Genomic DNA, 72,089 nt, shown 5'->3' with positions numbered 1-72,089 from the left:
TTATAGCGTGGAGGACATTAGGAGAAGGAAGGGAAAAATGAAGGGAGAGAAATCAGATGGGGAGATGAACCATGAGAGACTATGGACTCTGGGAAACAAACTGAGGGTTCTAGAGGGGAGGGGGCGGGGGGGTGGGTTAGCCTGGTGATGGGTATTAAGGAGGGCACGTGCTGCATGGAACACTGGGTGTTATATGCGAACAAGGACTCATGGAACACTACATCAAAAACTAACGATATACTATATGGTGACTAACATAGCATAATAAAATAAATAAATAAATAAATAAAATAAAAAAACAATTCACAGTTTTTAACCTACAAATATTCTTCTGAATCCCTTATTATAATAGTACTTCTCTGAAAATAATTTTAGTGTCTTTTGTATTTAGGGTCCCCAATAACTGCACATGGCAGGTGCTCCATAAATGATACTCTAATGAGCTGAATGTGCTTATGATTCATTAATACTTAAAACTAGAAGAATTTATCTTAAAGACGTAATGAAGAAAATGAACAAAGGTTTAGCTATAAGGATACCCACTGCAGCTTATTTAACATAGTAAAAAAAGGGGGGGCACCTGGGCGGCATAGTTGGTTAAGCAACCAGCTCTTGGTTTTGATTCAGGTCATGATCTCAGGGTCGTGGGATCAAGCCCCATGTGAGGCTCTGAGCTCAGTGCGGAGTCGGCTTGGGACTCTCCCTCCCTCTCCCTCTGCCCCTCCCCCCCCCCGCTTGCTCTCTCTCTCTCAAATAAATAAATAAATAAATCTTTAAAAACTAAAATACTAAATAAATAAAAAATTAAACAGTAAAAATATTGGAGCCAACATATATATCAATTGTAAGTTGGTTTGTACCATATACTAGTATGTCACTGAAAATGATATGGTGACAGACATTTAATGACATCATTGTTCAAAGTACATTGTTTATAAAATCAGACATTCATAGTATAATCTCATTCTCATTTGTGATATATATATATTAAAGTTTTTATGTTTATAATCCATACTGTTGTGGTTACCACAGAAGGCATGATGGACAATGCTGACCCTACCATCTGATTTTGGCTCAGATGTAGAGATTGATTTTGATGCCACACACACACCAAGAGCATATGAAAAGGTTTATTGCTCACATAATGAGGCATTCTGGAAGAGCAGGGAAGGTTCTCAATGAGGACCAAAAATGGCTTGAGAGAGTGGAGAAAGGAGACTGGCTTGGATTTTATTACAATTAAGGGGCAGGGCTGGGGTGAGGGTTTCCATATGTGGACCAGAGCTTATGTGTTTTGAACTTCTCGCTGTAGCTAAAGGAGGGAGCAATAGGTCTTTCTTGTCAGCTTGTCCAGATGCAAAGGGGAATGGTCTCTCTCTCTCTCTTTTTTCTTAAGATTTCTTTATTTATTTGAGAGAAAGAGAGGGAGGAGGAGGGGGAGGGGCAGAGGGAGAGAATCTCCTCCAGACTCCCCACTGAGCTCAGGGCCTGACGTGAGGCTCGACCTCACAACCCATGAGATCATAACCTGAGCGGAAATCAAGAGTCACATGCTCCACGGACTGAGCCACTCAGGTGCCCAGAGATTGGTCTCTTTACAACTTACATTGATCATGTCATTTCCTTTCTTTTACCTTGCTTTAGTTTTTTTTATTTGTGGTCAGGTAAAGTATAAAATCCTAACCATGACCTTCAGGGTCCTCTGCCCTCTCGCTCCTGCCTACTTCTCCAAGGTTCACCCTTCACCAACCTGCAACTTTTTCTCCACCCCCACCATTTGGGACTTCTCGGTTCCTGCATTCCTTCAGGAATATGCCTTCAGGCCCAGGAATGTGCGCTGTAGTTTCTTCTACTTGGAACCTTTGCTTTTTTCCAGAACCCTGAACCTCTCAACTTTAAATGTCACTGCCTCTGGAGGACCTTCATTGTCCCCTTCAGCACAGGTGAGGGCCCCCAGCTATAAATCTCCTAGGCTCCCTGAATATTCCCTTTCCTAATATTCATCATATCTCAATTAACATGTTTGTTGGGGCCTTCCAGACATTGTACCAAGTGTTTCCCCTGTATTCTCTTATTTAAACCTCATAATAACCTATGTGGATACAAAGAAGAAAAAGCAGATGCTCAGAGATCGTGTAACCTCCCAAAGTCACACAAGCAGTAAGGAATAATGATAAATACTGGAAATTTCTTGAGTACCCATAGGATACAATTTGCTCAAAATACTAGCCAACGAAGATTACAAAGGACACCACTTCATGACTGGGAGGAAGAAAAGAAGAAAATATAGGTCAATTTCAGTAAGAGGTACGCTGTAAGAGATAAACTGATTTGAAAAGGAAGGGAAGGCGAAGTCGGCTGGGAAGAAGCGCTAAGCCCCAAAGGGAACATGAGGGAACATGGATTTGAAGATCAGTATGAAGGGATCTGGCTTTAGAAGCAGCCTCTCATGGCAGAGTACTCTCTCTCTCTCTCTCTCTCAAATTAAATAAATAAATAAATAATCTTAAAAAAAATAATGTGGGTAAAAACACTCTACTAAATACAGCCCTTACTTTTTTTTTTTTCCTTAATCACCTTTTCTTATAGGTCTGTTCATCAAGTATTTGGTCAGCATTACCCTCATTCTATAATGCTGGTTTATCTGGGCACCCAATTCTAGAGTGACACTCATTTACCTGATGGATGCTATCTCACAATCTTCTGGCATCCAGTTTTACTACTGAGAGGTTTGCTATCAGTCTAATTGTGGACTTGATGTGTTGTCTTTTCCCTTACATGCTCTTATGACTTTAGTTTTGGGTTTTTAGACAGTTGCACTGTGATATATCTGGTATGGATTTCTTTTTGTTTAATCTGTTTGGGAGTGATCGATTCTCCTCAATTCTGTGGATATATATGCTTCATCAACCTTGAAAAATGCTCTTTAGGGGCACCTGGGTGGCTCAGTCGGTAAGCGTCTGCCTTCGGCTCAGGTCATGATCCCAGGGTCCTGGGATGGAGCCCCGCATCGGGCTCCCTGCTCGGCGGGAAGCCTGCTTCTCCCTCTCCCACTCCCCTTGCTTGTGTTCCCTCTCTCGCTGTCTCTCTCTCTGTCAAATAAATAAATAAAATCTTTAAAAAAAAAAAAAAGAAAAATGCTCTTTGGACATGACTTCTCCCCCCATTCTTTATATTCTCTTCTTCTAGAGCTCTTAACTGGATAGAATGTTAGACCTTATGATTCTATCCACATATTTCTGACTTCTCTCTAACTTTCCATCTCTTTTCCCTGGGCTGCATTCTAGATCATTTTCTCAGATCCATTTTCCAGTTCTTTAATCTTCCATTAATTGTATCTAATCTGCTGTTTAATCAATCCACTGAGTTTTTACTTCAATGATTACATGCTTAATTAATAGAAGTTCATTTGGTTTTTACTCAAATCCATCTAGACCTCTGGATGTTTCTTGTTCTTAACTCAGGTTTTTATTCCATCTTTATTTCTTTAAACATCTATAACATATTTATTGTCTTCTGCATCAAATCATTCCAATTTATGATTTCCATGGACATTTACATATGTTTTGCAATTCTGGACTCCTTTTAGGTTTGATGAGGCTTTATCTGTGGAGCAGCCTCTTCTAAGGAAACATTCTGGATTTGCATTTGCTTCTTTCAGAGGTCCTGGTGATACTAGCAACCATGAATGCCTATAAGTAAATTACCAAATAAATTACTTGGACTGTAGTTTTCCCAAACCATAGAAGTAGTATACATTTGAACACCGACCTGTGTGAAAGCAGGTCTATGATCAGAGATTCTCAGGGCAGAGGCTGTTCCCCACAATGAACCCCAGGCCGAGACAGATAGGTTTCCTTGTGATCCTTCCTTCCTTAAAAAAAAAAATTAAAGTCTCTGTTTTTGAGAACCAACATGTCCACTTATTTCCGATACCATTTTATTTGTCAGCTCACCACTGTTGTTTCGAAGGAGCTCCTATATGTAAAATGAAGTTAACTGTTGCTCTCAAAAACACCTGCTTCTCTGCTCTCAGCTCAATCCTAATCCTGCCGGATTGCATTTCCACAGCTGCTCTTGATGTCCTATCTCCACGATCCAACCATTAGATCGTGGAGATATGACATCTTTCATTAGACTCAGCACGTACTGTGCTTATACCGATGAGGTACAAGTATGCTATGACCAGGAGCCAGGGACAGAGGTGGAAGGAGCATATCTTGTTATGTCACCTAGCAGGGAACCAAGTGTCCCAGGAATGAACTAAGTGCTTGTGAATTCAGAGGAGGTGCAAGAGGAAGAATTTCCACTAGATGTTGTAACATCTGTGGTTAAGCAGAGAGAGAAATAGGTAGGGTATGTGTGTTAGGTTAAAATGAATGGCACTGAAAAAAAGTGTTTGTTACTCCAAAATCTACTCTCGGCTTTTCCGTCTAACTCACTACAGTCAGTTGTTTCGATCAGGATCCATTTATTGCAAGCCTTCTTGGGGCCTGTGATAGACAGACATGAGGCATTCGCAGGTAAAAAGTAGAATCCCCAGCTCACAAAGAGCTCATGGTGCAGGGAGAGGCAGACAGAGGATTGCAGCACATCTCCCTTCTTAGCCACATGATCATTTCCTCCAGGGCCGGCCCAGATGTTTACTCACCTGTGTGTCCCCAGCCCACAGCACACACCTGTACCTTGTAGTGCTCAGTAAAGCAACGGAAGTATGAAGTACATGGAACCTTCAAACATCTTATGACCAACAATCTTTAACTGCCAAGGGTTAAAGTTGAATTCCTTTTTCTGTCCTGCTATTGGTTTAGATATACCAAAGGGACACCACTGTAGCAGCTGATGGTTGTCAGAGAATTTCTGCTTCCTTTACTCTAGGCCCTGGAGATTAAAAACTATGGTGGTTCTTGAGAAAGTCCTTTTGCTACTCCTAAGAGTTTCTGCTGTTACTGGGCACTTGGAAGAATGATCAACACTTTGAAACCACAGAAAATGATCAACACTTTGAAACCACATGTGTCCAACTACATGCCAAAGAAAGGCAAGATGGAAGGGAGAGAGGGAGGGAGGGAAGAATAAAGAACATAAAAGAAAAGACCTTACCAAAGGTACACATTCATGCTTTTAATGGTGTCTGGACAATTCTTCCCAACCTCCATATCTGTGATAGCAGATCCTTGCAGAGTCTCCTTCTATGAATATTTTGAAAGAAAATATTTTAAACTTTTATTCATGAAGAGTTTACTTTTGATTACACATGCTAAAACAAGAAACACATGTGATATATGAGTAGAATCCTATACATTTCACTATTGGAGTAAAGAAATTAATATGCATTGAAAAAGGTGTTCTGTTTCAGGCACTTTTCACACAATGTTTCATTTAGTTTTCCAAACAACCCTGTAAGGCAGGTATTATAACACCCATTTTATAGACAAGGAACCTGAACTAAAGAAAGGCTGAGGGAAGCCTAGAAGTGAAACGTGTGGGCTTTTGAACCTAGACAAACCACTTGGCTTCTCTGAGTTTCTTCATCTTTAAAACAGGACACTGACAGTATCTATCTCATAGGATTGTTGCAAATACATAATCTCTTCTTGTTCTTGCAAGTGATTTACCAAATTTGAAAGGTCCTCGAGCAATTTATTTCCAGTAAAGAGTCATGCTTCCCATCACATCAAAGTTAAGAATAAAAGTTACCGATAGGGACACCTGGGCAGCTCAGCCGGTTAAGCGTCTGCCTTCAGCGCAAGTCATAATCCCAGGGTCCTGGGATCGAGTGAGGTCCTGGGATGGTGTCCCACATCAGGTTCTCTGCTCAGCAGGAAGTCTACTTCTCCCTCTGCTTCCCTCCCCGCCGCGTGTGCTCTCTCTCTTCGCTCACTCTCTTTCTCTCAAATAAACAAAAATGTTTAAAAATAAATAAATAAAAGTTGCCAGTACATTTCCCTGAAAGACATGAGTTTTGTTTTGTTTGTCTCCCTGCATGATCATGAGGTTTTGTGTTCAGGGACTCCTGATGCAGGCATGTTCTCCCCGGCTAAGCACCAAAGCACTGGAGAGAACGTGGTTACAGGGTGATCTCTATGCCCTCCCAAAAAAGGAGGTCAGGCTCGAGTTGTGGAAAATAGGACAAAGCACCTGACATTGTGTGAACTCCCACAGTACCAGCTGAAGCTGCTTAGATACGGTTACTCATAAAAAGAGCACGTCATCAGCTTGCAGAGGCTCTAAAGCTACTGAGGACACTTTTCATTAATCTGAAGGCTGTCCATGGCACGCAGCGGCGCCAAAGCCAAAAAGCAACTTCGCCAATATGAAATTTGGTGTTACACTATGGTATATGTAATCTAAAATGTATTTGTAATATATAACACATAAGAACAGGTTATGTGTTATGACAAGCATGTTTTATATTGTGTTCTGTTACTATTCCAACAGGGAGCAGGCAGGGTTTAGGCTGTAAAGGCCCAACTTTGATATTCCCAGGCTGGGACGTGCTCCTCAAGGTATTATGGTTTCCATACTTGTTTTCTAATAAACAAATTAAACAAATTAAAATCTCCCTAGGGCTGTTTTCCTTTCCATAAGAGAAAAACAGGTCTACAGGGGAACTCTCTTGGGTAAGAGTTAGCATGTTTGGGGGCACCTGGGTGGCTTGTTTGGTTAAACATCTGCCTTTGGCTCAGGTCATGATCCCAGGGTCCTGGGATGGAGCCCCGCATGGGGAAATCCTTGCTCAGCAGGGAGTCTGCTTCTCCCTCTCCCTCTGCCCCTCCACCCACTTGGGCTTGCATTCTCTCTCTCTCAAATAAATAAGTAAAATCTTAAAAAAAAAAAAAAAGAGCATGTTTGTCACCACACGGGGACTGTTGAGGCTGAAGTCTGCCCCATGCTAATGTTATATCATATTTAGAATGTATCAACAGATAATTATGGCAGCAAATCACTCAAAGCAGTTACTTTTTTTCAGTAGTGTAAAAATAAGAACCTCTTCTTTAGAAGGATACAGACGAACAAAAATACACTGCACGGAAATAAGAGCCCTGAAAGGTTATCTCCACAGTAGTCATTACCAATCATAACTCTGAGCCCATGCTGACAGCACATTTAGTAGGCCCACATGAGAGATGCCAGCGGCTCGAGGAAGATAAAGTTAATTAGCAGATCTGTGCTGTTTACACTTAAACAGTCAATTGATTTTTTGTGTGTTCCTGACAGCCAGTATTGATATTACAAATATCCAAGGACCTGCAAAAGTGTTTGTATTTCAAAAGTGGGATTGAACGTCTTTCACATTTCACAGGGAGCCAAACTCAGATGGTGCAAAGGAAACAGCGCCAATGAAAAGCACGATGTTTGCCTGAAACGTGGAGATTTTTGAACTGAAGGGTTCATAAAATAATTTACTCATTTCACTTCCCTTCCTGTTGTGACACAGACTGTATCACCTGCAGCGAAATCCATCAGCTGGAACCAAAATGAGGGTAAGAGTAGAAAGGTAAGGACTTGTACTAAAGAACTTCATGTTTGTAAGAAGCACAATTTCAATGTAAACCTCCATGTCCAAAGCAGGGTCCAAAGTCATTTTAAACGCTGCCTTGATTCATTAGTCAATAGATCTTTAATACCACACACATAAAGTAGTTTAAAACATAAATAACTAATCGAGGCAGCTGACAGAGCAGATTTATACCGAACACAGATCAGAAAGGGATTTCTAGTGCTCAGTCCTAAGAGTTATACCAAAATCTAATTAGACCAAATTAAACCGCCTTAACTGTTTATCACATGATACGCGGGCTTCTTGCTTAGGAACAGATCGCGTAAATGTCAATAACCTCCCATTATGTCATCTCCAGTGACAGCTGCTCTTTTCAAATCAACGCCAGTCTCCCTGGCTATCTTGTCAAGGGCAGCAACACACTCCGGAGGATGGCGCCCCCAGCAGGGCTGACCATGCGCACGCCTGTCCGAGCCACAAGACACGCCCCGCGGCCATCGCTCCGATTGTTGAGTCCAATCACCAGTTTACATCCAATGATCCCTTTTTTTTTTTTCCCCTTTTAGAGGGAGGTACACAAAAGGTGCCCGTCAAATGCATGGCTAATAACCGATGTCAACAGAGATTTAACAGTTGGGTCCTAATAAAACTATCTGTGGGCTATTAAAGAAAAGATTAGTTTTACTCTTAAAAATTTGCTGGATTTTCTAAATAATCCTCTAGAGAGGACTGATGTAATCGATTAACTTTCAGAAACTCTAATTAATTCCATCTCTGATGGTGTCTTGAGGAGACAGTCCATGTGGAATGCTAGAGAGTGGAGAAAGCTAGAGATTCCAAATTCTAGAATTCTAGAGTAGACAGGACTCTAGTGATCACCTAATCTGGTGAGTCTTATCTTTTTAAGATATTCTTTGGGGAATCTGAGAAAACTATGGATCCTCTCTTTAGGGGGAAAAAGAACTTTTGCTCATAATTTTAGGGGCATCTCAGGTTCCCTAAAATGCATTCTTGGACACCAGATTAGGAAATCTTGACCTAATCCAACCACTTCATTTACAGAAGAAGAAGTTAGAGTACAGAGAGGCTCAGTGACTCGTCCAGGGTCATGCAGCTTACTAATGACGGAGGCAGGATGAAGACCCTGTTCTTTCCACTTCTTGCCTGCCGGCCGTCATCTGTACTTTCACACTCTACATGGATTTGTGTGTGTGGTTAATGACACAGGTCATCAGACAGCACCTGCAAAGCTCTGCTAAACCACTCCTATTAACTGGCCAAAGAATGATTATTAAGTGTACATAATTAGAATGTATACCCACTAGTCCTCTTTCTAACCAAGCACAATGTTTTTTTCTCTTTTCACTCTCCTCTCCCTTCTCGGGTACATCTGAACTCAGCCTGTCCACCTCCCCAACTCCACCAACACTTTCTTAAAAGTCCTCCCTCCCTGGGCTCTGGTGACACTGCACCACCCGGGTTCTTCCCCTTTCCCCTTCCCTTCCCCTCACCCCTCCTCCTTTGCCTCCACCACCCCTTCTCTTTCCTTTTTCCTAACTTAACCCGATTCTCCCTCATATCCATTCCCCCCCTTGTACAGAAATCCTTCCCAGTCATAGCTTCAACTGTTACTTCTATTTTTTTTAAAGATTTTATTTATTTATTTGAGAGAGAGCAGAAGCGAGGGACAGAGGGAGAGGGAGAGGGAGAATCAGACTCCCCACTGAGCAGGGAGCCCGATGACATGGGGCTTGATTCCAAGACTTTGAGATCATGACCTGAGCCAAAGGCAGAGGCTTAAATGGCTGAGCCACCCAGGCGCCCCTCAACTGTTACTTCTATTGAAGGAAACTCCCTCCCCCAAACCTCTCTTTTTCCACCCTCTCATCTAAGAAGCTTTAGTGTCTTGGACCTTGTTTGTCCTGTGATATCTGGCTCTATGTCTGCCACCCAGCAAGAGCAGTACAAACTTTTGTGTGAGTAATTGACATTTCATGATTCCAAAGTGAAAGATAACGTACAAATAACATATTTACCGCTAATACCTGGGGTTCATAAGAAGTTTTGATAAGTCTGACACCTTGCTTTCTTTTTGCTTTACTTTCTCTGGGAAACTGATTTCTTAAAAGAGGATACAGCTCCTCCTAGTGGATAATAATATTTTAAAATACAGACCTCCTGGGGCACCTGGGTGGTTCAGTGGGTTAAGTATCTGACTCTTGATATCGGCTCAGGTCTTGATCTCAGGGTCATGAGTTCAAGCCCGTGTTGGCCTCCACACTGGGTGTGGAGCCTACTTAAAAAGAAAAATACAGATCTCCTAACTCTTAATGTATTCTGAAATGCATCAACAATAAAACTAAAGTTTACATAATAACTACATGCAGACTATTAATCATTCAAAGCTCTTCAGGTTAAGATCTTAAACAACAACACTTCTAAGGGACTTAGTCTTTTTAATCAGAGATATATTTTTAATGGTTAAAAGAGAGATATTCAGTAATGTCACTGCAAGTTACCTCAGTATCTAACTGCAAAAGGCTTTCTTGGTTAGCCCAATAAATCACAGCACTATGAAAATGAGGCCAGAGTCTAGGGTTTGGTTCAAGTATGGTCAGCAGCTTATATGGTTCCACAGCTATAAATTTCATCCTGACTCAAGGAAGATATCCTAATATTTGTCCTGTACCACAGAAGACCCAGGGCAGGGAGAGCAAACAACCAGTACAATCTTAACTCTCTGACTGGAAATCTACCCAAATATGGCAGTGGGTTAACAGTGGCTATATTTTAAAATATTCTTTTATCTAATGACAACGGCCTTCTCTCCTCAGAACCACATCAAAGTTACTAATAAAACCCTCTCAAATGTTGAGTTATTTAATTATTTTAGTGACTATATCAAATAGTTATAGCTGTAGATATAAATATATAGATATTTATCTATATCCTCTCATTCTTAACATATGACATGCTGCTGAATATAGGAACTTAAGATGATTTAATGATATTTTTCAAATTACCTTTTTAGTGAATGTCCTTTATATACGGAGCCGTGGCATCTGCATAAAATCAGGAACATAACCCAAGATCCTAAAAATATAACAATAAATGTGTTATCCACTCAAAAACGTATTAACTCAAAGGTAACAGTGCAGACAAATCAATCCTTTAGTTACTTGCAAGGTTACATTAATAACAATATTTATGTTGTTTGGGAAGAACCAATGCCATGTGATTTTGAAAATATAATCCATCTATGTAAAGGTCTAACATTCTGTTCCCTAGAAACTGAACTTTCATTATCCCCAAAGTCATAAAATAAGGATCAAATGAAACTTATCACTTCTCTTTGTGATCTCTTAGCAGTTTTAAATCCACACTTTTATTAAAACCTAAAATTCTCTGAAAAAAGTGGATGGTATTTTGATGGGCATTGCATTGAATGTGTAGATTGCTCTAGGTAGCACTGACATCTTCACAATGTTTATTCTTCCAATCCATGAGCATGGAACGTTTTTCCATTTCTTTGTGTCTTCCTCAATTTCTTTCATGAGTATTTTATAGTTTTCTGAGTACAGATCCTTTGCCTCTTTGGTTAAATTTATTCCTAGGTATCTTATCATTTTGGGTGCAATTGTAAATGGGATCGACTCCTTAATTCTCTCTCTTCTGTCTTGTTGTTGGTGTATAGGAATGCCACTGATTTCTGTGCATTGATTTTATATCCTGCCACTTTACTGAATTCCTGTATGAGTTCTAGCAGTTCTGGGGTGGAGTCTTTTGGATTTTCCACATAAAGTATCATATCATCTGCAAAGAGTGAGAGTTTGACTTCCTCTTTGCCAATTTGGATGCCTTTGATTTCTTTTTGTTGTCTGATTGCTGTGGCTAGGACTTCTAATACTATGTTGAATAGCAGTGGTGATAGTGGACATCCCTGCCGCATTCCTGACCTTAGGGGGAAAGCTCTCAGCTTTTCCCCATTGAGAATGATATTCGCTGTAGGTTTTTCATAGATGGCTTTTATGATATTGAGGTATGTACCCTCTATCCCTATACTCTGAAGAGTCTTGATCAAGAAAGGATGCTGTACTTTGTCAAATGCTTTTACTGCATCTATTAAGAGGATCATATGATTCTTGTTCTGGAACAAATAATCCTAAAATTTGTATGGAACCAGAAGAGACCCCGAATAGCCAGAGGAATGTTGAAAAAGAAAAGCAAAGCTGGAGGCATCACAATTCCGGACTTCCAGCTCTATTACAAAGCTGTCATCATCAAGACAGTATGGTACTGGCACAAAAACACATAGATCAATGGAACAGAATAGAGAGCCCAGAAATGGACCCTCAACTCTATGGTCAACTTATCTTTGACAAAGCAGGAAAGAATGTCCAATGGAAAAAAGTCTCTTCCACAAATGGTGTTGGGAAAATTGGACAGCCACATACAGAAGAATGAAACTGGACCACTTCCTTACACCACACACAAAAATAGACTCAAAATGGTTGAAAGACCTCAATGTGAGACAGGAGTCCATCAAAACACTAAAGGAGAACACAGGCAGCAACCTCTTTGACCTCAGCTGCAGCAACTTCTTCCTAGAAACATCGCCAAAGGCAAGGGAAGCAAGGGCAAAAATGAACTATTGGGATTTCATCAAGATAAAAAGCTTTTGCACAGCAAAAGAAACAGTCAACAAAACCAAAAGACAACCGACAGAATGGGAGAAAATATTTGCAAATGACATATCAGATAGAGGGCTAGTATCCAAAATCTATAAAGAACTTATCAAACTCAATACCCAAAGAACAAAGAATCCAATCAAGAAATGGGCAGAAGACATCAACAGACATTTTTCCAAAGAAGACATCCAAATGGGCAACAGACACATGAAAAAGTGCTCAACGTCACTCAGCATCAGGGAAATCCAAATCAAAACCTCAATGAGATACCACCTCATACCAGTCAGAATGGCTAAAAGTAACAAGTCAGGAAACGACAGATGTTGGCGGGGATGCGGAGAAAGGGGAACCCTCCTACACTGTTGGTGGGAATGCAAGCTGGTGCAACCACTCTGGAAAACAGTACGGAGGTTCCTCAAAAAGCTGAAAATAGAGCTACCATAGGATCCAGCAATTGCACTTCTGGGTATTTACCACAAAGATACAAATGTAGGGATCCGAAGGGGTACGTGCACCCCAATGTTTATAGCAGCAATGTCCACGATAGCCAAACTGTGGAAAGAGCCAAGATGTCCATCGACAGATGAATGGATAAAGAAGATGTGGTATATATATACAATGGAATATTATGTAGCCATCAAAAGGAATGAGATCTTGCCATTTGCAACGACGTGGATGGAACTGGAGGGTGTTATGCTGAGTGAAATAAATCAATCAGAGAAAAACATGTATCATATGACCTCACTGATATGAGGAATTCTTAATCTCATGAAACAAACTGAGGGTTGCTGGAGTGGTGGGGGGTGGGAGGGATGGGGTGGCTGAGTGATAGACATTGGGGAAGGTATGTGCTATGGTGAGCGCTGTAAATTGTGCAAGACTGTTGAATCACAGATCTGTACCTCTGAAACAAATAATGCAATATATGTTAAGGAAAAAAAAAGAAGAAGATAGCAGGAGGGGAAGAATGAAGGGGAGTAAATCAGAGGGGGATACGAACCATGAGAGACGATGGACTCTGAAAAACAAACTGAGGGTTCTAGAGGGGAGGGGGGTGGGGGATGGGTTGGCCTAGTGATGAGTATTAAAGAGGGCACATTCTGCGTGGAGCACGGGGTGTTATGCACAAACAATGAATAATGGAACACTACATCAAAAACTAATGATGTAATATATGGTGATTAACATGACAATAAAAAAATTTAAAGAGTTTAAAAAAAGCAAAACCTAAAATTCTCAACACTATCCATGTCCTGAGCATTCATCACTAAAATCCTACAGTAATTCTCAGGGGAAGACAATGGTGTCTCCTTTGCTTGAGAGATTATAAAAATAGACACAGGTGACCAAAAGGGTAGATTGGAGTAAGTTATCATAGGTGATGAAGTTATTCCAAAGTACCTAATTTGCAGTCAAACTGTAGTTTAAAGCACAAATTAGATACTTAGTTGTGTTCCTATGGGTTTATTTTTTAAATTAATTCTACCAAGTAAAAGCAGCTATTTACATAAGCTAAATATCACAAAGTTGATGACATAGCTTTATTAAGACTTTTACATGTTCTCTAACAAGCTAAATAATTTGAATGATTTTCTTGTCTAAATGAAATTTCTGTTGGGATATAGTCCATGCTTGAGGTCAATTTCTAGGCCTTAAATATTAAAATTTAAAAATCGAATCCACTGGAACTAACAAATATTTTAAAGTTAGGACTAAGATATTTATCATGTACTATCTATGACAGCCTACTGTTAATAAAGCTTTTCATATGTATAATTTTAGTGCTACATAAGATTTTGTTGCTTGGATGTCTCATCACTTATGGAACCATTTCATTATTGTTGGGCATTTAGGTCTTTAGATTTTTGTGTATATTGTTAAGTGAGGCCACATTACCCATCTATGTGAACAAAGCTCTTGCAGAGTTAGCTGTATTTCCTTAAGATATTTCTGCCTTAAGAGTTAGTAACTAACCAAGTGACTTACATTTTCTTCTAATAATGAGAAGGCCTAACACTGTAGAGCTTTATAATAAGTCATTTATGTAAACATTGTCTTGTGTAATTATCCTTTAAAGCATGGCTACGTGGTTATTAAAATGACTATAGATGGTTTTACTTTTGCAGCAGTTAGCAGGCACATAGTTATCTCTGAGAGATAAGCAAAAACCATACAATCCAGCTTCTCTCCATATAGTAGCTGAAGAACTAGAAGTAAAGCACAAAGTGTAATTTACTTTTGTAAAAATTTAATAACTTAATCAAAATTGAAAAATGCATGAGTAAAATCTTATTTCCTTTACATTACCCAAATACTGAATCTGTAGACACATGCTTATGCATTTCGGGGATATGCCTCTGGAAACCCTTTCTACATTACTGAGCTTTCTTTGCCATTGTACTTTACATTCAAACACTGCCATATTGGGGTGATAATCCACGTACTTAGTCTTTTTTTTTTTTAAGATTTTATTTATTTATTTGAGAGAGAGAGAGTGAGAGACAGACAGCACGAGAGGGAAGAGGGTCAGAGGGAGAAGCAGACTCCCCGCTGAGCAGGGAGCCCGATGTGGGACTCGATCCCAGGACTCCAGGATCATGACCCGAGCTGAAGGCCGGTGCTTAACCAACTGAGCCACCCAGGCGCCCCCACGTACTTAGTCTTCCTAACTGAAGGAAAAGTAAATTATTATAGGGTAAGAGAAAAGACAAGAAAATGGAAAAATATCTATAGCAGTAGTAGATTTTCCCATTTCCCACTGCTCTCCAGACATTATTTCCTTCAAATGGAAAGGATTCTTTCTAAAAGAAATTATATATTGCCAATTCATCACGTGTAAAATCCTCTTTTCTATTCTAAGCCTTATAATCAATTTAGGCAAAAACCAACTCTGCCCCTCACAGATTTTGGTATGATGTAAATATGAGAAGCCGAAGAGAACGTCTGCTCTTACTAAGCCTCTGGGTTTCCTCCTTACTTCATTCTAAAATAATTTATTGACTTCAAGTTACTCCCTTATTAAAAACCTCATTCGAAGGCAATGCCCAAAGTACAAAACAAGAGACATAAAACCCTAAAGAAAAATACTACCATAAAATATTTTGTCCTCCTAAGCAGTGGTATGTTTAAAGGTACAGGCTTTGTTTTAATGTGGTGTCCCTAGTCTCCAGCACTGTACCTAATGGGCACTTAGCAAAATTTGGTTGAATTAATGTTTGAATGAACAAGAAACACTTTTCAAAATAACTCCTCTTCTAAAAGTTTCTTCACATCACATCTCTCAGTTTTCATACCCACGGATTATGTAAGCCTCTAATTTCTTATTAGCTGCCCTAGAATCCTTTATTCTGTCATGTTGAAATTCCTACAACCTACTGTAAAGATTCTATGTAAAGGCTTTTCACAGGTGGAAAATTTTCCACTAGGTCAGAGACCTTGGCACAGCAAAGCCTTACGGCAATACATAAAATAAATAGAGTTAATTAAGAAGTATTTCTTAATTACTGAGATACTCATTTATACTTTTTTCCCCTATAATGCAAGAGAGATGGATGGATTTTATAACCATAAAAGAGTAAACTCAGACATGATGTAATATATGTATGGAAAACCCATTAAAATAAATGAAGAAATTGATGAAAGATAAATGGTCCAATAATTAATTCTGTGTGATTTCTCCAGGACACTTGAGTTCAGAAAAGTCACCAGCAACCGCTTTGAGATGAGGAGCAGTACCACTGGTTGAAACATTAGGCATCAGTCTCCAATTGAGCCATGCTATAGACCACACACAGAACAGAATCTTTTCATCACTGATTTCAGAGAAGGAAGAAAAATCTCACTTTGTGATTTCATGTCAAGATGTTTAGTAGAAATGTGAAATTCAAACAGGGCACCAGTGGTTGTATTTGTGATCGTGGGAATATTGTGGTAAGGGAGAAAAGGAAGACAAGAACAAATGGATGCCACAAAAATCAGACAAAGCCTGCTTTGTCGCTGATGGATAATTCAAATGACCACTGTAGGCTTCAGGGACAATGTAAAATCCAAGACAGAGATGTAAACTGCATTGCAAATTAGTGTCATGTATTTTTTAAATGTTTCCTTGTTCAGATTCTTCAATCATGTCTGCCAGTGTTTCAATAGCCCAAGAGCAGACAGAGAGGCTCATGAAATCTGCTTTCTTGAGAAAAGTCGTCTGAACAAGTGTAAGACACAGTAGAAAATTTCCAGAAGGAGCAGAACTGGCTGTCAGTCTGCCTTCCCTTCAGTGAGGAGAACTGCAAGGAGCCCAAAGCCCAAAGAGAAGGTGCAAGGATGACCCTCTCCCAAAGGCTGCAAGGTGTCCTCACTCAAGTCACCCTTTGTGGGAACAGAGTTTGAACCAACTTTGCCCCCTCAAACTGTGAGCCTGAGGGCTACTGAAGAATTAAATGAATGAACTTAATTGTACACTGTGTTCATCAGAACTTTTTTAAAAAAGTAAATAGAGATGAGAAGATAGAAATAATCATCTTAAATTATTTCTCTATAGTTTATATTTACAAAAAAAGTTCTCATTTCTTGTTGAGAGTCTTGGGTTTTATTTTTATTTTTTTAAGATTTTATTTATTTATAAATAAATAGAGAGAGGGGGGAGAGAGCACAAGCAGGGAGAGTGGCCAGCAGAGGGAGAAGCAGGCTCCTCACTGAGCAAGGACCCAGGTGTCCTGGGAGTCTTGGGATTTAAACAAAGGTAAACAACATGTTGAATTTGGTATAAACCTGGAGATAAATAAAGATCAATAAAAATTATTCTGGGTTCAGGATATAGGTAGTATTCTGTTTTGTATTCCCAAGGCCCAGCACTGTGCTCAAGAAATATTTGTTGATGAGTAAATTTTTAACTAAAATAGTGCAAATTATGTTGATATTACAGAATTCCTGATGACTACGTATGGGACTAATACATATTCCCCAAGAGTAAACCTATGTGCAATTGATAAATAACAGAAATATTGTGTGTGAGAGGCACTGTGCCAGACAAAGATGAATAAAACCTGGTCCCTTGGGTGCTTACAAGGCCGTTATACTTCACTGGAAAACAAAGACATTTACTGGCCACGGCCAGCTTCATTGAAGAAGCCCTTTCTTCAAATATAATGTTCCATGGTCAAGCACATTGTTGTCTTCTCCAGGTTTAGGAAAACTCTAACCATGTTGAGGCCTCACACGTTGGGATCATCTTCTCACCCCACGTGGTGCCCTGAGCTCATCCACTCAGGAACCCAACCATGGAGGGGCGGGGCTTCCTGGGAGGCGGGGCTTCCAGGGAGGCGGGGCTGCCATGTTGGTGGGGGTGTGGACCTTGGAAAAGCTCAAGAGACTACCTGGGTTCTTGAAGTACTTCTGAGCCTGCATGATTACTGAGGAGGGGGTTGCAAACCAGGTAAAGGGTTCATCACAACCAAAGCAGGACTGCTTCGGAACTCCCAGGGAGGTTAAAAGTCTATAACTTTTAAATCTGAACAACAAGAATACAGAACTGGGCCTGGGACTCAGGGTCTCCTCACCTCACAACCTTCTGTGCCCTAGAGGCCTCAAACCTAACTCAGTTTCAAGAATATGGCCTACACCTTTGGAGTTTCAAGAAAAACTAACTCAAGATGAAAAAATCAGTATGCTATCTGACTTCCTAGTGTCTTCTAACTGCAGTAGGGGCTGACTTCTTGTCCTCAGTTTGCACTGTATACACCTCCTAAAACTGGCCTACACTATAACACAGGAGACTGAGTTTCCTGAGGATAAGGGCATGTCATCTTCCCCTTTGAATCTCTATGCTCTGTCACTGTGTGCTGAACTAAAGTAAATAGTACTCAGAGGGCAGGACTATGCTGAAGAAATGACAGTGTGACAGCTTCTCACCAGGTAATTGCTTGGATTACCAGTGAGTGAGTTAATCGGTTGAATTTGTGCACAGGGCTTTGTGAGAGACTGAGATAGTAAGCATATATATTGCCTTCTTAGGCATAGCAGGGCCAAAGGACACGGGGAAATTATGCAGGAACAATAGGATAATCACTTCCATTAGAATCTAGAGATATGAGGTATCAATGCCACTAATTTCTCATTTTCTGAGTGCATTATGTTATGAACACTGAAATCATTGACTCTGAAAAGTTTATTATAGTACACTGGACACAGTATCTTCAGTAATATTAGTGCCATATGTATATGTGTGGCTTTATAGCTTACCAAACACATTCACACAGAAGTTATCAAAACTGCTTGTTTTTTAGCTTCCTCATAGCCAAATGCTTTATGTATGTTTATATTTTGCCTTATACTCACAATAAACCTTTGAGGTATTATATTTTGTCCATCCCCAAATGTGGAAAGAGGACCTTCTGAGAAGTTCATACTACTTATGAATGTGTAACCAGGATTTGCAACCAAGTTTCTCTAACTATAAAGCCAAAGTTCTTTCCAGCATACAAAATGGCCTCACAATATCATCTTCACTTTTATACTGATCCAAATATTGTAAATATCACCCTTCAGACTCATTCATTCAATAAACACCTCCCATCACATGGAAGGTTATTGATACAAAATACAAAATTCGTATGTTCAATCCTAACGCTCACTGTGATGGTGTTAGGTGGGGCCTCTGGGAAGTGTTTAGGTCATGAATGAGATTGGTGCCCTTATCAAAGAGACCCCACAGAGTTCCCTAGTCCCCCCCAAAAGGAGAAGACACAACAAGAAGTCTATGACCCGGAAGATGGCCTTCACTCAACTATAATGGCACCCTGGTCTCAGATTTCCAGCCTCCAGAACTGTGAGAAATAACTTTCTATTGTTTATTAGCCACCCAGTCTGTGTTTTATTATAGTAGCCCAAAGGGACTAAGACACGTGCCGAGCACCATCCTAGGCACTGGAGACACAGCAGCAGTCAAAACTGTCAAAATCTCGGGGCGCCTGGGTGGCTCAGTCGTTAAGCGCCTGCCTTCGGCTCAGGTCATGATCCCAGGGTCCCGGGATCGAGCCCCGCGTCAGGATCCCTGCTCAGCAGGAAGCCTGCTTCTCCCTCTCCCACTCCCCCTGCTTGTGTTCCCTCTCTTGCTGTGTCTCTCTCTCTCTGTGTCAAATAAATAAATAAAATCTTTAAAAAAAAACTATCAAAATCTCTGCCCTCTTTGTGGAGTTTCCATCCTGGAGAGGGTCTGGAAGAAGAAAAGAAAAAAAAGCCCCACAAATATCTGTCAACTGGCAAGAGCTGTGGAGAAAGATAATGCAAGGTAAGGGGTGAGGAAGTACCAGGAAGGATAGGGTTGAATGTGGCTATTGGCTATCGAGTGGTCAAGGGTAGGTGTCTTTGATAAGATGATATGTAAGTGAGCAGAGGCCTGAAGGAAGTGAAGGAGCCAGCCCATGGGTTGTCTAGGGGAAGGAACATTTTCAATGGAGAGACTAGTAAGTGTAAAATCCCCCATACTGGAGTATGTGCTGGAAGGGATGTGCTTGGATACTGGAGTAAGAGCTGGGAGATCAGTGTGTCTGCAGTACCAGTGGGCAGGTGGTGGGGGGCAAGGAAGAGATGAAGCCAGAAAAGAATCTGAGACTAGTCACACTTTTAGGTCACTGTAAGGACTTCAGATTTTACTCTGAATGTGATGAGCCACTGAACAGTTCTCTTCCAACACAGGACATGACTGACTTGCAGGATTACTGTGAGGATAATACACTGAAGAAGGACAAGGGAAAAACCAGGGAGATGAGATAGGAGGCTATATACTATAGTCCAATGAGAGGGACGGTAGTTTAGACTAGAGTGAAAGTGGAAGACAGGTTTGACTGCAAGGGTTTTGGCCTGAGCGTAGAAAGCGTAGAAAGACGGGGTTGTCATTGGCTGAGATGGATAAGACTGGGGGAGCAGCAGATTTGGGGGTGCAGATCAAGAGTTGATCAAGATCAAGATCAAGATCAAGAGTTCAGCTTTAAACATGCTATCTCTGAGAAGATGTCAAGAAGGCAACCGGCTATGGGAATATGGATTTCAGAGGAGGACAAGTCCATGTTGGAGGTATAAGGGTGGAGTCTATATCAAGGTATTGATGTTAAATATCATGGATGAGAGTGTCTAAAGAGTGAGTCCAAGAGGAGGCCTGCAGCCCTGCAAACCTTAGCTTTTAGAGATGAAGAGGGACAGTCAAGGAAACTGAGAAAGAGTGGGCAGGGAGGAAGGAGGAAAACTGCAAGAAACTTCAAGAAAAAAGTATTTAAGGAAAGAGTGATCAGTTTGCTCCAATAACTCTGATAGGTCCAGGAAGATGAGGGCCTAGACTGACCACTGCTTTTAGCACTCACTGGCTAGTAGATGGAGGTTTTTAAGTTCCAGCTTTCCCAAAGTGAGATAAACAAGGTTCCAAGAGATTGAACAATCAAGGTCACATAGCCAATTAGCACCAGAACTGGGCCCAGAACCAAATACTGAACACAGGCTTTCAGAAGTTAGCCATGTTTCTTGAATCCCAGAGCAGGCTCTTCTTCAATAACATACTATGATCTCATCCTTCCCTTGGTAACTGTGATTCATGAGGGGGGACACTTAAAGAACATTAAGACTGTAAACAAAAGGAAATAAACATCAATAGTAGAATTGGGGGGCATAATGACAGACAATGGTTTGGTATTTCATGCCAGAGACAATAGCCCTCAAATCAAATGATACAGACTCGGCAACCAGGGCATGCCCAAGTGTCAAAACACCTTTCAGTGCAAAAAAAAAGTTTACATCTCCCCAAAATGAATTCTCTGTTCATTGTGTTTCACTAGATGATTTCCATGTAAATAAATAGATAAATAACCCCAGGCCTGATTACCCTACGTTAATGTGTATGTATAGTCCCTGTTTGAATAATGGGGATCTGATTCCCCACCCTTTTCTTCACTTGATTTCCTCCTTATAAAGGGGTCCAAAAAGGCGGAGAGAACATAATTTTACTTTAAATAAATGAAACAAATCTTTGGGGGGCAGAGGGCAAAGGCACAAGGAAGCCCTAAACCACTGAGGTACAAAAGCCACGGTTTTAACAGTCCCCACTTCTAACCTCAAATCCATGGCCGCCAACAGACCGAGTCCACCGTGTTGGCAACGTCTGCCGAACGATTTTGTAGATTTTTTTTTTTTAAGATTTTATTTATTTATTTGACAGAGACAGCAAGGGAGGGACCACAAGCAGGGGGGAGTGGCAGAGGGAGAGGCAGGCCCCCCGCGGAGCAGGGAGCCCGAGGCGGGGCTCGATCCCAGGACCCCGGGATCATGACCCGAGCCAAAGGCAGACGCCCAACGACTGAGCCACCCCGGCGCCCCTGTAGAAGATCTTCAACGAGAGGAAAAGCAGGGGACGGACGAAAAGGAGACACAAGGCTACTCAGGCCGGGCCCGGCTGGGCGGGGCCGGGAAGGAGGAGGGCCCGACTAGCACTGGCAAGGCAGGGCAGGCAGGGAAACGGAGGCAGGCAGGCACTTTTCGAGGGAGGGGTTGAGCAAAGGCCGGCGCCCTGCCCACTCTCTGGAGAGGGGAACGGTCAGTGCCAAGCCAGGACGCGTGGTGGAGAAAAGCACGGTTAGGCGGCTCTAAACTTTACAGAGTCCAAGTGTCATCCCTCGATTGTGGCCCCTACACCTGAGGTCTCCCTCCAGGGCTGCACTCAACGCCTTGCGCCTCCCTTCCCTCTTTTTTTTTTTTCCCCTGGGAGAACGCAGGGCAGAAAGGAGCGCGGGGTGGACAGGGTGCCCGGGATCAGTGGGAGTGAGCGCGGGGCACAGGCCGCCGCTCGGTTACCTGATGACGCGGAGTCTCCCCCAAACGCCGAGGCGCAGCTCTCCCAACCCGGCCCGTCACCCGCGCCGGCTTCGGCTGGGATGCCCCGTGGCCGGGGCCCTGCGCCCCAGCGGGAGAGTCGCCCGCCGCAGGTGCCGCGCCCGGGACTGCTGCAGGCTGCCCCCGGAAGCCCGGAGTCCGAGAACCCGCGCGCGCTCGCGGGGCGGCTTTGCTAGGTAACGACGCCACGCGCGCCCCCTGCTGGCCAGGCCGCACCTGCGCGCCGAGCCCGGGGTCTGAGCGCCCCACAGCCAGCCACGCCGGGCTCCAGCGATTTCAACAATCCTGACCACAAATCACGGTTTAGGGTTGCTGGCTTGGCTCCTTTCCTCTGATTTTGGAGTTTGTGCCAATGAGTTAGAGATCCTTCCCGCACTCCGCACCCCCTTCCAAATTCTGAGTTTGAGAAAGCAAAATCCAACAAGATAAAAATATGGCAGCCCCCAACTTCTCTTCCAAGGAGCTAGAGAACTGTATCCAGGCCAGCTTTCTTTCTCCAGCCAGGTCCGTGAAGAACCTGGTTTTCCTATACTTACAAGTACCATCTGAGCAAGGCCTGCTGGGAACACAGGATCACTGCACATATTCTTCCATAAGTATGAGAGGGATGCAAAAGAAGTAGTAGAGGGTGTTTACAAGCTAGTTAAATTTTGGTGGACAGAAAGAGGAGCTAGTCTCCTTTTTGTACTTAATACTTGAGCCATTTTGTTTCCATTAATGCACTTATCATTCTTTTTTGTTTCTTTTTTTAAAAGGTTTTATTTATCTCTTTGACAGAGAGAGAGAGAGAGAGAGCAGGAACACAAGTAGGGGGAGTGGGAGAGGGAGGAGCAGACTCCCACCGAGCAGGGAGCCCCTGGGGCTCGATACCAGGACCCTGGAATCATGACCTGAGCCGAAGGCAGACGCTTAACGACTGAGCCACCCCGGCGCCCTACTCTTAGCATTCTTTCAAGTCCCATGGTGCTGGCTCACCTCCTAGACTGAATTTAACAAAGCAAGAGTTTAAGTTAGGAAGGAGTAAAATTTCATAATAAAAGGAAGAAAACAGAAACCAGGCCTTTCTTTGTTACTGAATAATTAATACAACGTTTATGGATCTGAGAAGTTACGTGACTAATAGTAAAATAGTTAATATTTATGGAGCTCTTACTATTTACCAGAAGCTGTTGTAAGAGCTTTATTTATTTTATAACAAAAATAGGTTCTTATAAGATGCTGTGAATGTTTTATATTTACTAACACATTAAATAAAACAACCCTATGTGATGGATAACGTAATTATCCCCATTTTAAGGTTGAGGAAATTGAGATATAGAGGTGACACAGCTAGAAGTTAGATGTAAAGCTGGAATTTAAACCCAGGTAATCTGGCTCCAGGGTCCATACTCTCAGCTGTTATGTTATACTGCCTCTGTTAGAAAAAAATTAACTATGATCTCCTTTTCTCCTCACAACAAACCCACCAGGTGGGTTCTGTTATTGTCTCCGTCTTACAGACAAGGAGACTTAGGCTCAGAGAGGCTAAATAATTGTCCAAGATAACAGAGCTAGTGAGTGGCGCAGGCGAGAGTCAGTCTGATCCTTAACTAACCACAGGAGGGGAGATGCTATTTCCATACATTCAACAATACAGAGGGAGAAGGAATTACCAAGAAAGTGTATGAAACTTTTATTAGCTTCCAATACTGAGCCCCTGGGCTTTAGGCTCAGTCCCTCTGTGTCCTTTTTCAGGACTAACTCGGCTACAATGTCTCTCCAAGTCACTCCACCTTTGCTGTAGTCTGTTACTGAGATCAAGAACGTTGGGGTCCTTGACCAGACTCAAAGGGAGACTATTAGCCATTTTGCCTACAGCTGGGACAACTCTTCCCTGAGGAGGAATAGCATATTTAAAGGACCTACACACTGTGAGCTTTCATCCCTTTTATGGCCAGGCCTCCAGGACACTTTGGGAAGGGACAACTACGGGCATCAGTACCTCCAAGCCCTACCTGGGCAACAATGTTGCCTTCTGCAGGGGAAGAAGAGCAATCAAAGAGGAGGCACAGAGGATGTATAATGCCATCACCATATTAACAACTTGATTTCTCTCGGTTTTTGAGGTTCATTTCTTTCTCCCCTTGGAGGCAAGACCTATCTTGCCTAATACAGTGAGTTGGAGGGATCCGGGGCTGGTCGAGGAAGAAGAAAAGACCGTGAGGTGGGAGTAACAAAGAGCAAGCTCTAGTCGGGCAACACATTGACAGGTTTGCATGCGGGAAGTGGGGAAGGGGGTCCAACACAGTATAGGACCATTTGGATGCTATGACAGCACAGAGGTTTTCTCCCAGAACAGCAGGAAAGTAAGGGAACTCCTAGGGGAGAGGATGATGGGAGAGGGGGCTTACAGGTCTAGGCGAGCTGCTCAGCAGCCCCTCTGGGAGTTTCTGATCAGGGAACTCCAAAGGGCAGCAGCAGAGTAGAGGTCTTTAATAGCTACGAAAGTTCATCTTATCTAGGGCTAGCAGATATTGGATGTAGTTTCTTGGCATATGCAAAGCAGGCCAGTTCTAAATAAAAATATGCTTATTTGGGCTGTCTTTAAAATAACTGAATATGTTGTTTCGTTTTGTTTTGTTTTGTTTGAGAGAGAACACATGCAAGCCGGGCTGGGGGGAGGGGCAGAGCGAGAGGAAGAGAAAGTATCTTAAGCAGGCTCCACACCAGCTCGGAGTCCAATGCGGAGCTCGCACTTAGGACCCTGAGATCATGACCTGAGTGAGTCAGACGTTAAAAGTCAGACGCTTAACCAACTGAGTAATCCAGGCGCCCACAGCTGAATATGTTTTAAATATGAAAATATGGCTTTGTTGCCCCTAGGCTTTTGAGTTCATGGGTCCCATAGCCTGTCCTAAAGAAATCAGCAAACTCGGGGCGAGTATACGGGGGCCATGTTTGGCTTATTTATGTAACATGTTAAAACAAGGATCTTAGGAAGTAGAGCCAAACACACATCTAGAATCCACAGCTCTGCTGAGCCCAGACTGATACCAGAGAGTCTCCCAGGCACGTGGCACATCCAAATTCTGAGTTCAGCGTTCTGACCTGAGAGCCCACTTTGAATGCTGGTGGGGGACAATGGCTGAAGACCGATTCCTACCTTACCATCCCCTCATAATCAGAAAAGCAGAAAAATCTAACATTCAGACAACAAATTACACACATACAAAGGGAACGGGTTAGGAGGCTGTTTTACTTACAAGAATGTATGAGGCAAGCTGGAGTGAATAAAGTGTGCCTATTGCTGCTTAATGGGGAAATCAGTTCACCAGCAGGTGGCTCTGTTGCATTACATATCAGAGGGGATTGCTCTTCCAACATAGAACCTTAAAGTAAAGTGTTTGTATTCTGGCCACTAGCTCTAGTAAGCCCTATGTAATCCGAGACATCTATAATGACATATGCTGTATTAAGCCTATTCACTATTCAATCCAACAGATTTGCCCAAGCCCTTCAGGAAGTGCAGCACAATTAGGAGACTAATTTCACAGAATATGCTAATGAACAAAAGCAATTTACTAGCCAGTCTACCTGCTTCTGGCTCCATAGAACATGAATGACATAAGTGAAATGACTACTCCACTACTCATTTTGTATTGGACATATTCTCCAACAGCAAGGGTTCTATTTCTTATATTGCTGATTATTCTTTACCTCGAAAGCATTCGAGGCCCAGATAAGTAGGTGAACGTAAGTGCACGGGATTTCATTCTAGAGATCTGAAAATCTGGCATGTCTGTAGGATTGGGGCGGGAGGCAGGATAGAGACTTTCTTCCATTCTCTGTTCCATCAGCCTGAAATTCAGGTCCAGCTTCTGTCCTCAAGCCCTTTCCTTTTCACAACATATTTTCTTCTTGGAAACTCTTCATTGTCTCTCATTGACTCAACATCAGGTCTCATTCCCAAAGCTCTGTCTCCAGCATTCTGATGCCATCACCGAAGAGAGGTCTCACTACTGCTCAGACTTAGAATGTGGGAGATCGGACTCACGTCTTTCCCCTAAACCAGTTCCTCCTTCTCGTTTTCCTCCATTTATGTCAGTGGTCACCACCTGTCCTATTCCTCAGTTTACCTTTGGCCCTTTGCACCCCATCTCTTCCTCCAACTCAATCCTTTCCTGAGTCCTTTCTAGTGTACTTTTGTAAAGTGCTTGAATCTCTCCAAGTTGCTTCTTGAACATCAGCTACGTGCAAGGACTTCTGCAGTGTGTAAGGCATTGAACCAGCCTACCATTCATTCTTCTGGCAGCGTTGAGGCAGTACTCATAAAGCAATACGTATCAATAAATCAAATTACCGAAGTCTAATTTTGAACTTAAAGAGAAGAAACTCATACTTTTTTTCTTAGTCTTTTTGCAACAAGAAATGATTCTAGTGGGCCTTTGGTAGAAAACGTAACAAAGAGGAATTTTATGAGCTTTGAGATTGCTGAGCAGAAATCAGACCGCCTTATGTAAAACAGGTGTGATCACTCCTCAGTACAGTGTGTGACACTGGTTCTCCTATGTTCCTGAGCAGAGCAATGAGCTGGGGAAGCCTGTTAATAAAATGCACATTCCCTGGGGTCCACACCCGGATACTCTGTTCAGTAGATCTGGCAGAGGGCAGAGGAATCTGTGTTTTTTAAATAAAATACAACAAAAATCTGAGGAGCATTTTAAAGAACTTGTCATGTAGAAGAAACTCTAAGTACTTAATACAGAAATAAAATATTGTAGTGACATCATTAAATTGCTTTATACAACTACTCTTAAATTAGTCATTTAATTTGTGTTATTTGATCCCATAATTCTCTCTCAGTAGCTGACTGTTTGCTAAAATTCTACCTTTAGAAATGCATATCTTCGGTTTCTAGTTTTATCTCAGGTTTAAATTTCCATCTGCGTAGAAGTAACACTTCAGTCTGGATCAGTTATTCACGCCTTACCACATACGTGCCTATCAGAACCTGTTCTGGGGAGAACAGGAAATAGGTAGGGATTCCCGAAAGGAGAAAGAAGGTACCACAACACACCCAAGGAGGGCAAGGTGCTGGGGCCAGGCTGGGAGGCACTGATAGGACTCTTCACAGTGCTCGGAGATGTGGTGATCTGAGGCACAATCGCAAATTGTGGTTGAGGTGTGCGGTGGGGGACCCAAGACCCTGCAAGGGTTTCTGAAATGTTGGCTATGACCCCTCTTATTGGTGCTAGCTTGGGGCATAGTTGGGTAAGTTGGGCTAAAGCGTGGGACCAGGACAGACAAGCCTAAAGGAAGGGGCAGATAAAGGTCATTTGGCTTTCTTTACCACACACGTGAACCCTACACCTGTGTGCGGTAGACATTTTTCTTAAGTTAGTGCAAATGCCTGACAGAGCTCCACCTCACAATGCTTCATACATTCCCTTATTTTCCCACCTCCTAGTATTTGATTTAACTTTGTTAAGGTTATACTGTTGCTCAGCGCGCCCCCCCCCCCCCCAGCAGGTTCTCAGTGGGAGTAGCTCAGAGGCCTGTGGGAGTAGCCCAGAGGCCTGTGTGTAGCTTCTTTCCTTGTACCTCATAGATTGGCTCAGGAGAAGCAGTGACCAGTGGCTCTTGGAAATTCTTCCAGTGTTGTGGCCCTGGCATTTGCCCAACCTGTTTTAACAGACATCATTCCAACTTGGGTTGGTTTTCAAGTGTTACATAGTTTTGCTTTTGTTTTCCAAAAATAAAACACATGCGAGGTCTCCTTTGGTCAAAAAGTCACAGAGAATATCTCTCTTCTGGCCTGATGCCACCTCAGATGCGGTCATAGAAGAACTACTGTGGTTTGTCCAGGGGCAGCTACTGTCCACCAGCGCTATTTCTGATCCAGCTTGTGGTCTGATTGCCTGGCTACATCTGTGAACACATTTTGCTCTGGGACAGATACTTTTGAGGCTGGGGTAATTTGTCTTTTCTTTTCTTGACTAATCTAAACCCCTTAATATTCATATGCTCTCCCTCAAACTGCACTTTAATAGTATTCTTTAAACATGTATGTTTTGTATTTATTGAGGAAGAACATTGTTTTAAGTGCTGCAGATAATAGCAGATAAAAATCCCTACCTTCGTGGGGCTTACATAAAATTTATTTTAGTTAATTTATTATTACATGACTTAATATTGTTTTAAAACTTTATGGGATTGCAATACCTTAATCCAATTTAGAAGATCTGGCTGATAAGCTACATTGGGCATATTTTTGTGGAGAAGCTTAAATGCAAGGCTGAGAAGCTTGTGTTTTCTTGGATAGGAGGTAAGGAGTCCTAGAAGGTTTTCGATGAAGACAATGACATGATCAGAGTTCCTTCACAGGATACCAGACATAACAGTAGGATGTCGATAGACTTCATCATGTCTCACGGGGTTCCTCTACTTTATTCTCACTCTGTCACTTCCTTGGGCTGGGCAAACCCAAATAAAAAAATTACGGATGTTAGCTTTCAACCACTCACCCTGCAAATACCTGGGGACCTGCAGGGGGCAATGGTGAGCCAGCCACGAGCTTTGCAACTAGCTCCGCCCCAAACCCAGCAAACCTGGCCTTATCACAGCCGGCTTCCCAGGCCACCCTATCGGACTAGCCCTGGCTCAGCCTCTCTCATTCCCTTACCCTTCTTTATTTTCCTTCACAGGCTTTGTCACCAATCTATGTTATATAATATATTGTTTATTGCTTCTTTATCTCCACCAGAGTGTAAACTTCTTGACAGCAGAGGTGGTCTGTTTTGTTCATTGTATTGAACAAGAAGGGCCTGGCAAATAGTCCACGCTCAATAAACATTTGGTCTGAGAAGCCAGTGGAGGATCGTCCAGAGACGGTGGGCATTAACTCTCTAACCAAATTTTGCATATTTGATTAAGCATTACTTTGAGAATTTTCCTAGGATAATTCTATACAGTATCTGTGTCAGAGCCATATCAGGAAGACAGGAAGAGTGTGAGGACTGGGCCTTCCAGACCCGTAATGAGATGATGCAGTATTCAACATATTCAATATATTGATGAAGTGCTAGTCGGGAAATTAACCTAAAAAAGCATATTGGGTGAGATCCAGAGGTACTGATATGAGAATATCAGGTGGCTTTCAAACCCAGAGGAATGAATGATTAAGCAATTGGTTCCCTGGATCTTGGTAAATAGGATTTCCTCTGTGTTGTTTATAAAAGATGAAACACAGTGTTCTGAATTTTGACTGATTTTGTGTCTTTATGGATGAGTTTGTCCTAGTTAGCCCTGAAGGCAGGTCATTTTTCAGTAACCTACTGGCACAGTAATTATCAACCAAGAATGTAGCTTACACTCTGGTCTTCCTTGCAAAACCTTCAGTAAATATTTGGGCTTTTGCAAATAGTATCTTTGCTTATCAAGTGGAGGTCACTGTTCTACCACTCAAGGTAAAGCATACACAGCAATCTATGTTTAAAGAAGGGCAATGTATGTCACCTTTCATAGATGAAGCCAGGTCCTTCCAAGTGTCAATACAAAGTTACCCTTTATAGACAGCATGTTCTTTATGGGCTTAACTTTGAATTGAAAGGACTATAGTGCAATCCCATTCAGGTAGTAAACTAACCCAAGTAGTTGGAATTTAAAACAAAGACGCAGTCTAATCAGTATTTTATTTGCTCTCATTCAAGATTGAAGGTCAGAGCAAATGCAAACATTAAGCAAGATCAAGATGAATCATTTCATTTCTCTGATAGCATTTTCTATTCTCCCTACCTCCCCTCCTTCTTCAGGAATATATAATTTTTTTTCTACAAAGATAATTTATTTGACAAAATGACCAGAGTTCTCCTCAAACATAGTGCTGTCCCTTTCACCACAGGCTGGTATCTCTATTCGGAGGGTTAAAAAGTCCTGTCTCTCTGGAGCATATTTTTGTGAATGTTACTTGGCCCCTTTGTCATTTTTTTTTTTTTAAACCATACTCATTTGTTCTTGCTATCTTCTGCTGATCACATTTGGTGGGGAGAATTGTTTCAAAGGGTGAGGGATCTCAAATGGTAGATTATGGTAGATTACATGAAGATAGAAAGCAGCAAACCAGGAACTCAGTAATAGAGACCAATTTGGCACTTAAACCTAACATTGATTTGTCTCAATTCAGGGCAGTCTCAGAACATTTCTTAAAGTCCAGCAGTATTAAAAATGGCTTCTTCTTGGCCATATTTGTCTCTGAATGCAATTCTGATTGGGATAATCCTTCTTTCTCTAAATTGCTTAATTTTCTAAAATCCCATCTATAGCACTTTTGAACACCCCTGCCCCTAGGCCAGATGTCCCAACTGACACATGTGATGTAACTTGAGGAAGTTATGAAGCTCAAAACCCAACCTGTGCCTGCTGCCCAGCCCCCAGTGAGAACTCCATATTGCATGTCCCATGTTGTTTTTCTGACTTTGATTTACATAGTGAAACTAAAAGCACATTGTTCAGAGCCTGTCAAGAAAACATTTTCATTTTCACTTTCCCTGGGCTATTTTTATGAACAAAGCAAATATACTAACTGACAAGGTTGTTTCCCTTAATGGGATATTTTTACAATTTGGCTGGGTTGATTTTCAACATGTCAACAGGTCATTTTCTTTCTGCCTACTTCGAGGAAGTCCAATTCTGTGGAGGGAGGCTATAAATTGAGCTTGTACCTAAAAATAGTATATTTATTAGAAAAATAGAAATATCTGGGAGCCTGGGTGGCTCAGTTGTTAAGCATCTGCCTTCGGCTCAGGTCATGATCCCAGCGTCCTGGGATCAAGCCCCGCATATAGGCTCCCTGCTGGGCGGGAGGCCTGCTTCTCCCTCTCCCACTCCCCCTGCTTGTGTTCCCTGTCTCACTTTGTCTCTCTCTGTCAAATAAATAAATAAAATCTTAAAAAAAAAAAAGAAATATCATTGCTAGCATTGATCTGAGCTTCCTTGGACCACCTAATGGATATATCTTCCTTTAATCTACAGAGAGAATTCAATTCATCAAGTTTTATTCAACTTGAATGATGTAGTCAGCATTGAAAAAAGGCTTCCATCTAAAATTGAACTGAAAATTCAAGTATCATAAGACAATAAAAATCCAGGTTTAAGAAAGACTATAAAAGACTGCCGAGCCAACTTTGTCTCTAACTCAGAGAAGATAAGCAGATTAGATAGAGGTAAATATATATTCATACAACCATACACGCACATACTTAGATATATGTGCACACACATTATTTTTTTTTAATCCATAAACTTCGCTAGGAACCCATTCTCTCCGTACCTAACTTTGCTTCTCAAAATAACATCTTGTACCTGAATATTACCTTAGGTTAAGAAGAGCTTCATGATTCTATTCAGAGTCATGGTTAAGAGCTCAATTGTTGGGCTCACGGATTTGAATTTCTTTTCTGGCACAGTGACCTTGCATAGGCCACCACAACCTCTCAAAGATTCTCTTTGCTCATTTAAAAGGTGCAGATAATAATATCTACCTCCTCCACTTGTTATGAGGATTAAATGAGAGAATATACAAAATGGCAACAGCTAAACCATAGCATGACATCAAGTGTAAAGAAGATGGTCAAAATCTGTGGCTCTTTTTTTATTCCTGTAGGTCTATATCACTTGTCACCAGGTCAAGAAGTCTTAAATTAACTCTACATAATCAAATACAAATTCAGCAAACAATTTTGGAGGACAGATGAACAAGACAGAAAAGGGGTTCATAGAGTAAACTATCAATATATGAAGACCATTAGCAGTAGATGTCTATTTTCAAATCAGAACACAAACAGTTGGGTAATAGGCAATTTGGGAGATTATTATTTCAATAAACAGACCCACTGACCTCCGAACTAAATGAAATGATAATTTTGGCTTAAACACTACACAAGCTATTTTCTCAGAAAATGGACCTAGAAGTAGAAGAAATCTGATTTAACAAATATTTTTCTTTCCTGGAATTCATTAATCATTTATAATTTATCAGAGAAAAAAATGGCCCAAATGTGGAAGAGAACAACTAGTTAAAATTTAACAAACCTAAGGGATACCAGACTGAATTGCAGGGCCAATGTAGGCTACTAAATCACTGTTGATCATTTTCTCTCAAAGAGCATCTTATCTAATAAAATTCTGATTGAGATTGTGGCAGAAAGCAAGCCTTTTCTCTAAAAGTATGATTATGCATTTCAGGTCTAATGCAAGTCAGTAAAAGCCAAAAATACAAGTAGTCTACTTCTCAAGTTGGATATGATACAAGGCTCAGTCGGTTAAGTCTGACTCTTGATTTCAGCTCAGGTCTTGATCTCAGGGTAGTGAATTCGAAAGCCCCACGTTAGGCTCCACACCCAGAGTAGAGCCCTACTTAAAAAAATTGGATATGATAGAATGTCCAATTTCCTCAATTTCAGTGTCTATCAACCTTATGCTTACGAGATTTTATATATGTGTGTGTGTGTATAAATATAAAATTTAACACAAAGTAATGAATTGTTACCTTAAATTCAACAAAGCAACACTTAATGGTCTTCAGCAAAGAGAACCACTGTGACAACATGCTCTGTCAGAACACATTCTACATGAACTCTCGTACTAATAGGAAGTACACCTTCTCACAAGGCGTGCAGTCCAGTTCCATTTAGCATTTCATCTTGGAATGGTGGCATTAATTTTGGTGGAATTTCCACCTAAATTAGACAACCAGATGCTTTCTTCTTCGGGGAGCATTACAAAATTAAACTGTGGTTAGTTACAATAGGTCATTTATTAAAGAAAACTTTCTAGAGCCTGAACAACAAAGCTTGCTCCCCATGAGCCAAATCTACCAATAATGGTCAATCTTAGAATTTTATGAAATGAAGTACTTATTTTTACAAGTTCCAATTTTCACTTGAAAACATTTGGTAATTCATAATCCTTATAAGCATTTACTTAACATTTTCTATAAATCAGGCAATGTGCTCAGCACATTATTTCATTGAATCCTGGTAACTATCTTAGGAAGTAGGCATTGTATTATAAATATGACTTCTACTTTATCAACACAGATACTGAAACTGAGAGAGGTTAAGTGACTTGTATGGAGTGACACACCTCGTGGATTATAGAAATGGGATTTAAACCCAGGCAGATGGACTCCAGAGCTCTTAACAACTACCTATGCATATTCTCTTCAATAGGGCTACACTCTCCTTAGAAGGCAATGCTTTTGTCATCTTTTATATTTAAATTTTTAAGAATCAAGAAATAGTTACTAATACAACAAATAAATCATTGTGAATGATCGCTAATTACATGTTTTAATTATATGTACTTTGGGGAAGTAAAATGTGCATAGATTCAAAATTCTAAAGACACAGAGTATACAGAAAAATGAAGGTTTTTCCCCAACTTTGTCCTTCATTCTTCTACCCCGTACCTCTGTAGATTCTAGTGTATAATCTTTAAATGATATTCGGTGTATATGCTAACATGCATGTATATATATTCTGTTGTCTTTTATATTTTGCCTTTTGTATATAGTGTTTTGTTTTGTTTGGCTAGGAAGTTTTTTTATGTAGTCAAAATTCAACAACGTTTTCTGGGGTTTTGTGTCATATTTAAATTGACCTTCCATACTCAAGTATTATGAATGATTTCTCTCATTATTCTTCTAGTATTTTTTTAAATTTTAATTTATTATGTTACATTAATCACCATACATTACATCATTAGTTTCTGATGTAGTGTTCCATGATTCATTATTTGTGTATAACACCCAGTGCTCCATTCAGTACATGCCCTCTTTAATACCCATCACCAGGCTAACCCATCCTCCACCCCCCTTCCCTCTAGAACCCTCAGTTTGTTTCTCAGTGTCCATAGTCTCTCATGGTTCGTCTCCCCCTCCGATTTCCCCCCCTTCATTTTTCCCTTCCTACTATCTTTTTCTTCTTCTTCTTTATTAACATATAATGTATTATTTGTTTCAGAGGTACCGATCTGTGATTCATCAGTCTTACACAATTCACAGCACTCTAGTATTTTTATATTTAAATATTTATTTAATCTGGAATTTTAAAAAAGATTTTATTATTTATTTGAGAGAGAGAGAGAGAGCACAAGCGGGGTGAGGGGCAGAGGGAGAAGTGGACTACCTGCTGAGTAGGGAGCTCAATGCAGGGCTCCATCCCTGGACTCCAGGATTGTGACCTGAGACAAAAAAAGGCAGACACTTAACCAACTGAGCCACCCAGGTGCCCATTAATCTGGAATTTGTTTTTTGGCTTAAGAAGTTAGGTACACATGACACTTAATTTTTTTCCCCAGATAGCTTCCTAATTGTCCTAACACTAGGCTAATGCCATAACTGAATGATTTTAAAGGCTTACTTTCAGCCCACTTCAATTCAATTGTCATCAAATCATTACTGAGTGTTAAATATTGCAATACCCATGAAATTAAGTTTACAATCTAATAAGGCGGCCGTAGCATGTATATATACAACAGAAAATTGCTCTAAGTGCTATGAAAGAGGTAGAGCTGGCCTCCAGAATTGGGGGTTCGGTTTTGGAGGGGTAGGAATCGTAAAACAGGGCCTTAAGGTTGTGTAGGATTTTGACAGCCACAGATGCAGGAGTGTATATGAAGTTAATCCAGGGAGACAGAGTGACATATAATAGGAAGAACACCATGTGAAAGGAAGGACTAGATGGTGCATCCTAAGGGGATGTTACACAATTCAGTCTGGCTGGACTAGAGGGTATTGGAAATAGAATCAAGAGAGAAAGTGCAGTGAAAGTAGGAAGGACATTTCTTATGTTTACATTCATTAGGATAGAAGATAGGAAGTCATTAAAGGTTTTTGAGCAGGTGAATGTCAGGATCAGAGCTACATTTATAGGAAGAGGAACCTGCTAACAGTGTGACAAATGGTTTGGAGGAGGATGTGACCAGAATGTTGGAAGTGAAGCAAGTTAACAGGCAGTCTATACAAGCAGTGTAGACAAGAAATAAAAAGGCCTCCTCTATGGTGTTGGCCGTGGAAATAGAAAGTAGAAAGAAAGGAGAAGTGACAGTGGGAAAATAGTTTCAATAGCAAGTTTTGACAATCAATTAGATGAGTGATAAGGAGGGAGGTTGAAGAAGATGGGCTGGGGGTATGGTGATGTGATTGGCAATAACTGGTAAGTCAGAGAGGACAGCTATTAAGAGGGAAAGAAAAGGCAACACACTTGATTTTGTTATATTCACTTTGTTATGATGATTATGGATTATTTACCGAGTAGGAACATCTATCCGTTTTAAGTCAAAACGAATACTCCTTTGTAAGGATTAAACAGTGAAGTGTTGGTATTTCTTTCAATCTAGATGTATTTCTTCCATTCATATATTTAATTAAAATTTGCTAAGCTTGGTTTCAGTGGACAAAATGAAGGATAATAAAAAACAGGGGTATTAATAAGAGCGGTAATGCACAACTGTAAATTATCAATAAGAGATGAAGATAAACATGTTTTCCCAATATACAAGGAAACTCTAGGGGCAGAGTGAAAAGGGACAGCCCCTCCTCAATATCTCGTTTTGCCCTTTTCCTCCAGCTATGCTTCTAGTCACATATATGGGATGTGGAGTTTCCTAGCCCCTATATCCAGGTTTTCCTCTGAGGTGACAAGATGGATCCTCAGGGAAAACAGAGTAGGCTCCGGTTTCCACTCCGTGGTAGATGCGGTGCCACACCAGCTAATTCTTCCAGGCAAAGGGAAGAGTGGAGCTTCAATGCTCACTGCAAATGGAGAGCCTGTGAAAGTGGTCAACATACCGGTGAAGCTGGTCAAAAGGTAGGAACTTCCGGTTATAAAACACGACCTGGGGTAGGTGGGGCGCGCCTGGGTGCCTCAGTCCTTAAGCGTCTGCCTTCGGCTCAGGTCATGATCCCAGGGTCCTGGATCTAGCCCCGCATCGGTCTCCCACCCTCGCATCGGGGTCCCATCCCCCGCATCGGGGTCCCTGCTCGGCGGGAAGCCTGCTTCTCCCTCTCCCACTCCCCCTGCTTGTGTTCCCTCTCTCGCTGTGTCTCTCTCTGTCAAATAAATAAATCAAATCTTAAAAAAAAAAAAAAACAAAAAACACGACCTGGGGATATAATGTACCACCTGGTGGTTATAGTTAATGACATTGCACTGCATATTTCAAAGTTGCTGAGGGAGTAGATCTTGAAAATTCTTGATACGAGGGGGAACAAAAGTATTTTGTGACTACGTGTGAATGTTAACTAGACTGATGATGGTGATAATTTTGCAATATATGCAACTATCGAATCAGCATGTTATACACCCGAAACTGATGTAATGTTATCAATCAATTACATCTCAACTGAAAAAACAAACAAACAAACAAAACACAAAGAAAATGGTCAATACAAAGGGGCAGGAATATATTGCCAGGTCATTCATTCATTCCTAGGAATACTGCCCTATTGGGACCCGCTGCTTCCACCAGGCAGGCAAAGGCTCCTCCTGCCACAGCCCCAGGTTAAAAATAGGTATGTTACCTCCTCCCTTGGCCAAGAAAGGACTTGCACTAAGTACGATTATGGCACCAGGCTTCATCTTCAGGTGGGGGCGGGTTTGTTCTGGTCGAGGTCAGCCCTCCGTATTTGCTCTCAGCCCGGTACTGGAAGAGGTTGCAACACGCAGCTTCCGGGCCCCCTCCCTCCGCACAGCAAGAGCTAATGCTTCACTGGCCTTTGCAGATGAATGTGCACTTCAGGGGGAGAAAGTTTGAGCCCAGCCAAAAAGGAGGAGCTTACACCCGTGTGCCAAATCTGGGAACCTGACTGAGTACGGGGTGGGAGCCAGGATGAGGAAAAAGCCGGGAAAGACCTCCCCACCACGCTGGAAAGAAGGCCCCGTGATCAGCACCAGCCACTGGCTGTGCTGGCCACCCTTGCAGCTTACATAAAGGGACAAGTGGAGCCCCAGAGGTCACAGGGCTGACAGGACAGGGCTCGGAGCACCGGGCACCCAGGCACCATGACTTGGTCCTTGAAGCACCAACGTTTAATTCTCTACTTCTATACTCTTTTACTGCTCCCTTCCACATGCCTGGCAGTAAGTATGCTGTTTATAGAACATCGTTGTGTTACCCGGACAGCTGAAAAGCAAGAAAATATATGATACACTAGTGACATCTCTGTGTTTTTCTCCTCCAGTACGTTGCTACCAGAGACAATTGCTGCATCTTAGATGAAAGATTTGTAAGTAGTTTTCATGTTTCTTACCACGTGAGAAGTGGGGAGGGGCTGAGCAAGAGAAGGGATTCTCTCACAAATATCATTTGGCATTTTAAGCTTTTGTGGGGGGCGCCTGGGTGGCTCAGTCGTTAAGCCTCTGCCTTCGGCTCAGGTCACGATCCCAGGGTGCTGGGATCGAACCCTGCATCGGGCTCCCTGCTCCACAGGAAGCCTTCTTCTCCCTGTCCCGCTCCCCCTGCTTGTGTTCCCTCTCTCGCTGTGTCTGTCTCTGTCAGTTAAGTAAATAAAATCTTAATAAATAAATAAATAAATAATAAAACTTTTTTTTAAACATTGTTTAGGTCTTAACCTGTTTTTATTAGTAGACTTTATGCAGTCTTTTCTTAAATCAAGATTTCTAATCACTCTGTTGTATTCTCAGGGTAGTTACTGCCCAACTACCTGTGGAATTGCAGACTTCTTGTCCACTTACCAAAGTGGGGTAGACAAGGATCTGCAATCTTTGGAAGAACTCTTCAGACGAACTGAAAACAAAACAGCAGAAGCTAAAGAACTGATCAAATCAATCCAAGTCACCTATAACCCCAATGAACCACCAAAGCCAAGTGAGAAACGAAATACTGCTGACTGAGACAATGTTTTGTGACGTTCCTTTGCTGTTGCTTCAGTGGCTCCATTTGCTCACATCTTCTTATGTCTCTGATCCCATATTACAGACAGGATTGTGACTGCTACCAAGGATTCTAAAAGAATGATGGAAGAAATTATAAAATACGAGGCATTGGTTGGATCACACGAATCGAATATTCGGTAACCATTTTTGTTTTCATTTACTCTCCAAGGTGGACTTAATTTTTTTTTCAATATTCCAAGCTTCAGTGGAAGTAACCTTTTTATTTTTCCGCACTTATGAAATCCAATTGGCATTATGCCTGACCACCTTGAACACAGTGGAGGTAGGAGTTTTTAGTGCACTATGAACTGCACGGGGTTAGAATTGCTTTTTAATAATCATATGGGAGAAAGGTGTTCTAGATGTCTTCAAATGCTGTGTTGACCAGAATTATCAAAGTGGTCACCCCTCACCCATCTTGGACTTACAATATGAATTCAAACTGATGGGAATTTGGTTGTTGAAAATGAAATTCTTTTAATAAAAATGCCAACAAATCGGTGGTGGGGAATTAGTAAGCAGAGGTAGAGGGAGGATCTTGGCTACAATAGTATATTATACTGAAGGCAGAGCAGAAAAAAACGTTTTTTTAAGAAGCCAAACATAACAAAAATTGTGAACCACACTGAACCTGGAGTCTTGTATTCTCTCTTCACTTTAAAGTAAAATGTCTCTGTTGACAACTTCCCAGGGAATCACAGACTTTCTGAGCATAGGGTCTCAGATACAGTTTAGTTTCTTACTCAAATTTTTCCCCCTCAGTTGTTCTCAAAGTAGTGTAGGAAATTTGAGATAAATGGTGGCTGAAGTGATCCAGAAGGGATCTATCTTCTGTTTGGTATCAGAGGCCATTATTATTTTGGGCGTTATTATTAATATTATAATTTGCATTATTATTGCCCATCATTGAAGTTCAAGGAGACTATTGTGCAGAAATTTTCTAAGGCTGAGGAGAGAAAAAAAGTGGTCAAATAGTTTGTCTATTCTCTTTTACTTCAAAGAAAGATAAAATGGTCCACGTGTTGTAGATAGTTTTCTGTCATTTCTGAATACGTACAAGCAACCCTGTAAGAAACTACAAAAACAGATTTTTACTTCCCTCAGACCCTTTCCAAAGCTATGTAAATGGAAACATTAAAAAGAAAGAGAAAGTGTCTGTTGTTTTATTTTATGTAAAATAATGCCCCAGATTCATTTCCCATGTAAGTCACAGACTGAAGTCCATAAATAGATCCTTAGGAGATCTACAGTGAAAAGGAATAGCTTCGGCCCATATGAATTACTGAGCAGAATCTTTCCTTCCCTGTGAATATTCTGTCCTAAGAAACATCAGGTGGTCTTCCTATTAACCAGGTTCCTCACTCCGTAGGTTGTTACCTGCTGCCCTTTATGCAGAATGTTAAAAATCTGGATGACCCTGGCACCTGAGTGGCTCAGTTGGTTAAGCAGCCCATTCTTGATCTCTGTTCAGGTCTTGATCTCAGGTCTTGAAACTCAACGTCTTGAGTTTCAAACCGCACATTGGGCTCCATGCTGGGCGTGGAGCCTACTTAAAAAAAAAATCGGGATGACTGCTTAAGATGACATCATTTATTGACAAGGACTCTGTTATTTTCCTTCCCAAAAAGCTTAGAATGTTAATTCATCTCAATTCAGTAACATAATTTTATAACTTTTCCAAGAATGAAGTAATTTATCAGGAATTACTTCTTGAGAACGCATTTTGTAAAGAAAATACAGAATTACTCATCTGAAAGGAATACTCCGTTAACTTATTCTTCTGCTTGTAGATTTTTACAGGAAATATATAACTCAAATAACCAAAAGATCAATAACCTGAAACAGAAGGTAGCCCAGCTTGAAGCAAAGTGTCAGGAACCTTGCAGAGACACAGTACAAATACATGATATAACTGGGAAAGGTAAGTGAAAGGCTTATATTGGAATGATTCTTATCACAGCAAATATATAAAGCCAAGGAGAATGTTTAGGAATGTATAGGAATAATTTGGAAAGTGTTTAGCAATTAAATCTAAAGCGTTCAATTGCTTAGACTTTTCTGGAGTAGCTAAAACTAGTTTGAAAGGAATGATGATGATGCGAGAAGTAAGAAAATGCTTCTTGGGACGTGAATAGTTTGCAACACTGTGAAAAGCTCATTGTGAAGGCTGGTACAGTCTAACATGGATTTCAAACCACAGTAAAACTATTCTTCTTCTTCTTCTCCTCCTTCTCTGCCTCCTTCAGATTGTCAAGACATTGCCAATAAGGGGGCCAAGGAGAGTGGGCTTTACTTTATCAAACCTCTGAAAGCTAAGCAGCAGTTCCTAGTCTACTGTGAAATTGATGGATCTGGAAATGGATGGACAGTGCTGCAGAAGGTATTTCCCCTCCCCGTGTGTATGTAATAAACACTCAGATCAACTTCCGCCCTATGCCAGAAACTTTTGCAAGCACTTTGTGAACATGAGCTCAGTTAGTCCTCACAATTTCCCAATTTTCCTATGAGGTACAATCATTACCTCTAGAGAGGAGGAAATTTAGACACAAGAGGTTCAGCAACTTGCCCAAGGTCACATAATAAGTAACAGAGTCCAGGCTGGAACCCAGGCAGTCTCGTTCCAATCTGTGCTTTGGACTCTATACTATGTTGGCACCGATGTTGTAGATTCATGAGAGCATATAATCACAGTATCGGAATGGCAAAGAACTAGAACGGACCTCTTGCATCCAGTAGCTCAAGATCTAAGGCTGCCCATCACGAAAAGACAAAGTCCCCCAGAGGATACAGTTGGGCTATTCTAAGACAAGGGCCCTCTGTTGCCTCTGCTGGAGCCAGACACCCATTGCAGATCCTTTAACCATCTGTCGATCTTTGATCACTGTTTCAACTAATCCTGCAGGGGGCGCTCAGAGAGAGTGAGTGCTGGAAGTGCCGTTTGGCATACGCAGATTGAGCAATGAGTTAACCTGTCCACCATCAGTATAAAAATCAGCAATATCAAGCTGGGGTTCTGAAGTCCTCTAAGTGCCTTTTCAAAACTACCACTGATTTAGAATTTGCTATGAACCAGACACTCTTTTCAGTATTTCTCTTAATTCTCTGGTGTAATACTGCAACAACCCTAAGAAATAGGCATCATTATTCCCATTTTACTGATGAGGAAACTAAGGCAGCTTGCCCAAGTTCACTTAGTAAGTGGTGGAATCACACTGTCCAGATTTTCAACAAGATATTTATAGCATCTTCTTTATGTGCACTGATAATCCACTCTCTCCTTTTGTCCATACGATTGTGTACTTAGAGGCTTGATGGCAGTTTGAATTTCAAGAAAAATTGGATTCAATATAAAGAAGGATTTGGGCATCTGTCTCCTACTGGAAACACAGAATTTTGGCTGGGAAATGAGAAGATTCATTTGATCAGCACACAGTCAGCCATACCATACGCATTAAGAATACAGTTAGAAGACTGGAATGGCAGAACCAGGTACTGTTTAGAAAGGGCTTCTGCTTTTTTTGTTGTAGACACTGTCTGGAATGTGCACTTTCCAATTATCAAAAGGCCAATAGCAAAGACAGCCTGACAAATGCAAAAAGCACATCCAACTATTTTCCACAGGAGTCGGTTTGGTTCTTGGGCAGTTCAAAGAGATAGGTCCCATCCAGGATGGAGAGTGTTTTGGTGTAATCTGCTTACCCTGGAAACATATAGACCAATAGCTAATATTTACTGAGCCACTTAATTTGTACCAGACAATGAGCATGAAATTAAAACTTAATCTAATCCAAATAACTATTTCATGAGGAAGGTACTATTATTAATCTCATTTTAGATATTAACTTTCCCAAGGTCATGTCGCTGGTAAACAGTAAAACTTGGATTGGAACTCAGGTAGTTTGACCCTACAGCCTGTCCTCCTAATGACTGTTCTGGTTGAAAGGTGAATCCAGACTTTTCAAATTCCCTGGTGCTTTAATGACAATTCATTCAGTCAATCCATGAGCTACCCTAAAATTAAATCAGCTAGCTCCTTTGGTGAGATAAAGTCCCCCTCTATGCTCACAGTTACCTGGGAGGTTTGAGCATAGCATTCCTAGTTAAAATTCAGAAAAATATCTCATCATTTTGTTATGTTTATGAAATAATGAAATATATTGTCTCCAAACATGTATTTTTAATCAGAAAGTACTATGGTCAGTAGACCTTCTCCTATGAGAACACCTCCCAATTTCCAAGTACTGGAGATTAGGGAAGAGGCTAAATATTTTCTGAAAATTTCTATTCATACACCAAAGCCCATTCTTTCCTGTACTCCATAGAATTCTGGCCCTTATTCACAACTTTTTCCCAGGGAAGAATCACTCTCTGGCCCTTATTCACAGTTTTTTCCCAGGGAAGAATCTCTCAAATGTAATGACAGCTTATATTTTGTGGGCCACACAGGGACCATTTCTTTCATGTGATGCTCTAGGAAGCCCTCCTTCTTGTCACTATCATGCTGCTTTGGGAAAGAAAAATCCCTTTTGGACCTCATCCTTCAAGATGCCACGAGTGGCTAATAGAGCTGAGCTCCTTCAAGTTTGGTGCATTAATTAATGATCACTCAGTGTCATTTGCTGTGGTTTATGATAACTCTGCGTGCAATGCTAGACACTTAGTTAAAGGTGGAAAATACGAAATTAGTCAGATTCATCTACACACCTGGATTTGATATTAGGATTCTATAGGCAAAAAGCATTAAAATGGCTGATGTTTTTAGTTTTCACTGGGATGCCCTGAAGGCTTCTAGACCAATTCTGGGTGGTGTTGATGAGTTCTGAACTGGTTCACACATCCATCGCCTCTTGCCAGATTTGCAGGAAATTTGATTCAATGAACACATTTCAGACTTAAGAAGCAAAGTTAAAAATTCCAAACAATTTTCCTGTGGAAAAGGGAACTTCTGAGATCCCTAGCAGGGGCCAAGATATGATGTCTCTGTTCCCTTCTTTATAGTACTGCAGATTATGCCATGTTCAAGGTGGGACCTGAAGCTGACAAATACCGCCTGACGTATGCCTACTTTATTGGTGGAGATGCTGGAGATGCCTTTGATGGCTATGATTTTGGCGATGACCCTAGTGATAAATTTTTCACATCCCACAACGGCATGCAGTTCAGTACCTGGGACAACGACAATGATAAGTACGAAGGAAACTGTGCCGAACAGGATGGGTCCGGGTGGTGGATGAACAAGTGTCACGCAGGCCACCTCAATGGAGTTTATTACCAAGGTATGGCTCTCTTCCTTACATACACGAACTAGTGTATAGTTTATATTTTTATGAAAGGTAAAAAATAATATAAGAAAAGGAGAAATATTACAGAGATTGGGGGCTTATTATATAGTTCTTCATTTTAAACCAGAATTGGATACCAAACTTAGACATAAATTGGCCCCTCTCTAAAAAATCCACCACTTACGGTTATGGTATCTCTTCTAGACTTCTATACTTATGTGTGATCTGGATGGACTAACATTATCATATTTATGCTTGTTAACACATGAGCCTGGTGCAGCTTCCCATGAGCAATGTGACAGATATAACCAGTGTGAAGGAACAGAGTTAAGAGCAGGGAAGTAATGGTTAAAAAAAAAAAAAAAAAAAAGCTTGAGAGTAAAGGAGTCCAGCCTGAAAAGTGTAGGCACTTATTTTAGAGAGGGGGGGGGTAGCAAGCTGTAGTTTGCTCTAAGGCAGGAATACTTCTATTTTTTTTTAAAGATTTTATTTATTTATTTGAGAGAGAGAGAATGAGAGATAGAAAGCATGAGAGGGAAGAGGGTCAGAGGGAGAAGCAGACTCCCTGCTGAGCAGGGAGCCCGATGCGGGACTCGATCCCAGGACTCCAGGATCATGACCTGAGCCGAAGGCAGTCGCTTAACCGACTGAGCCACCCAGGCGCCCAAAGGCAGGAATACTTCTAAACACTAAACTTACTGACAAATGATTATTACTACCCAACAAGTATGTGTTGGGGAAGCTCTACTGATTCTGAAAGATCCATTAAGATAAGCAAGCTTACCTCTTCAGGGTACTGTGCTAGCCAATAGATGATTCTAATCCTCCTAAAAGCTGTTTAAATTTACCTTTTGGTTTTCACAACGTTCTTTTTTTTTTTTTAAGAAACCTAAAATACCTTTGCACCTACAAACCATGACTCAGAATAGCAACGTTGATAGCCTATGGTATACCCCAGTATTGGACTAGACAATCCTTTACAAGATTACATAAGATCTGGTGTCCAAGGACAAGGAGAAGGCAAATCAACGTAGTCTTCAGTATATAATGGAAATGTAGAATAACTTTCCAGAACTGTTTTCTAAAGTCCTATATTTTTTAGTGAAGTTATGTTTTTAGATGACCTGAGGTCATATGATCAGGAATTATGACTCCTGCCATTCTAACTTGCTTGTGGACAGATGGTCCATAATAGCTGATTCCAGGATGACTAAGCTCAGGAAGAGAGACTGATTGGGGAAATTTGGGGTTCTAGACCTGTTAGTAGGGAATACATTTAAGTGTGAATGTGATCAAGAAGTATAAAACAGACATAAGAGGTTGGTTCATAATAAATGTACTTCAGTTGTAAATCAGGATTTTAGGAATCTTTAGGGATTTTTCAGATAGTAGTAACGATAAATTTGATGTAAGCAACAATGTATTTTGTAACAAACAGGCCATTCTTTACAGACTTCTTGAGGTAAGGAAATTCAAGATGTACATCTTATATGTACATCTAAATTATATGTACATCTAAAATTTGTTTTAGGTGGCACTTACTCAAAAACATCTACTCCTAATGGTTATGATAATGGCATTATTTGGGCCACTTGGCAATCCCGGTGGTATTCCATGAAGAAAACTACCATGAAGATAATCCCATTCAACAGATTAGCCATTGGAGAAGGACAGCAGCACCACCTTGGGGGAGCCAAACAGGTTGGACCAGAACACCATGCTGAAATAGAATACGACTAAGTCATTTTACCCTGAGAATTAAGCTGTTAATTTCTGTTAGTCCATGAAGTTTCAGTCATTTTTCTGAAAGTTTCATTTTCTCTTATTATATTTATTAATTTTAAGTCTTTTACCAAGAGTATTTAGCCTTATATGGAAACTAAAACTCACTTTGGATTATATTCCAAATTATTGAACTCAAGAGTTGTTTAAAATTTATTTATTTAAGATGATAACATTTTAGCTTATTTCTTAAGTATATAATGATAAAAGTGTTGCCATATTTTGCATTTTAATGATAACATGTAATTTGTCTTGCTGATTTATTTGTTTATATTATTTCTTAAATGGTTTAGTTTAAACTAGTAAACCCAGAGTAAATTCCAGCATTTCAAATGCCTAAGTATTTTTTTCATGTCATTCATCTTTCATTCTTCTTTTTAAACGGAGAGAATTATATCTTTTTATTTTTGTTTTGGTCATAGGCTGGAGACATTTAAAAGACCATTTCAAAAGTGATCTGCTTTTTTTTAAAGGACTTTATCTGAACAGAGAAATATAATATTTTTCCTTTGGGACAATGGACTTACAAAGCCTCACTTCATTTTAAGAGTAAAAAGAACCCATGTTGGGAATCCACTAACAGTTTTATGCTCGTGATAATTTATCTACATGCCATTTCAATAAACATTTTGTTTCCTAAAACTAGATACATGGTACCTTTCATTGATCATTAAAAACCATCATTTTCCTTCGATTCGGTAATTCCAAGTGGGCAATCGTTAGTAGTTCCTGAGTGCTTAGTTTATACTGAACCTTATACTTGACTCTGAGGGAGTTATGAAGAAAATGGAAATCATAGCCCTTGTCCTCCAGGGGATATAAGACAAATACAGGAGAATACAGTTTAGGCCTAAGAGACAAAATTTGGTATAAGAACATAAACACAAGTCACAATCACATAACCAAGGTTCATGGTACCCAAAATACAACTGGACCTATAAGGTTGTTTGGGGATTCTCTCAGAAAAACCTTTTAGCTCCAGACCCCTGTAGCCAGATGTGGGCACCCTGGGAGGACTGTACACAATTCAGAACAGCGAGCCTTAGGCAACAATCTGCTCTCTCTCTCACTGGTAACTGAGGAATGGAACCATAACTTCATTCTGAATCCAGGGATATTGAGATTTTAGCAGCCAGAGACAGGAACTGGCAACTGTCTGTAAGGAATAGCCAAGTCTATGTAAGTTGGCATAAAGTTGACCGTGTAAAGTAATTGACTGATTTCATGAGCGGAGGATCTGGTTGTTTGATAGTCCTCAGCTTTGGCTTTGGATCGTCTTCCTTTCTACAATTTTTTCCCTAATTTTCTCACTTCCTTGTTGTCATGACTCCTGATTTTAAAATACCCTAGTGAGGAGTTAAAAGCATTAAATCAACTTCTAGGTACACAACCACATACCTGTGAGGGTCTGGGATAAGAACATTGATTTACTGTTTGTAGTACTCATTCATTTATGTATGTGTGAAGTGTTCATTCAACTAACACTTCCTGAATGCCTTCATTGTACTAGCCACTGTGCTGGACTGTGGGGATAGTGCTCACAGCAGTGTCCTCCTTCCCCTCAAACCTGCTCTATTCCATCAAACAACCCAGCGGCTCATCTTCCAGTCTTCCTTATCCTTCCTTCCCCATATCATCAAGCCTGCCAAGCCCAGTTGCTAAATATTTGTTATATTCTTCTCCTTCTCTATATCCACTGCCACCATTTTTGTTGGGTTATACAACATCTCCTGTCAGGATAATGGCAATCATCTCCTTCCTGTCCTCCACGTCGCCTTCAACCTTGCCTGCTCCCACCTTGTCATGCTTCAAACTACTTTTAAACTCAGAATGCATACAGTCTACCCTTTGTGAATTTATGAAATCCTCTGGCTGAGCAATTTGGTCATAGATAAGAAGAGTTGTATTAATATTCTTAAAGTTTTGTTGTGATAATATCACTTCAGTGATTTATTCCCAGAAAATTATTTTTGAAAGAGAAAACAGCTATGTACAGAAATATAATATAGCCATATGTCTAGTAAGTGAAAAATTTAGAAAATATTTAACAGTGGAAGAATGGACAAACAAGATGATTTACTAGTACAATGGAACAGAATGCAGTGATTACATAATGAGTATAATATCTCTATATGAACATGGAAACATTTACAAAATCATAAGTGAAATTTTAAGATGAAAAACAATTCTACAATGATAATTATGTTAAAAAATTATGTATGCATATACATTTTGAACTAAATGCAATCTTGACATGTATACATTCTTTGTACACATTTATTCTCCCCAATAAATCTAATGTAACATTTAATACTAAACCACAAAATAAATATAAAGAAATCCAAAAATTCCTGATTTTTCTCATGATCACTTGTCCAGTGCTTCTTCTAAAATGTCAATTATAACATTTTTTCAAAAACATTTTGGAGCTCCCTGTTTTTATAAGTGTCCTGAATACGTATTTGATCTGCATGTTGGATAATCCAGCATTGATTGCTGGGTGGGGCTGACTGGTAGAGAGGAGCTTCTAACTTTCTCTTTATATACCTCTGTATTGTTTTATTTGCTATAATGCTATATTACATTTGAAGTTAATTTTAAAACCCAATGAGAGAAAAACAGATGAACTACAAAATTCTATTTGTTCAGTTACTAATATTCAGTGGTAAATATCAAAGGGCTACAGTTTAAGAAATAAAGCATGAGAAATACTTCTAGACCCAGTTGGATCATGTCTCCACAAATAAAATACAAATAGAAAGGATTATCTTGATAAACTTAAAAAAATCTACTTTTAAGTGAAACAAAGAGTTTGAGTCTTCATAGAGACAGATTATTTTTCTTCACAGCTCAAGCCATAGATAACTTACTCAACCCTTTCCCAGATATAAAGAACTAAGGTCACTGTGAAAACAGGAAGGCTAAGTGCAAAGCAGATGGGCATGGTCCCACAGTTTGAAAAACCTACCGAGGGAAACTTCCAGAGAGGAGGGTCCTTGTAGAGGGGTACTGACACCATGACTTCAGGTCATGCAACTACAAGGCAGAGTTCTTTAATCAACAGGCTGGAGTAATCATTTACTGAACAACTATCAAGATTTTAAAATATACCCCTGAAGGGCTGTAGCTTTTTTTTCCAATTCGCTTTATGGTTAGTAGTTATAAAGATTATGTTTCAGATTTGTGGGTGGGTTGCAATGAGTGAGAAATGGAGAATGTAAGTATAGACAACACAGTTGAGAACATTACAAGAGCTAAAATGTTTTGACATACTTTAACCAGTGTAAACTAGCCAAGACATTTGGGATAGGTATCTTTGGTTTATTCAGTTGATAAGAGTGAAAAACAAAGTACACACCTAACCCTGGAGAAAATGTATCTCCCTGATGATTTTTTTTCTTTTCTTTTTAAAAGATCTTATTTATTTGAGAGAGCGAAGGAGAGAGAGAGAGAGAGAAAGAGAGAGAGAGAAAGAGAGAGAGAACAAGCGGGGAGGAGGGGAAGAGGGAGAGGGAGAAGCAGGCTCCCCGCTAAGCAGAGACACCCCCCCACCCCAACACGGGGCTCCATACTAGGACCCTGGGATCTTGACCTGAGCCAAAGGCAGATACTTAACCACTGACTGGCCCCCCAGGCACCCCTCCCTGATGATTTCTTATCATTTTGATGTAGCTCTAAAAGAGTGCAGGGAAAGAGTTAAAGATAGTAAGAGGAGATAAAGTAGATGGATAATAATAAGTTGTTGACAAAGAGACCAAGAATATGGAAAAGACTGTTTTATGTGTGTGTGTGTGTGTGTGTGTGTGTGTGTGTGTGCCCCTCAGAGACGGAGGTTGAGTTAATCGAAAACCTGGTAACACCATTTTCATTCATCTGTGCTGGGTCACTCTCTTGATTGACTGATTCTCTTTTATTCAAACTTCCTTTTCTTCCTTCTATCTCCTTAATAAACAATCATGCCGATAGATTTGATGTGTTTATTTGTATGCATTCTTATAAATCATGAATTGATCTGTTGTGTTATGTATTTTTAAGTTATATAAAAGGCATTCTGTTATAAATGAGTGTTATCTGGCTGGTTCCTAAATTCTTTGTTACTGGTCTGTGTTAAGATAGGTAGAAAAATTGAGGATTAGCATGTAGAAACATTTTTTCCTATATTATCTTTGCTCAAATTATATTCAGTGCAATGTAATTTTATGTCTTTGGAATCTAATAATAAATATTAGGGCCTACATTTGATACAACCTTCCTTTTTTTAAATTTTACTTTTCTAGTAATTATTTTTATTTCATTTTATGATTTATAGTTCTGTAATTGTTTAGAAATTTAACAAAACTGGTTCTTTACCACAAATACTTTGAGAAACAGTGCTAAGGTCTTCATTGTACTTATTACTTTTTTCATTCAACACTATGGTAAGATCTACCGACAATCTGAGTACATTATAACTTCCTTTGATTTTCTTTGGAATCCAAGGGTTATAAAGTGAATATTATTTAAAAAAAAGAAAGTGAACGGGGCGCCTTGGTGGCTCAGTCGTTAAGCATCTGCCTTCGGCTCAGGTCATGATACCAGGGTCCTGGGATCGAGCCCCGCATCGGGCTCCCTGCTCCGCGGGGAGCCTGCTTCTCCCTCTCCCACTCCCCCTGCTTGTGTTCCTTCTCTCACTGTGTCTCTTTCTGTCAAATAAATAAATAAAATCTTTTGAAAAAGTGAATATTACTTGGTTCCAAAGCTTGTGATTTTTAAAACTATTTTTAATTAATATCTAAATTTACTGCATTATGGTCAGAGAACATAATCATGATATTGGTTTTTTTTTTTTCTTTTTTTTTTTAATTTTATTTTTAAGTAATTCTACACCCAACGTGGGGCTTGAAATTACAACCCCAAGATCAAGAGTTGCAAGCTCTTCCAGCTGAGCCAGCCAGGCACCCCTTGATATTGGTTCTTGAGAGGCAGATTTCACAAGATGTTCTGGGACAGAGGAATTATCAGAGAATTAATCGATCCCATAAAAGTGCACATAAATCATAATCACTCTCCAACAACGATGTACATATCAGAAGACAATATTTTTTCCCTTAAGAAGGAAAACAAAGAAACTAAAGATAGACGGTGATAAACACAAGCTTTGGTCCAAATGTCTCCATAGCCGTGGCCCCTGACAAGTACTGATAGTAGGCTGGACCTTTGACTTGTGGAACACTCCTCTGCATCAGGTTTGAAAGACTTTTGGGAAAGCTGGCAGGCACAGTTTCAAGCTCTTGCTTATTTCAACTTAATTGGGAAATATCTGATGGTACAAATGGAGATAAATTCTGGATCATGACATTTAATCAGGTTTACCACTGGGTCAAAAATGAGTTTCCCAAATCCAAAATCTAGTATTCTTTGCCCTCACTCCCATTTCCCAAGTCCTCACCCAGGTTTTCTTTTATTGGCAACTTCAAAATCACAAAACGACCCTGGTAGATGGGAAATCTCCCTAAATAAATCTAAATGTTGACTCCCTGTAAATAAATACAGTAGGCCAGATTCCACTCTGTGATGAAAGTGGCCTCTTTCAAATCCTCAGGGCCAAATATTTAAAGTGTGACTTTAAAAAATCTGACCTAACTTTAAAAGACCTTGGACTGGCAATGTTTTCCTTCCTAATTTGCTCTCCTTACATCAAAAGCTGTGATAAGGGTCGAATGAGAGAACACATGAAATTGCTTCAGAAATAAAAACAAAAATAAATTGATTTTTGGCTGTTAAGACTAGCTTTGCTGCATGGGATTTGAATCCAATGTCGGTTAAGTTTGGCAATATAATTTTAAAACTTTAATCATTTTTGTTTTTATTTCTTTTTTTTTTCCGCAAAGTTTTTTTATTGTTATGTTAATCACCATATATTACATAATTTGTTTTGGTGTGTTTTTATTTCTTAATAACATTTTTATTTTTTATATATATATATATTTTTTTTTTTTTTGCAGGAAAGTTATAAAGATACTACAGAAATTTCCCTATACCTGTCACCCAGTTTCCTCTCCTAACACCTTATAACTACCATAGTTCATTTGTCAAGACCAAGAAAGCAACTCTAGTAGTTAATATTCCCTAACCAGCACGCTTTATTCCCTTTCACCAGTGTTTAAACCAATGTCTTTTTTCTGTTCCAGGATCCTATCCAGGATACAATATTACATTTAGCTGCCACCATCTTCCTCAACTTTAGTAACAGTTTCTTAGTCTGTCCTTGTTTTTCAGGACACTGACAGTTAAGAGGCATATATTCGGGTATACTGGTCAAATATTTTGTAAAATGTCCTCCAACTGGGGTTTCTCCGCTGCTATCCTCAGCATTTTTGTTTGTTTGTTTAACTAAGCAAAATTTTACCCAAATGCGTTCTTTAAACTGCCTTGGTTTTATTATGGAATGGCCCATTTAAAATAGGTTCCAGGTGCGCCTGGGTGGTTCAGTGAATTAAGTGTCTGACTGGGTTTCAGCTCAGGGTCCCGAAGTCGAGCCCCGATTCTGGCTCCCCGCTCAATGGGGAGGGGGAGTCTGCTTGAGATTCTCTCCCTCTGCCCCTCCCTCACTTGCACCAGCTGTCTCTCCCTCTCTCAAAAAAATAAATCTTAAAAAAAAAGGCTCCAATAAAAATCACAAAGAATTAAATTTATTTTGATTATTAAATTTACTCATACTTTTAATAAATTTCTTGCTGTGGAAAGTCTAAGGTACTTAAAAAATGCTATTTCCCCAAATCTTAATATATCATTATTAAATCTTAATAAATTAAAATCCCCAGATCTTAATATATCATTATTAAATTAAATACCAACTGATATATCTTGTTTGATAATCTTTAATAGAACCACAGTGAAACCAGCAGAGAACTGTGCCAGATTTAATGGATGGTATATGATGTTAAGGTATATGATGTTAGAATGAATCCATGTTGTTGATACTGACACATGAAGTGATTATTCATCTGTACAATGGTTTTACTTTTCAAAAATAACATTTATACTTTAATGCATGTTCAAAACAAACAATTTGATAAATTTAGTAAAGCACATTATAAGTAAAGTGGTGGCTCAGTTGGTTGAGTGACTGCCTTCGGCTCAGGTCATGATCCTGGAGTCCCGGGATCGAGTCCCGCATCGGGCTCCCTGCTCAGCGGGGAGTCTGCTTCTCCCTCTGACGCTCTTCCCTCTCGTGCTCTCTGGCTCTCATTCTCTCTCTCTCAAATAAATAAATAAAATCTTTAAAAGAAAAAAAAGAAAAGTTAATTCATCTTGAAAATGAATTATTTAATTGATGACACAGTTAAAAAAATGACAAGAAGTAAAGCAATGGGAAAAACTCAAGGACCTCACTTTCACCCATTTTTCTCCCTCTCCCTCCCCCCTCCCTTCCTCCCTCTCTCTTTCTTCCTCCCTCTCTCTGTTTCTCTCACACATACACATATACTCAGAACTACTTAGTGGAAACTTGATTAAAAGTGCAGAAGTGGAGGCGCCTGGCTGGCTCAGTTGGTAGAGCATCCAACTCTTGATCTCAGGGTTGTGAATTCAAGCCCCATGTTGGGCACGGAGCCTACTTTTAAAAAAAAAAGGAAAAAATTGCTTAAGCAGAAGACCATGAAAATAATGCATCAGGACAGAGAGAGAGAGAGAACTATCAATGTATTATTGGAATATTATAGAATTTGATTTTAAAATTACTAAAAAATGATTCCATTAAATGGCTGTTAATTTGGAGACTGTTCAATTTTAACAAAGTAGATTTCTTTCCTGCATAGGTAGATTAAAGAGAAATGCAGTGATCAAGATCAAGAAAAGCTTTTTTTTCCCCTTCTCAGTTTTGTAAATCCAGTTCAGAATCATTTCTGTATGTTTAAGGAAATTCCCATCTTTTCTCTGGAGCTATAACTTCCAAGGAAACCATCTGGAATCATCAGGGTACTGATGAGTTCTGAAAGTAAAAGTCCTATTAGTTACTCTTATATACATCTTCAGCAACTCATTCACCTTTCACAGTAAACAGCTTGGTTAAAAACCAACTTTGGAACACCCTTGAAATGCAGGAGACCAATAGAGAAAATCAGATACACAAAGCTAAATAGCCTTGCCACTGTTTTCCAGTGAATCCTTTATAGATTAGTCTCTGCTGTAAAACCTGAGGCAGAGGCCCTGAAAGAGACTGGAAGTACCAGAATTGCCTAAATTTTCATAATTCAGGCATTTCAAATTTTAGAAATTAATTTTAGTACTTTCTAACTGTGCATTTAATATTGTTTTGATAAAATATGTCCTGTCAAAGCACTCTTATCTTCTTGTTATTAGGACAATAATAAAATTACAGATTCATATAGATCTTTGCTAGAAGACATAGTGAATATTTTCCAGAAACATCTTGCATAATTACAGCTATAGAATTTCTATTCTTTTTACATATGTTATATACCATTTCAGTCCTGCCAGATATTACGGCATAGCAAATATAGGAATCCCTGCAGTTAGATAATTTTAATTTGTGGAATAGTTTATTAATTTCAAAAGGACAAATAAATGAAACATCCCTCTCATTAGAGCTAAAAAAAAAATTAGGATTTTGTCATCTCTGGGAAAAATACAATACTCTAAGAGGTTGTGGTTTAAGAAACTGGAAGTTTCTCAGACTTTTCCCCCCATTTTTATATTTGTCAAAATATCCTTATTGTCACATGCTTTAAAAAAATGATACTCCTTGTATTATTTGTCACCTGTTCATCTGCATGGCTTCCCGGCTAAACAAAACCTGCTTCTTCATAGGTTATAACACAGCTTGTTCATGGGGTGGAGGGCTCAGCCTCGTGGGTGCTCGGTCCTGGAGTGCCGGGCCAAAAGAATGCCCCACAAAAGTGTCTGGTTATGGAATTCTGGCACTGGAGAGGTAACATGGGAACTTTCAGTTTTGTGGCACTGAGATGTTCTAGGAACAACAAAAGCCACCATTTCTGGGTCTCCTCATGTGTATATCCAACATGCTGTATAGGCCATATTATATAATCCTCACAAGAACCCTGCAAGATAAATATTGCCATCCCCATCTGACAGATAAGTAAACTCAGAGAACTGAGTTTGACTAAACCCATGTGACTTGGCTAGATTCCAGATCTCACTTTCTGCCAAGGCGATTATTCTTCCACCATGCTGTGTTGCCACTGTGACAGCCTTTCCTTCTTCCAACAAACCCTTACTAGTGTTTACTCTATGCCTGATCTTGTACAAGGCAGTGCGCCTTGGCCTCATGAAGCTCAGTGTAGGGGGACATTAACAAATAACTTTCCAAATATACATTATCTTGTAGTGATAAAATAGGAAGAAAAACAAAACTGGGTTCATGATATGACTGCTCTGTAGGTACGTTGGCCAAAGAAGGCCTCTCTGAGGAGATACCATCTGAGAAAAGCCTTGGATGTGCAGATTCTTGAGGGAACCATGGAACGGCAGGGCTAACGGCTAAAAGTGGTACCTTGGAAATGCCTTGTTGTGGTACCAGAGCTGAGGCATTCAGGCAAAGGAATGTTTTCTGTTCAAACTGTTTTCCCTTAACTTACTTTCAATTAGATTATGTTCAACTGAATCGCCTGAAGCCCCCTAGATTACTTTCTAGAAACATCTTCCATATACTGTGTTCACTTCCCAAGAGGAACACTTCCTGTGAGCAAACAAAATCACCTGAAGAGGTCAAGCCTCAAGTGTCTAACCATGCCTGGCATTTTGCCAGTTTAGTCACTGTCGACTGAGTATAACTCAACTCTCCATGGAATCGCGGCCTTCCAGAACCTGGATGGATTCTAGGGTTCCCTCTGAGTTTTGTAGCTGCCTCTAGAAGTCCAAGAAAGCAACATCAGGAGTGAGCTTGATCAAAGAACTTTCCAGAGAGCAAGTAGTGAAGGAGGGTGCTGCCTTGTACCCAGGCTTTCATCCATTTATAGCAAGCTTCACATGCCTACAATGCCTGAGGAGGCAGCAGGTCAACTTTACAAATTTACACCCATGTTTTCTTGCTGAGTGAGAGCCCATGCCATTTGGGACCACATAAAGACCAATAAAATGTGTCAGTTCTCCAGTTTGTGATCTAGTGAAGGAAATGGACAATACTCCTACAGTGATAAATGTCACGAGTGGTACATGGTCTAAAGGAGTATGGAAGAACAAGAGATGGCTTTTAATTGGAGAGATGGAATCAGGTATGATGTAAAGTGTCTAGCAAAGTGCCTGGCACTTAGCAAACACTCAATAAATATTAGGTATTACTATTATCAGAATAGACTTCACATAGGAATCAGAATTTAAGACAAGGTAGGTTTGTCAGGTAAATTATAAGATGCCCACTTAAATATGCATTTCAGATAAACAAAAATTTTTAGTATAAGTATGTCCCAAATATTGCATTAAATACATTAAATACATTAAAATGTATTTGTTGTTTATCCGAAATTCAAATTTAACTGGGCATCCTGGTTTTTTGTTTGCTAGATCTGGCCAAGGAAAATTTTCATATGAAGATGAAGAACAGGGAAAGTAAACTGGCATGTCCAAAGGCATAGACACAGGAAAGAAATGATATTTTTCATGGCGCTTTATGTTCTCCAATAATTGTTAACACTCACTGAGTACTTACCATGTGGGAATCACCACTTTGAAGGCTTTACAAGGATTAACTCATTTATTCTTCATAAAAACATGTAGTTTGTCAAAAGCACAGAGTTGGGAAATGGTGTACCTAGGATTATGAACCTAAGATGCTTGGCTCCGGGGGCTACTGTCTTAACTATTTTGGATAGAGGAAAAGAATCTGTTCAAGGTAACGTATAGACGGATTTCAGGGTCAGCCTATCACTACAGTCAATTTTTTAAAGAATTATTTCTATATTTAAGAGTTTATTTATTCATTTATTTATATAAGAAAGAGAGAGGGAGAGTGAGTCGGGGGGGGCGGGCAGAGAGAGAGGGAGAAGCAGACTCTCTCCACTCAGCCGGGAGCCGGAAGCAGGGCTCGATCCCAGGACTCTGAGACCACGACTTGAGCCAAAATCAAGAGTCCACCGCTCAACCTACTGAGCCATCCAGGCACCCCCACCACAGTCATTTCTTAAAAGTCTGATCATCCAGCCATAATTCCTACATGAAGTGAACTATCATTTGCCAGATCTGTTTGCAGTGGGCTGCTTCTAGCCTGCCTCAGCCCCTCTCTGCATGTTGTCTCAAGTACTCAAGCAGAGGTCTGTCTACCTATGTTTCCTTTTGCCTTTCTGAAGTCATCCTCTTCCTGGAATGTGAGATCGTCCTGGAATTGCTGCTACCTTTGCAACAGCTTATCAAAAGCACACAAGCTTGGGGGAATTGAGCAAGAACTTCGGGGACACCAACCTTACAGAAGAAGCAAGGGTTGTAGAATGCATATTGACTGTATAAACAGGACAAAGAAAATGATTAATCAAACCTCCTTGCAGATTTAAATGGGATGGGCACTAGGAACGGAGGCAGTCTTCCTCTCTTTCCACTGGGGTGCTCCTCAAGAGCCAGCTCCACCCTGAGAAAAGATGTTTTCTGCGAAGATCTTTTGCCTGGTCATGAGTGTGGTGGGCACAGTCTGGGTATGGTCGCCTTTATTTTCTCTTCTTGCTTTCTCTCTGGTGTTTATTCTGCAAAGAGCTTGCAGGTCTGAGAGTCTTATCTACGTCCTCACACACTGCGAGCTTTATAAGCTTTACGCCATGGAGGCAAGTTCTTAGATGAGCCTGACACCTCAAGAGTAAGAGGGAGACTTAGCTGGACTAAAGTATAGAAATTCACAGGGGAAGCTTCCGTGTCTGTAATTCAGCCTTACAACATCGTTTGTTTACTTGTTTTATGGGAAAAAATCTTTGCCCTCTTTGTTCCAATAAAGCCTCGGGATAGTTCATGCTAGTTAACGGAACAAAGCATTCTTTTGCTAAGAATTTTAAAAATCTAATCATTAATTTATTGCTAGTTGTCCATAATACACAGAACAGTGGTTTAATGTAGTTTTCCTAAAAGGTTGTTTTTGTGTGGTTTTTTTTCCCCAAGAAAAGCAAATTAGTTGTTTTAAAACATATTACATAGGATATTTTATTTCATATTACATAGTTAGGAGAGATTAATTGAGAAGGCAATATTCTTTTTGGGAAGCAATCTTTTAAAATAATTACTGAATGTCGCAATGATTTCTGAAATTTGACTCCAGAGACCTATAGAAAAGAAGAGGAACTTAATTCAACAGGCCTTTGAAACTCTTAGATCTTATAAAAACATGACAAATATGTTTAAGAAACTCAGTTACTTCTAGGCTATGAATTATTCCAATTTATTTCTTTCCCTTCACCACTCATAAAACCTACTACCAGAGCAAAAAAACTAAAGAGGGTTTCTAACTTAATTTTCTCCCTTATAGTAAACTAATAATTAAAAATTTTTTATGGAAAATAAGACTAACATCATTTGCTAACGATATTTTGGATAATGCTTAAGTTTTCACTTATCTCTCCCTTATTGGCATAAATATTTAACTTCTGCCTGTTTTTATTGTTGTGCCATTTTATTCTGAAGTATGTTTGAATTTATAATTTTATTTCTTAAAGAGATTGTACTTGTTCTTTTAAATAAACTGTCCTTGATTGCTTGAATAATAATACTTATTATTATTATTAGGGTACTTCTTAAAAAATGAGACAGCAAATATTAGCTAATTGTAAGAGTAAACTATCCAAGGGAGCTGGCGCAGTCCATAAAGCATGTGAATCTTGATCTCAGGGTCATGAGTTCGAGCCCCACACTGGGCATAGAGATTACTAAAAAAAAAAAAAAAAGAAGAAGACTAAACTATCTGAGATTAAAATAGTCATAACAAAATCTTTGTAAGTTAGTAGTACAAAATAAAAATAGCTAAAACTTAAAATCCATTTTGATTTATGAGGCTATAAAGTCTTGCTGGAAGAATATTTCTATGTCCTATTTCACGTCACAGGTCACAATAGAAATTCTTCTAAAAATCTGTATTTCTAATTAGAAAGGTGTTCAAAAAAAGTTGTCAGTCAGTCATGGACCATTATTTTTGCTTTCAGTCTACTCTTTTGCGTTGCAAATAAAAGGAAATTATTACTTGAGTGGGTAACCTAAAAAGGATTTCCCAGTCCGATCTGGCCACATTTGTGCCCTTGGTATGTACCTGCTCAAATTACGAATCCAAGGAGAGAGAAATTAAGCTAAGATAGCGTAGGTTTTTTCCTACTGAAAGAGAAATTATAAGGGAAAGAACTCTGAACTTTTCAATTACCTTTCTATCTCCAGACATTACTGAAAATGAAAAGGTAAATTTTAACTAATTTTGTTGATTCAAATAATTTTCCGTACATAATAAATTTTCCGTATTTAAAACTCCTAGCATTTATCAAATGCTTGTTTCACATCCAACAGTGTTAAAAAATGTGTTTACCCTATCTCCTTTAATTCATACAACTCCATGAAATAGGTATTAGGATTTTCAATCAAAATGTCAGAAAGCTTGCAGAGGCCCCAAAGCAGGTACTCTTAATCTCTGGGAGAGCGCCCCCCCCTTCCCTTGGGTTTGCAGGCATGCCAGTGTCTTCTTATCTGCCTAATGTTGTTCTCTTTTGTGTGTTCGAATGAATCTGTAAAGACCACAGTTATCAAGAAGGATGAATTTATAGCTGAAGGAGGAAGTGTGCGTGGCCCAAGACTTGTGGAAAGACAGCAATCTGCCTGCAAGGAGACAGACTGGCCCTTCTGCGCTGATGAAGACTGGGTGAGTGGTGGGCAGAGAGAGTGGGAGAATCCTTCCCTGTGGTGCTAGAATTGTGCACAGGCTGACCCAGTAGGTCACAGAGATTACATGCCAAATTCAAGAAGACAAATGGAAAACAACCTCACCCTGCGAGCACTATTTGAATTACCTCCCAAACTCTGGGTCATTAATAGGATTAACCGTTTGGATTTTAGTTGCATGTTCAGGCAAATCCCAGGAACCTAAGTATTATGGCCTCAAGATTTTGTGGGGCCTAATTTATGATTAAGTGTACCCTCATTCCAGAATTTCTCTATGACCTCTGACTAGTCCTCTCAAACTACTTTTAAGTCAATAGATGATGTGAGCATATTGGGGAAGGGAGGGGCAAGGGCAGCTGCATGGAAACCTTCAAAATTGTACTGGATCCAAAATATAGACCCTTAATATAATTTTTCCTCTTCACTTCCAGAACTACAAATGCCCTTCTGGCTGCAGGATGAAAGGGTTAATTGATGAAGTCAATCAAGATTTTACAAACAGAATAAATAAGCTCAAAAATTCATTATTTGATTATCAGAAGAACAATAAGGACTCTAGTTCATTGACAGGGAATATAATGGAACTCGTGAGAGGGGATTTTGCCAGCACTAACAGTAAGCATTACATATTTGGTACTTTGACTTTATAGCCACAACAACACAACAAACGCCCCACATAGATATGCTGTCTCCTTATAGCAACTTCCAATTTTATTCCAAAGTACTTAAGATAGAAATGCATGCCTTCATGATACCCCTGAATTTTAAGGAGGGGCTTGCTTTTTATAAAAGTAACATTCAAAAGGTTAGCTTAGAATTGTTTAAGTCACAAAGTAAGTCAGAATTTTGTACTGAAGACTAGGATTTAAATGTGTTCTTTTTTAAAGAGTATATACTGAAAAGAAGATGAGCATAACCTTCTGAGGAGATATTGTTTCTGTCTTACGGAGGAAGGAGAAAACTGAGGGATCAAGAGACTTACGCAAAGATACAAAGCTACCATGTGATGGAGCTGGGGGTCCAACTCCACCAAGTTGTTTATGTTTTGTTTTTTAATTTAAAATATAGAGCTATGTTCTATATTCTCATAGGACTATGACTAAGTCTCATTAGGTTGAGGAAACACTGGATTTGCTCTGGGCATGGGAAGCAAATTTAGCGAGGCCCTAGTTCCTGAAGCCTTGCTTTGACTCTTTATATATATATATATATATATATATTATGTTAAGTTCATCACCATACATTACATCATTCCTTCTGGATGTAGCATTCCATGATTCATTGTCTGCGTACAACACCCAGTGCTCCATGCAGAACGTGCCCTCTTGAATACCCATCACCAGGCTGACCCATCCCCCCACCCCCCGCCCCTCTAGAACCCTCAGTTTGTTCCTCAGAGTCCATCATCTCTCATGGTTCGTCTTGAAATTGTTCCTAAGATTTTCTTTCCCCTTAGGTCAACAGGATCACTCACATGCCATTACTGTTGCGCTGCTGACTTTAAATTAGTTAAGTGTATCCTAAAGATATAAAGAAGACTCTTGTTGACCTAAGGAAAAACAAATCTTAGGAACAATTTCAAATCTATAGGTAGGAGGGAAAACTTCTCAGTAAGAAAATCCAAGAATATGTTTAAGTAGGTTAGCATATTGTTAACATTATTTTTAAGTCCCTGGGTTAAGGATATGATGAAATAATTGAAATGTGATCAAATTTAACCTCCTAATTATACCTTTAAAATTCCAAAGACATTTCTTCTGCATTTATTTGGATTACTAATTGCTAGTAGAGCATCTTAATTGACAGCTATGGATGACTAAAGGACATGACATTGTTCAAATACCAAATGCCTAATAGATTTGGAACTGACAAATAAAATGTCTGAAGAACAAATTGTTATTAAAAGGGAAATGATATTTAGAAATAAATTTCCTTCTTTTGCTGGCTATGATAAGCAAATCACTTAGCAGCTCCTTCACTCTTGCTCTTTTCAGATAATGATAACACATATGGCCAAGTGTCAGAAGATCTGAGAAGCAAAATTGAGATCCTGAGACTCAAAGTCATAGAACAAGTACAGCAAATCCGCCTTCTACAGAAAAATGTCAGGGATCAGCTGGTAGATATGAAACAACTGGAGGTAAGTGAGTGTTTGGCTCTAACACCAGATTTTCTTGTTTTCGAATAGCAAGGAAAAGGAAGGCAATGGTCATTCACTGAAGACCTACTATATCCATTATCCACCTACAAAGTAGGTATTATTTCCCCCACTCTACAGATGAAGAAAAAAAGTTCAATGATATTAAGCAAATTTTCCAAGGATACATAGTTAGTAAATTTCAAGAGCAAATATTAAGTCCCTGCTTGTCTTGTTCCAAAGCTCTGACACCACCATGCCTCTGGATCTTCAATCTCAGTCTCACTTAAGGGTCGATTTATCAGTGTTTCCTTTCAGAGGGAATAGCATCTTACTGATATGTTTTAAGACTAAGATGAATCCAAATAGTTCCTATTGCTTCTCCAGGCTAACCGTAAAATACCTAACATCTCTTCCACCAAGGGTGTGACATAAATGAATAATAGAGTATTGATTGGTAGGTCTTCACCTCAAAGAAATGAATCCAGTTTCCAAAAAATAAATTAACTGCTTAGAACTGAACAGGCATAATTTCTTTATTTATATCAACCTCTTTTCTTTCCCTTTCTCCCCCTCTCTTAGGTGGACATTGATATTAAGATCCGATCTTGCCAAGGTTCATGCAATAGGGCTTTAGAACGTAGGACAGATCTAAAGTACTATGAAGATCAGCAGAAGCAACTTGAACAAGTCATTGCCAAAGACTTACTTCCGCCTAAAGATAGGCAATACTTACCACGGCTGAAAATGAGCACATCTGCAACTACGCTTTCTGGGGACTTCAAGAGCCAGGTTCAGAGGGCCCCTCCAGAGTGGAGGGCGCTCATGGAAATGCAGCAGATGAAAATAACATTAGAGGGGTCTGGTAGAGATGGAAATACCCGAGGAGACACTGCATCTCATGGAACAGGATCAGTGCCTGAAAGCCCCAGGAACCCTGGGAGCTTCACACCAGGAAGTTCTAGCACTTGGAACCCTGGGAGCACTGGGCCTGGCAGTGACGGCACTTGGAGCTCTGGGAGCACCAGCACTGGCAGTACTGGGCCTGGGAGCACTGGGCCTGGCAGTGACGGCACTTGGAGCTCTGGGAGCACCAGCACTGGCAGTACTGGGCCTGGGAGCACTGGGCCTGGCAGTGACGGCACTTGGAGCTCTGGGAGCACCAGCACCGGCAGTACAGGCCTTTGGAGTGCTGGAAGTTCTGCGTCTGTCAGCAGCAGCTCTTGGAGCTCTGGGAGCACGGGGACTGGCAGTACTGGGTCTTGGAGCCCTGGAGGTTCTGAGTCTGGAAGCTTTAGGCCAGATAGCTTCGGGCATGGGAACACCAGGCCTACCAACCCAGAGTGGGGCAAATTTGAAGAGGTGTCAGGAAGTGTAACTCCAGGGACAAAGAAAGAGTACCACACAGGTAAGCTGGTGACGTCTAAAGGAGATAAAGAGCTTCTTATTGGTAATGAGAAGGTCACCTCTGGAAGCACCACCACCACTCGTCATTCATGCTCTAAAACAGTTACTAAGACTGTTATAGGTCCTGATGGTCAGAAAGAAACGACCAGAGAAGTGATAGACTCCGAAGATGGTTCTGACTGTGGTGACTTATCCCATAGTTTTGCTGGTAGCCTAGATGATCTCCGTTTTAGGCACCCCGATCTGGAGAGTTTCTTTAGCAGTTCCTCAACTGGAAGCACATTTCCTGGTAGGCATTCATCCTCGCACAGAGAGTTTGACAGTAGGACCCATGCTGGGGGCTCAGAATCGGACATATTCACACACTTAAGGGTACCTGAATTCTCTCTCGGTGGTAAAACTTCAAGTCACGGCAAACAATTTTTGAGCAGTAGTACAACTTTCAACAGAGGAGACTCCACATACGAAAGCAAGAGCCATAAATTGGTAGGTGAGGCCGGAACTGAAGAGGAACATGAAGCCTTCAAAGGAGGATATACCACCAAAAGAGGCCATGATAAAGTTCGCTCTGCCAGAGGTATCCACACTTCTCCTTTGGGGAAGCCTTCCCAGACCCCGTAGACTAAGTTCATTATTCTTGCAATGCCTCCCCAGCACCTTGAACGTCTTTCCTAGCCCTCTATTACACTTTATAGAAATTACACCTTTTGCTTGTTTGTGTTGGGGCACTAGACTGTAAGTTCCATGAGGGCGGGGACTTTGTCTCTCATGTTCATCTCTGTATTCCTAAATGCCTAGCAGTGCAGAGAATCATCACTCAATAAATACGTGTTAAATGAATGAATGAATCCCTCTGAAACTCGATTTTAAGTTTGTTTAACCAAATTCTTTCACCACTCAAAATGTGTGCTCTTGGAATTGTCACCCAATTTGTTAATCACATTTTTAGTGTGTGTCTCAGTTGACATTGAGATCAGGTTAAAAACAAATTACCACTAAATGATGCTTAGATATCTTTGCTGGATACTTGCTGTTATCAGTACGTGCAAGTAAAATTTCAAATCCATTGAGGAAAATCCCCTTTTTGTGGGTATAAATGCCAGTGCAATTTGTGGGTATGAATGCCACTCACGTGCACAAGTTTCATCCCAGTGTCAGTGCACTCTTTCCCCATGGAGGGAGGGAAGGAAGGAAGGCAGGATGGAAGGAAAGAAGGAAAAGGAAGCCAGTATCTGCCTTCGTTTAATCTGGGCCATGCCTATCTTTGTAAGGTTAAATGAGAATAACTTCTTCCAACCAGCTTAATTTTTTTTTTAGACTGTGATGATGTCCTCCAAACACATCCTTCAGGTACCCAAAGTGGTATTTTCAATATCAAGCTACCGGGATCCAGTAAGATTTTTTCTGTTTATTGTGATCAAGAGACCAGTTTGGGAGGATGGCTTTTGATCCAGCAAAGAATGGATGGATCACTGAATTTTAACCGGACCTGGCAAGACTACAAGAAAGGTTTCGGCAGCCTGGATGACAAGGGGGAAGGAGAATTCTGGCTAGGCAATGAATACCTCCACTTACTAACTCTGAGGGGCTCTGTCCTTCGGGTTGAATTAGAGGACTGGGCTGGAAACCAGGCTCATGCAGAATATTACTTGAGGGTAGGTTCTGAGGCAGAAGGTTATACCCTGCAGGTCTCTTCCTATGAGGGCACAGCAGGGGATGCTCTGATTGAGGGTTCTGCAGAGGAAGGAGCAGAGTATACTTCTCACGCGGGCATGCAGTTCAGCACCTATGACAGGGATGCAGACCAGTGGGAAGAGAACTGCGCAGAAGTCTATGGAGGAGGCTGGTGGTACAACAGCTGCCAAGCGGCCAATCTCAATGGCGTCTACTATCCTGGGGGCTCTTATGATCCAAGGAACAACAGTCCTTATGAGATTGAGAATGGAGTGGTCTGGGTCCCCTTCAGGGGTGCAGATTATTCCCTCAGGACTGTTCGCATGAAAATCAGACCCCTGGTGACCTAATAGGAGTGGAAGGGAGAGGAATCTGTTTTCTTTGCTTAGTGAAGTGGAGGAAAAAGATAAGGACGATAAAGAAATTAAGATTCTTTACAATATACTAAGAAATTTACAGGTGTAATTTTATTATTCTTTGTACTGTATCTAAATGTAACTGAGACATATTACTGCTTTAAAGAATAAAGTTATGTGAGTTTTTTTTATCTTGAAAGTAGCTCTGTGGATTTTCACATTTCTCTAAGGTTACACCAAGGAACATTCAGTACATCAGGAAGAAGGCATCTGATGGATGTTCCTTCTATAACCCTTATGGGTCTTGTTTTGAGCACTTCTCTCCCCATACCACTCAAAATCCTAAGGCCATTGTACAGTAAAAAAGTTATTTCACCCATTTTGTTTGAACGGGTTGAAGCCAATATATATTTTTTTAAAAGATTTGATTTATTTATTTGACAGAGAGAGACAGAGTGAGAGCAGGAGCGCAAGCAGGGGGAGCGGGAGAGGGAGAAGCCGGCTTCCCGTGGAGCAGCGAGCCCGACGCGGGGCTCGATCCCAGGACCCTGGGACCATGACCTGAGCCAAAGGCAGACGCTTAACGACTGAGCCACCCAGGCGCCCCTGAAGCCAATATTTTAAGTTACAAATCACTGAATAGAACAATGGCTGGCCTTCACAGAGGAACTTAAAAATTATGAAGTACGTTCATCTCTTCTGTTAGCAAGCAAATCCAAGAAGGCAGGAGAAGCACTCTTTCCTAATAGAAATAGAAATCTGTTCTTTAAGCTTTTCAATGAAGACCGTAATGCACACTTAATTTTTTCCCCAGAGTCTAACAAATTTCTTTCAAAAACACATGGCATGAAAAAATGCATTTAAAATCCTTTCAATATTTTCAAGTATTCAAAAAACACTACTACTATATATTGAATTCATAAATTCAATATATTTCCATGGTCAATATTTTATTTGATGTATGTTGCATCTTTGATCTTGGCAGCCTAGGCTCTGGCCCCCAATTTTTAACTCATATTTCTTGCTAGTGAGAACTACCTGCTACTTACACTTGAAAATGTTTTAAAATATTCCAAGCACACTGGGTTCCTGGTACATTGCTCTCATTTGTGTAGTCTTTACTCCTGTTTAACTGCATCCTTTATCCTAGTAAAGAAAGAAAGAGGGAAAGAAAGAAGAAAGCAAGCAGGCAGTTTAGGGATAGGGGCCAGATCCGGGGGGAGCAGACAGAAGATGGACACAAGGGCTTGCAAATGAGTTACATAGGAAGCCCCAGCATTCTTGCATTTCCTTATGTGCAGTTGAAAATCCTTGATAGGTTTGCCCGCGTGGCTCAGTCGGTTAAGCATCTGCCTTCGGCTCAGGTCATGATCCCGGGGTCCTGGGATCCTCCCTTGCTCAGCCGGGAGCCTGCTTCTCCCTCTGCCTCTGCCACTCGCTCCTGCTTGTGCTCTCACTCTCTCCCTCTCTGACAAATAAATAAGTAAAAATTTTTTAAAAAAAATCCTTGATACAAATACACCTCCAAATCTTTGAATAATTGAATAAGAACTTCTTCAGAATTAAAAGAAGTTTCATTTATTTCAGACCTGGGAGTTCCACGTTATCTCTATGCCTGCCCCATTTGCACTCACACATATGCCTCCACAGAATTTGAGTTGGGAGTAGGAAGTGTTTTCTAGTGTCGCACTATTATGGACAGAATCGGGTCCCCAAATGAAAGTGACTCTGAATGTGAAAGGCCATTCATTTCCTATTTATTTTGAAGGCTTTGAGTTTCTTGGCAAAGAGTGGGTAACCTCTTTTCATTTACTAAACAAAAGCTAATATTAACAGGATCATGATCATCGGAGATACAATTTAGTTTCAAGAAAAGACACCAAACATCTCTTTTTTTTCCATTTTACCTTTAACCTGTTGCTCTATTTCCCTTATCCCTGAAATTAAATATTAATTTAGCTTCTCTGACTCTCATTCACGATGGAAGCCCACTTTAACTTGATTTTCACTCGGTTACTACTCTCTTGAAATTTCTCTTTTTGAAATCAAGAAGAACTCCATAGTTCTACATTTAATGTCATGCATTTAGGCCTTCTCCTGCTTGGCTTCTTTTTTTTTTTTTTTAATTTTTTTATTGTTATGTTAATCACCATATATTACATCATTAGTTTTTGGTGCAGTGTTCCATGATTCATTGTTTGTTCATAACACCCAGTGCTCCATGCAGAACGTGCCCTCCTCAATACCCATCACCAGGCTAACCCATCCCCCTACCCCCCTCCCCTCTAGAACCCTCAGTTTGTTTTTCAGAGTCCATCATCTCTCATGGTTCGTCTCCCCCTCTGACATACTCCCCTTTTCTTCCTCTCCTGTTATCTTCTTCTTTTTCTTTTTTCTTAAAATATGTTGCATTATTTGTTTCAGAAGTTCAGATCTGTGATTCAACAGTCTTGCACAATTCACAGTGCTCACCGTAGCACATACCCTCCCCAATATCTATCACCCAGCCACCCCATCCCTCCCACCCCCAACCACTCCAGTAACACTCAGTTGTTTCCTGAGATTAAGAATTCCTCATATCAGTGAGGTCATGTGATACATGTCTTTCTCTGATTGACTTATTTCACTCAGCATAACACCCTCCAGTTCCATCCACGTCGTTGCAAATGGCAAGATCTCATTCCTTTTGATGGCTGCATAATATTCCATTGTGTATATATACCACATCTTCTTTATCCATTCATCTGTCGATGGGCATCTTGGCTCTTTCCACAGTTTGGCTATGGTGGACATTGCTGCTATAAACATTGGGGTACACGTACCCCTTCGGGTCCCTACATTTGTATCTTTGTGGTAAATACCCAGTAGTGCAATTGCTGGATCGAACGGTAGCTCTAATTTCAACTGTTTGAGGAACCTCCATACTGTTTTCCAGAGGGGTTGCACCAGCTTGCATTCCCACCAACAGTGTAGGAGGGTTCCCCTTTCTCCACATCCCCGCCAACATCTGTCGTTCCCTGACTTGTTAATTTTAGCCATTCTGACGGGTGTGAGGTGGTATCTCATGGAGGTTTTGATTTGGATTTCCCTGATGCCAAGCGATGTTGAGCACTTTTTCATGTGCCTGTTGGCCATTTGGATGTCTTCTTTGGAGAAATGTCTGTTCATGTCTTCTGCCCATTTCTTGATTGGATTATTTGTTCTTTGGGTGTTGAGTTTGATAAGTTCTTTATAGATTTTGGATACTAGCCCTTTATCTGATATGTCATTTGCAAATATTTTCTCCCATTCTGTCGGTTGTCTTTTGGTTTTGTGGACTGTTTCTTTTGCTGTGCAAAAGCTTTTTATCTTGATGAAATCCCAATAGTTCATTTTTGCCCTGGCTTCCCTTGCCTTTGGCGATGTTTCTAGGAAGAAGTTGCTGCGGCTAAGGTCGAAAAGGTTGCTACCTGTGTTCTCCTTTAGGATTTGGATGGACTCCTGTCTCACGTTTAGGTCTTTCAACCATTTGGAGTCTATTTTTGTGTGTGGTGTAAGGAAATGGTCCAGTTTCATTCTTCTGCATGTGGCTGTCCAATTTTCCCAACACCATTTGTTGAAGAGACTGTCTTTTTGCCATTGGACATTCTTTCCTGCTTTGTCAAAAATAAGTTGACCATAAAGTTGAGGGTCCATTTCTGGGCTCTCAATTCTGTTCCATTGATCTATGTGTCTGTTTTTGTGCCAGTACCATACTGTCTTGATGATGACAGCTTTGTAATAGAGCTGGAAGTCCGGAATTGTGATGCCGCCAGCTTTGCTTTTCTTTTTCAGTATTCCTCTGGCTATTCTGGGTCTCTTCTGGTTCCATACAAATTTTAGGATTATTTGTTCCATTTCTTTGAAAAAAGTGGATGGTATTTTGATGGGGATTGCATTGAATGTGTAGATTGCTCTAGGTAGCATTGACATCTTCACAATGTTGATTCTCCCAATCCATGAGCATGGAACGTTTTTCCATTTCTTTGTGTCTTCTTCAATTTCTTTCCTGAGTATTTTATAGTTTTCTGAGTACAGATCCTTTGCCTCTTTGGTTAGATTTATTCCTAGGTATCTAATCGTTTTGGGTGCAATTGTAAATGGGATAGACTCCTTGATTTGTCTCTCTTCTGTCTTGTTGTTGGTGTATAGGAATGCCACTGATTTCTGTGCATTGATTTTATAGCCTGCTACTTTACTGAATTCCTGTATGAGTTCTAGCAGTTTTGGGGTGGAGTCTTTTGGGTTTTCCACATACAGTATCATATCATCTGCAAAGAGTGAGAGTTTGACTTCCTCTTTGCCGATTTGGATGCCTTGGATTTCTTTTTGTTGTCTGATTGCTGTGGCTAGGACTTCTAATACTATGTTGAATAGCAGTGGTGAGAGTGGACATCCCTGCCGCGTTCCTGACCTTAGGGGAAAAGCTCTCAGCCTTTCCCCATTGAGAATGATATTCGCTGTAGGTTTTTCGTAGATGGCTTTTATGATATTGAGGTATGTACCCTCTATCCCTATACTCTGAAGAGTTTTGATCAAGAAAGGATGTTGTACTTTGTCAAATGCTTTTTCTGCATCTATTGAGAGGATCATATGATTCTTGTTCTTTCTTTTGTTAATGTATTGTATCACGTTAATTGATTTGCGGATGTTGAACCAGCCTTGCAGCCCAGGGATAAATCCCACTTGGTCATGGTGAATAATCCTTTTAATGTACTGTTGGATCCTATTGGCTAGTATTTTGGTGAGAATTTTTGCATCCATGTTCATCAAGGATATTGGTCTGTAATTCTCTTTTTTGATGGGGTCTTTGTCTGGTTTTGGGATCAAGGTAATGCTGGCCTCATAAAATGAGTTTGGAAGTTTCCCTTCCATTTCTATTTTTTGGAACAGTTTCAGGAGAATAGGTATTAATTCTTCTTGAAAGGTCTGATAGAATTCCCCTGGGAAGCCATCTGGCCCTGGGCTTTTGTTTCTTGGGAGATTTTTGATGACTGTTTCAATTTCCTTAGTGGTTATAGGTCTGTTCAGGTTTTCTATTTCTTCCTGGTTCAATTTTGGTAGTTGATACATCTCTAGGAATGCACCCATTTCTTCCAGGTTATCTAATTTGCTGGCATAGAGTTGCTCATAATATGTTCTTATAATTGTTTGTATTTCTTTGGTGTTGCTTGTGATCTCTCCTCTTTCATTCATGATTTTGTTGATTTGGGTCATTTCTCTTTTCTTTTTGATCAGTCTGGCCAGGGGTTTATCAATCTTGTTAATTCTTTCAAAGAACCAGCTCCTAGTTTCGTTGATCTGTTCTACTGTTCTTTTGGTTTCTAGTTCATTGATTTCTGCTCTGATCTTTATGATTTCTCTTCTCCTGCTGGGTTTAGGCTTTCTTTGCTGTTCTTTCTCCAGCTCCTTTAGGTGTAGGGTTAGGTTGTGTATTTGAGACCTTTCTTGTTTCTTGAGAAAGGCTTGTATTGCTATATACTTTCCTCTCAGGACTGCCTTTGCTGTATCCCAAAGATTTTGAACAGTTGTGTTTTCATTTTCATTGGTTTCCATGAATTTTTTTAATTCTTCTTTAATTTCTTGGTTGACCCATTCATTCTTTAGTAGGATGCTCTTTAGCCTCCATGTATTTGAGTTCTTTCCGACTTTCCTCTTGTGGTTGAGTTCTAGTTTCAAAGCATTGTGGTCTGAAAATATGCAGGGAATGATCCCAATCTTTTGGTACCGATTGAGACCTGATTTGTGACCTAGGATGTGATCAATTCTGGAGAATGTTCCATGGGCACTAGAGAAGAATGTGTATTCCGTTGCTTTGGGATGGAATGTTCTGAATATGTCTGTGAAGTCCATTTGGTCCAGTGTGTCATTTAAAGTCTTTATTTCCTTGTTGATCTTTTGCTTAGATGATCTGTCCATTTCAGTCAGGGGGGTGTTAAAGTCCCCCACTATTATTGTATTGTTGTCAATGTGTTTCTTTGCTTTTGTTATTAATCGCCTTATATAATTGGCTGCTCCCATGTTCGGGGCATAGATATTTACAATTGTTAGATCTTCTTGTTGGATAGACCCTTTAAGTAGGATATAGTGTCCTTCCTCATCTCTTATTACGGTCTTTGTTTTAAAATCTAGTTTGTCTGATATAAGGATTGCCACCCCAGCTTTCTTTTGGCGTCCATTAGCATGGTAAATGGTTTTCCACCCCCTCACTTTCAATCTGGGGGTGTCTTTGGGTGTAAAATGAGTCTCTTGCAGACAGCATATTGATGGGTCTTGTTTTTTAATCCAATCTGATAGCCTGTGTCTTTTGATTGGGGCATTTAGCCCATTTACATTCAGGGTAACTATTGAAAGGTATGAATTTAGTGCCATTGTATCACCTGTAAGGTGACTGTTAACTGTCTGTTGTCTGTGTTCGTTTCTGCTCTTTGCTGTTTTTAGGTTCTCTCTTTGCTTAGAGGACCCCTCTCAATATTTCTTGGAGGGCTGGTTTCGTGTTTGCAAATTCCTTTAGTTTTTGTTTGTTCTGGAAGCTTTTTATCTCTCCTTCTATTTTCAATGACAGCCTAGCTGGATATAGTATTCTTGGCTGCATATTTTTCTCGTTTAGTGCTCTGAAGATATCTTGCCAGTCCTTTCTGGCCTGCCAGGTCTCTGTGGATAGGTCTGTTGCCAATCTAATGTTTCTACCATTGTAGGTTACATATCTCTTCTCCCGAGCTGCTTTCAGGATTTTCTCTTTGTCTCTGAGACTCGTAAGTTTTACTATTAGATGTCGGGGTGTTGACCTATTTTTATTGATTTTGAGAGGGGTTCTCTGTGCCTCCTGGATTTTAATGCCTGTTTCCTTCCTCACATTAGGGAAGTTCTCTGCTATAATTTGCTCCAATATACCTTCTGCCCCTCTCTCTCTCTCTTCTTCTTCTGGGATCCCAATTATTCTAATGTTGTTTCGTCTTATCGTATCACTTATCTCTCGAATTCTGCCCTCGTGATCCTGTAGTTGTTTCTCTCTCTTTTTCTCAGCCTCTTTATTTTCCATCATTTGGTCTTCTATATCGCTGATTCTCTCTTCTGCCTCATTTATCCTAGCATTTAGTGCCCCCATTTTTGATTGCACCTCATCAATAGCCTTTTTGATTTCGATTTGGTTAGATTTTAGTTCTTTTATTTCTCCAGAAAGGGTTTCTCTAATAACTTCCACGCTTTTTTCAAGCCCAGCTAGTATCTTTAAAGTCATGATTCTGAACTCTAGGTCCGACATCGTACTAATGTCCGTATTGAGTAGGTCCCTGGCTGACGGTACTACCTCTTGTTCTTTTTGCTGAGGTGATTTCTTTCGTCTTGTCATTTTGTCCAGAGGAGAATAGATGAATGAGAGAACAAAAGGCTAACAGGTTTACAACGTCCCCAGCAAATATACTGTATACAAATCAGAAAAGACCTGAAACCAGGGGAAAAGAAAAGGAAAGAAAGAAAAAAGAAAGAGAAAAAGAAAAAAAAAAGAAAAAAAAAAGATAAAAACAAAAACAAAACAATTCAAAAAAGGCAGAATATGATCAAATATGATCAGGCTAGTGCA

General features: G+C 40.3%; 2 protein-coding genes across 3 annotated transcripts; both read left to right on the top strand.

Moving 5' to 3' along the window:
* The first annotated feature begins 36,844 nt into the window (after nucleotides 1–36,844).
* On the top strand, nucleotides 36,845–45,708 carry FGG (fibrinogen gamma chain). Of its 2 annotated transcripts, XM_027599345.1 has the most exons (10): nucleotides 36,845–37,181; nucleotides 37,283–37,327; nucleotides 37,746–37,929; nucleotides 38,041–38,134; nucleotides 39,788–39,918; nucleotides 40,244–40,377; nucleotides 41,302–41,486; nucleotides 42,996–43,273; nucleotides 44,811–44,980; nucleotides 45,484–45,708. In XM_027599345.1, exons 1-10 carry the CDS (start codon nucleotides 37,104–37,106, stop codon nucleotides 45,496–45,498), a joined length of 1,314 nt encoding a protein of 437 aa, XP_027455146.1. In that variant the 5' UTR covers nucleotides 36,845–37,103; the 3' UTR covers nucleotides 45,499–45,708. The 2 variants fall into 2 exon arrangements, with proteins under 2 accessions (XP_027455146.1, XP_027455145.1); XM_027599344.2 differs by lacking the exon at nucleotides 45,484–45,708 and having other exon boundaries at nucleotides 44,811–45,411.
* A 10,841-nt stretch (nucleotides 45,709–56,549) lies between these two features.
* On the top strand, nucleotides 56,550–64,688 carry FGA (fibrinogen alpha chain). Its single transcript, XM_027599801.2, has 6 exons — nucleotides 56,550–56,706; nucleotides 58,770–58,895; nucleotides 59,347–59,530; nucleotides 60,910–61,055; nucleotides 61,635–63,036; nucleotides 63,777–64,688. The coding sequence occupies exons 1-6, from the start codon at nucleotides 56,653–56,655 to the stop codon at nucleotides 64,481–64,483; spliced, it is 2,619 nt and encodes an 872-aa protein (XP_027455602.2). The 5' UTR covers nucleotides 56,550–56,652; the 3' UTR covers nucleotides 64,484–64,688.
* Nucleotides 64,689–72,089: the final 7,401 nt, after the last annotated feature.

This window comes from Zalophus californianus, chromosome 2 (assembly GCF_009762305.2).
Source record: "Zalophus californianus isolate mZalCal1 chromosome 2, mZalCal1.pri.v2, whole genome shotgun sequence".
NCBI classification, from domain to species: domain Eukaryota; kingdom Metazoa; phylum Chordata; class Mammalia; order Carnivora; family Otariidae; genus Zalophus; species Zalophus californianus.
Note: the sequence above shows the minus strand (reverse complement) of the source record. Positions and strands in the feature narration are given on the sequence as shown.

Coding starts and splice junctions, on each gene's coding strand:
- FGG (XM_027599344.2), top strand. CDS start 37,104: ATGACTTGGTCCTTGAAGCACCAACGTTTAATTCTCTACTTCTATACT. Junction 40,378..41,301: donor GATGGACAGTGCTGCAGAAG/GTATTTCCCCTC, acceptor TTGTGTACTTAG/AGGCTTGATGGCAGTTTGAA. Junction 43,274..44,810: donor CAATGGAGTTTATTACCAAG/GTATGGCTCTCT, acceptor AATTTGTTTTAG/GTGGCACTTACTCAAAAACA.
- FGA (XM_027599801.2), top strand. CDS start 56,653: ATGTTTTCTGCGAAGATCTTTTGCCTGGTCATGAGTGTGGTGGGCACA. Junction 58,896..59,346: donor TCTGCGCTGATGAAGACTGG/GTGAGTGGTGGG, acceptor CTTCACTTCCAG/AACTACAAATGCCCTTCTGG. Junction 61,056..61,634: donor TAGATATGAAACAACTGGAG/GTAAGTGAGTGT, acceptor CCCCTCTCTTAG/GTGGACATTGATATTAAGAT.